The following is a 72,089-nucleotide window of genomic DNA, read 5'->3' as shown; positions in this document are numbered from 1 at the left end:
GAAGAGTCGTTGATGCTTAAACCGCTGAATGGTCTTCCCATGTAAGTGAAATTTGATTGAACCTCCGTTTCCATTGTCGGAAATAATGAAAATCTAACGGAAAATACTTTTTTATCACGATTTTTAGAAAAATATGTTGGTCTAGCAGAAATAATTCGAGAATTTTAATTGATTTTTTTTGGAAAACTAGAGGGTCTTCTTGAATAGGTTTTTTATTTGGTGCGCGAAGGTTATGAACTTAGAAATAGAGAGCAATTTGGAGAAATGATTTTAAATCTCAGTGTACTTGACTGACCCTAATGAAATTATTTGGGATTTAGAAGTGGAACGAAATTGTTTTGTCTACTAATAGTTGGTCAAATTGGGCATAATTACCAAGTCACGCCCCTATCACCATCCGCGAAAACGGCAGGAAATTCTTGAAAGCTACAGGTATGTCATATGTCAAAAACACTGTCCTCTAGAATATTTCACCTTAGCGAGATTAAAGGGTTTGGGGATTGTTGTTATGGGAAAATGATGAGGGGTAATAGTTGAAACGATAGCGTTGGAATAGCTTTGGGCTTGAGGGTGTAGGGGTTGGCTTTTGAGGAGAATTAGTTTGAAGAAAGGGGAAATGGAAGATATAAGAGATGAGATGGTGGGGGAAGGAGAGTTAAAGAGTACACCTGGATTAAGGGTGTAGGAGAGAGGGTGGATACGTGTGTGACTGTACGGAATCTAAGTAGGAATAGGCAAGTTCAAAATTACAAAATTCAAAGAAATATTATAGTATATTATGCATATTTTAATTAATTACAAGATTTAAAAGTCTTCTTATATTTTTTAATATTGCCAGTCAAACTAAAACACTTAAATTGAGACATAGAAAATATTTAATTTGTGGGAAAGGATCACAAGTGTCTCCAACGTATAGCTTGCTTAACCAAGTTTCTAAAATCAGCTTATTTTGAAAAGTACTTTTTAAAAATTGCACTTTTCAAAAAAGTATTTTTTGTGAGAAGCAGTTTGTGTTTGACCTATTAATTTAAAAAACACTTGTGAGAAGTAATTAGTGTTTGATCAAATTTTTAGAAAGTGTTTTTAAGTATATTTTTCTCAAAAGTGCTTACGAGGAAAAGCTAGTTTTTTTAGCTTCTGAAAAACTGCTTCTGCTACTCCTCAAAAGTACTTATTTTCTCCCAAAAGCTTGGCCAAACACCTTACTTTTTTAAAAAAAAAAAATAAGCACTTTTTGAAAAGAAAAAAAAAATACTTTTGGAGAAAAATAAGCTTGGCCAAACAGGCTAGTAATCAAATTTGCCCACCTTCCGCCTATTGAACATAAACTAACCTTAACGTCAATTTTCGGGTTAAAATGTCTTTCCTTTCCCCCGTTGGACCCAATTGCCCATTACGATTAACAATGTTTCTCCATTTAACTAAAGAGATGATATATGTGGAACTTTAATGAAATAGATGTTGACACCCAATTTTGTCCCTCCTTATTTAATTTTTTTTACTCGGGTTTCTAAATTTATTGATAAGCCAAACACTTTATTTTTACTATAATTAATATCCAGTACTTTCATTTTCATTACTTTACTATCAATATTACTAGTATTACTTTATCACAAATTTTAAATGTTCGTCATCGTTTCATTTTCGGGTTTGGAATCGTTAAATTAATTACAAGACGACACTTTGTAAAATTCTTATCTTCTACATATTAATTATTAATTGTCTTTATATAGCATGTACTGTACTAGCTATTAAATTAGAAACCCAAAAATAATTAAATAGAGGAGGGAGGATCAACAATTTTCAGCCAAATCAATGGCCCAAAATACAAATGCAATATTATTTCTCTACCCAAATAAACAACCCGCATTTAATACCCAACCCACATTTTTAACCCAACTAAAATACAAAACGGACCAACCCATTACCATTTCCATTCGGACCAGCCCATTACCCGACCCGGTCCAGCCCACCTCTTCCTCCTTAACCTAATCCCTTCAACCTAAAACCTTTTTCCCTTTCCTTTCTCCTTCCTCTACGCCGCCACTCCCTTTCCCTTTCCTCTCTCCTCTCACGCCCTCTCCCACTTACCCCTGCTCCCCACGTGCTCTGCCACCTCCACTCACCCTTGTCCCCCACGCCTGCTCCTCTGTCTCCCCATCCTTCTCTGTCCCCGCTTGTCTCTCTCCCACGCTCCTCTCTTTACTTTAATACAAATAAAACCCCATAAATTGGAGTCGAAGAAAAGAGAGAGGGGAGGGATTTGTTTTCAAAAAAGGGGAATTAGGAGGATTTTTTTCAGTTTTGGGGAGAGGACGGAGGGTTTCAGAGATACGGAACTATTTTCCAAACTTCTTTTCCTTTTCCGGTGAACTTTAACCGCGACAAGGATATTCGACTCACCCAACTCTAGTTTCGAATTCGTTCTTGAGGAGAGGAGTTAGGTTCGAGGCTCCGACATCCCCATTTCACTGCACCCACAAAAGGTAATCTCTTTTCTTTCAGTAGTTTCTATCCCCCGATTCTGTTAAGTGATGTGATTTTCTGGGTTTGAACGCTTGTGATTTTTCTCGGTTTTGTTGGTGCGAGCATGAAATGACTCTCTGCCATAGTTAATTGTCGTTTCCGAATTTTATATGATTATGTTGAAGTGGGCGTCTTCATCCCTGTTGCTTTCTTGCTTCCTTTCATTCTGTATGTTTTGTTAGAAAGCATAATTTTGTTTTCCTTTGAACGTCAATTTAAATTGTTAAGTTCCCTGTTCATATCCATTTTTTGTTAAGTCTCCATTCGAAGTTTAATATGGCCGAAATTACTGTCCGCTTGTTTAGTTTCCATATGATTTTGCCTTAAGTTCCATGTCAGTTTCATGTAAAACTCATATTTCTAAAGCCTCGGCCATTTCTTATTTTGTGAAATGCAAGAAGGATATAGGAATTGGTTTAATTGCTTTCTTATTTTGTTGAGCGTGCTGGAGTGCATCGAATAGAGACCCTGTATTTTAGGATCTTCAAACAATATGTTATTTGAACCAAAGCAATTTTCCCATTTCCCTCATTCCTTTTGGTTCTGTTTCAATATAATACTTAGCACTTTAACTTGCTTCAGTATTGTTTGCTGCTTCATATCTCCAATCAATTTCTTGGCTCTATGTTTCTGTTTTGTGAAAGTTCAACATGGCTTAGTTGATTTTGTAAGTGTCTTAGCTCTACTTTGTTTTGGTGTATGAACTATGAAATACGATATAACGAACTAGTCCCTGTGTTTGAATCTGGTATCCCATCTCTATGCTCGATTAATATGTCCATTTACGAAATATGAACATCCCTGTTGAATGTTGTTATTTGGGTGTGAATCAGCGTCAAGTTAACTGGTCCAGTATGCTTTCTATATGGACTGAAATCATCATAAAGCAACTGTGTTTAAAAGGATTAAAACGACAAGTATAATTTATACAATTTACTTGCGTAAAGAATGTCGGTTGAGTTTCTTTTTACTGCATTACAGATTAAGCATACGGTTTCAAAATGTCTCTAAATACACCTCCTCCTCACTCCCTTTCCTCTTAAGATGTTTGTGTTATCTGTATATATAGAAATGAAGTGTTCTTCCTCACATGTTTCTTCTTGTCAATACTCAATAAATGGTTGAATGAGAACCATACATATTAAGTATATGTTGTGAAAGCAAAGGTATATACACACCTTGTATAAGTATACAAAGCTATATCTTTTGTATATCAAGCGATACTTAGTATATATATTGGGGTGATTTAGTACGCATGTAACCATGTTTATATCTGTGAGTCTTCTGAGATTTGCCTGCCTATAGTCAATGTCATTCGAATGCTACCACTAATGTGCTGCATAAAACCATAGTTGGTCTGAAGCAGATTATTTGTTCTGTCTTGTTTGGATTTGGTCTTATCTGTTGAGGCTGTTAACAGTTTCTGGGGACTGATTGAAGTCAAACAGTGGATGCCTTTATTGCTGCGTTTTCTGGCCATTCGCTGCCCCCTTAAGGGCAGATTGTTGCTGCAATTTTAGCCCCAAAATGTTGTTGAATGTTGGGCACTTTGAATTGATTTCAGTCATTGAGTCCAATGACATATTCTTATCCGACTGAGCTGCACATTGAAATTAAAACCAGTTTGTGTTCCTTTATGTTTCTATGTTGTATTCCTCTTAAGTTTGTCATGTTGTTTCTTGTTCGTCTGCTAAATTAAGTGCCACTTCTTATAGACAAAAATTTAGACTTGAACAACTACCTCTCCTCATTGCAGTCATTGGCCGTGTAAAAGTAGGTTTAAAATGTCCTATGAAACATCAAGTTATGTATTTTTGTTATTGTTGATTGCAAGCGACAATGTTAATCTAATTATGTTTGATCCCATTTATTGAATGTGTACTAATCCTTTCCTTTCGTTTTTATGCATGACCATCGCATACGAGTCCAAGCGATTCGTCGTCTCCCGCATTTGGCATTGGGTTAAAGCCCAACGTGAATTTTTCTCTCTGCCCAGATCCAATCCGCACCCTGCCAAAAAATGTTGCTGGGTTGAGGCCCAAATGGCAGAATGTATATGAAAGAAAGAAAATGAATTTTGGGTCAAAGCCCTAATAGTGGCCAGATCCACAACAGTCCAGAAAATGGGCAGAGCCCATCTAATTTCATTGCAGTCTCTATTTTTGTTTGTGCATTTAATTCGTATTATTTGACTAATCCATCATTTCGTTTGTCTTCCTAACTTAGATGAATTCTAGTAAAATTAATGGGGTAGCCTTAGCCTAATGGGTAGTTAATTCCACAAATTACCTTCATTTGCTTATGTTCTAAATTACTTATAATGTCCATAACACTTATCGGAGTAACTGATTTTCAAATGGTACATCTACACATGTTTGGGTTAAAGAAATCGTTTTTCATTCTTACCATCTTAGGAATTGCAAATTATCACTAATACGCAAATACGAATTCAAGTAATTTTATGTATACATTTTTTAAGAATTATGCATATTTTAGTTAAATAAAGCTAATAAAAGAGAAAGGAAACTCACTTCTTTTACATCCTATTTACAAAAACAAGTTTAGACTTTTCTGCATCGCAATATTCATACAATATAATCTTTACCTAAAATTACATTTTTTGTTTGAATCTCCTTACAAGTATGGTTTCAAACAACGTTATTATACTTTCGTTTAAAAACTTAACAAACATTTATAATTTATATTTCTTCAAAATAGCATTAGAAGTACTCTTTTGATACAAATGATTTCTACAAGTCCTATTTTACATGTCTCTCTATAACTTTAGCCATATTTATAAAAATTACGTTTTTATAACACTATACTCATACTTAGCCTAATTAACACAAGTCCGATCGGATTAACCATTATTAATGGAATTTAGAGGATGCCTAATACCTTCCCTCTAGATTAGTTGAACCCTTACCTAGAATATTAAGTTTCACAGACCTTAAACAGAGTTAACTTTAAACACAATTTTAATAAACTTTAGGTGTCCTGATTCACCATAAATAATTAGGTGGCGACTCCTTAATACAAACAAAACAGGAATCTCCAATATGTCGTACTTCTAAATTTAACCCGGTTAAAATGGGGTATGACAATAGATAGTAAGGCAAAGGTGCAAATATACTCCATAACTTTGCGATTTAAAGCAGATATATCCTTCATTACAAAAGTGGTGTATATATATTCCTGCCTTTACAAAATGGTGTAAATATACCCCTGCCGTTTCAAAATGGTGCAAATATACCCTTTTCGCTGACGGGATTTAAAAAAAAATCATTTAAGTTAGTTTTTAATTAAAAAAAATGCCACGTGACTTTACAAAAAAAAAAGTCTACTCATTTTTTTTTGAGTAGACATACTTTTCTAAAGCCACATAGTAATTTTTTTTTCTGATGGGTCGGGTCTGGTTCTGTTCATTTAAAAAAATGGATAGACTTTTTATTTTTAAGTCACAGAGATTTTTTTGAAACGAACCATACGCGACACACCAGAAAAAAATTACCATGACTTTAGAAAAATATGTCTACTCAACAAAAAAAATAGGTAGACTTGTTTTAAAATCACGTGACATTTTTTTTAATTAAAAAATAATATAAATAATTTTTTTAAAAAACCCCGTCAGCGAAAAGGTATATTTGTATCATTTTGTAACGGCAAGAGTATATATACACCACTTTTATAACTAGGGATATATCTGCTTCAAATCGTAAAGTTGACGGATATATTTACACCTTTACCCGAGATAGTATTGATATATGGTCCACATAGCTGCAACGACAAATAACCAGAGCCGTCCGGGTTAACAAAAACAACAAAAACCACGTCTCAAATGTAAATGTATCAATACATCCTTTATTATATCGTTGATACAATCATGAAAGTGTAACTATTATAATTCAACCTACCCTCATATGAAAATAGTATCATGATTTTGTTTGACTGTAATACTCTAGAATATAAATATTCAATAAACTTGAGGAGAGAATTGAAGTGAACTAATATGCAGGTACAGGAAGCAAGTCTATCGTACATTAGATGTTTTTTTCTATTCGATTTGGCTATTGGATAGCACTATTGTTTGATAACTTTTAGGATGCTTGAGATTCGTGGAAATTGGAATCCGAGTGTTTTATATTAGTTACAAGTACTAGTACTATCAATTTCTTTCCAAGTATTTCTCGCTTAAACCTCATATAAAATTTTGAAAAGGACAGTACATTAATCAAGATATTGGTTGTCCCTTTTTTTTTTTTTTAAAGTTGTGTGTTTCTTGTCCAAGCGTGTGACACTTCAAGTCCAGTTCTCTGTCCGTGTGTCAAATATTTGTTTTAAACACGTCATGAAGTAAATTAATGATGTGGGTACGGTACGAACAACAAAGTGATATTTTACAGATGAAATGATTTTCTGTATCTACTTACAATAGAATCAAATCTCCATATATTATGTACTACTTCGAATTTGCCAACTAATATTAGTATTTAGTATATTACTAGGTTTTTACGAGATGCTGTATTTGCTTGTGCTTTCGCATTGAATTGTGTTGTGTTAGTGGGTTACCATTTACAGAGAACCTAGGCGTTGGGTAACAAAACTAAAGGAACGAGTTTTTTTTTTTTTTTTTCCCGATTTTCCATCCAGTTCGGTATTCGTTTTGGAGCCCGACTAATCCAAATTTGTGCAAGAAAATCCCACTTTAAGGGTAAAGAGCTACCTACCAAAAGATCTAACTCATGGCTCGAACCTGAGACTTCTAATTAAGAATGGAGAATTACTTATCACTCGACCACAATCTTTGGTGGTAAAATTATGGAACAAGTACTAATATGAATATGCTATTTGTCGATTGTGCTTTTTTTCCTTTCCAGATGCTATTTATAGGATTACACTGGGTATGTTATTGTTGTTGTGGGTTGTCCTTTTCAAATTTAAGTTGGTTAAGTTTTGACTAATAATTTAAAAGTTATTTAAGAGTTTATAATATCTAGATTTTATTCAAATAAATAATTAATCAATTTAGAGAATTGGTAAATCTGGCTCTTGATAACTAAAGAATCAAATAGGTTAGCATAGAAGAGATAATTTATTTAAGTACTTATTCCTGCTTAACAAGATGATATTTCTTTTAGAGAAAGTAATATTAAAATATTTTTGCACCAAACATATGGTATGAGAATAAGGTTTAAGGATCTCCAGATCACCGCCCACCCCATACCCCCGGCGCAAAACTCTGTCCTTCACTCCTTAATTTGTGGCAAAGGATCTATCATATATTTAAATTAATATTATAATTTAATGATAGCCCTTTGATGAAATAGTCCCTTGCCTATGGCAAAAAGGTATAGGAATCTTTGTAGTCATTCCTTTTTCTCCTTTTTTTTTTCCTCATGTAAATCCAAATTTTAATAGAAAAGCAAACCGTAGCAATCCCTTAGCTTTTTTTATTTTTAATTACAACAGAGGATATAAAAGAAATGCAAACATTATTGATGAGAAAGTGGTTGTTGGGATACTCTGGTAAAATGAAGCTTAAGGTCAGAATTGTGGAGTGTCAAGCAAAGGTTAAATGTTTCACATTGAATAGATCATGAAGTCGTAGAGTGGAGACAGATTGCTTACTGGCTGTCAAGCTTATCTTGGTAGAAGATGTACGACATCATCCACTTAGACCTATTATTAAAGATTGTAGCTATTTACTGCAGGTCAACAATGCCACCATTAGACATACATGAAGGGAGACAAATCAGTAAGATTTTCTAGCAAATGAAGAGCTGGAAGAGCCTTTGATACTTTGGAGTCATGCAATTAAGGATATAGAGTCTGTTCTCCTAGCAAATTTAAGCAGTGTCACTCATGTACAGAGTTTAAGATATCCAGTTAGTTTATTTTTCATTGTACGAAAAAAAAGGTGGGAAGGAGAATGTGAAATGGGATACTAAGTAGTTTTAATGAAGTTTAAACCCTCCCATTAAAATTTGGATTAAATCCGAATGATATGATAAAATTTCTCATATGTACATTCAACAATAGCTAAAAGCTCCGCAAGAAACACAACTGAAACTAAATAAATTGAATTTATTGGTTTTGTTCCAAAGCTCATAAATGACTTTCCATGTCACACTTTACAATTAAAATAGAAGACATTATTTCAGTCAACGCACTGTGGGAGGAAATTTGTGGTTCAATCTCAAAGTACTTTTTGGTGTGGGCCACGTCATGCACTGCTAATATGACACGAGGACAAGACCAATAAGCTGATTATGATTTGCTTCTTTAATCCTTCAGTACTCGATATGGAGTAATTTTTTTAAGAAGATTAGAGCGTTTTAAAAAACATAACAAAGAAGAAGGGAGAAGAGAAAAGAAAAAGGAAGTGGTCAAGTAGCCATTATTATATCGTAATGATAATTAATAAGAGTAATATAAATCTTTCTAAATGGAAACATTAGCTCTATCAAACAAAGCTACTAATTGAACCATAAAAATGTGGGGTCGCCAATCTGATGTTATTATTTAAGGAGAAAAAGAATAGAGAAGATCAATTTGTTTATTGCAACGAAAATAAGCTCACATTTTTTTAGGGCATTTGCACGATTGCCCTTCATACGGACTGGTTTTTAATTTTTGTCCCCCAATTAGACGGTCTTTAATTTTTGCCCTTCGCTTAAAAAGGTGACCGAAAATATCCTGAGGTTTTGGATTCAAAATTCAACAAAGTAAAAAATAATAATAATTTCGCAAAGCATAGGTTTCTATGAACCTATGCCTATTTGGGCGAAGTTACATAGAACCTATGTTGGAGACGACAGACTTTACCTTGTAAGACAAACTTTTAGTTATTCTAAACATGTTTGGGAAGGTGTATATTCTGGCGGCCTTTGGATTTTGGATGCTTCTTTGAGGGGTTTATTCTAATTGATTTACTTTCTTGTTAAATCAATTTCGAATAAATGAAGTGAGTGTTTCACGAAGATCCCCATAAAAGTTTATTCGGAGTATATACTTTTTCTATATGTTTCTTAATTCAAGTGTGATTCGATTGAATTGAAATCTATTACTCATTCAATTCCAATTAACATGACAGTTTGAATCGGTATATAATTTATATATTTATTTTTTAAAAAATTGGGTCCTAAACGATAAATACTTACCCGCACCGGGTGTTTACATCAAAATGATGCAACTTACCGTAGTTAAGTGACTTAATAGAGTGAATATATACATTAATTAACCTTGGCTAAGTGATAGTAATGACCTGTTTTAGACATGTCATAATATTTGTGTGATTAAACTTCTCATTACGGGTAAAATGGGTATGTAAAATTACTTATGTCACAAGAGTATAGTTTAGGAAGCCGGAACACCCGGTGTTTTCTTTTAACTATACTAGTTTACCATGAATCCATGATTAAGCCATAAACTAAAGTGAGAATAAATATTAATTAACTATGTTTTAATGATAAGAGTGTATTTATTGGATTGATAAAAATAGTTAAATACCGGGGTCGCGTAAGTGATCCACACAAAAAATTATTAGAATTTAGAAGAGTCATCTCTAGACATATCGTAACAAAATATTAGGGTGTTTGGATGCATCATTGTCCATGGATGATAATGAGTCATGGATGAGGAAACTTATGATGAAAATCACCATGGAGGATGAACAAATGGCCACGGATGAGGATAAATCTATGGATGGCGCCAATCTAGTCTTTATCTTGTGTAGTTACATCGGGCAATTCGCACGATTGCCCTTATTCGGGGTTGGTCTTTAATTTTTATCCCTCAAATTGCCGGTCTTTAATTTTTGTCCTTCGCCTAAAATACCTGAGGTTTTGTGTTGAACCTCAGCTCAGTCAAAAAATAATTCGCAAGGCAGAGTTCGTAGCACAGTAGGCTTATTCGGGCAAAAGTTAGGCCTTCAAAAAAAAAAAAAAAACTGCCCGAGGCAAAGTCTGCCTTAATATGCCTACTTTGCTATGAAACTCTGTCTTTTGAAATTAGTTTTTCTTTTACTGAGTAGTGGTTCGAGCCCAGAATCTCAGAGTATTTTCGATCATTTTTTTAAACGAAGAGCAAAAATTAAAGATCAGCAGCGCCTTTGATGGACAATCCGTGCAAAAAAATGAGTTGCATCTTCATGCGAGGATGAATCAGATTTCTCAGTTGCAAAATATAGGTAGAGAAGTAGGCAAATGCAAATTAGATAAGTGAGGAGGCATGGAAATGAACTTTTCTTGGCCTGATTAACAGTAAAGAAACTTTTGCACTCTTAAGATGAAATATGAAGGTATGAGGATTCTATAGGATTGTCAAGCAAGACATTCATTTGGCTTCGGAGAGGTTTTAAGTCAATCGAACATTTGATTTATTTTATTAATGTCAATCATAAGCTTTTAATCAGTTTGCTGTTTGTGTACAAATAGAATTCTTAAAATACATTTATTAGCAGAAGATACCGGTTCTTGGATAATAAGTTTACTTGTAAATAAATCTCTTCACTACTCTCACAAACTCAACACATGCGCGAGGGAAAAGAGAGTTTTAATTTATCAAATACCTGATTTTTTAATTTAATATTATGGGTAATAATACATGAGTGAAGTTTGTGTAAGCATTTAAAATACGTGTACTTCGATGATGACACTAGAGTTTCTTCTTATAATTATGGTGATCAAGTCAGCATGTGCATACTCAACCAATTCCACAAGGTATCTGTTATTCCCATCAGTAGGAATTTGTTCATCAGGACGTTTAACATATGGAAAGAAATCACAAGATCACTAAAGTTCGCTTGTTTGAACAAAAAGCAAAACAGATATGTATCTTGTACATGGTTCAGTGTAACATTTACTTTTTTCTATTACAAAGCAAAAGCATATGTTTATTCAAAACCTAACAAAATAAAAATTTGCTTCTGAATTTTGTTCGCACAGAAGGTGAATGAAAAAGAATTGAAAGTTTCTCAATAACAAGAAACTCGTCTTTCCATTTGGAATTTGGAGAACCATTCCCCATTATTTGATCGTTTGTTTAGGATACAGTCCACACATTCAAATAAAAATAGGTAAATGCTATATAGCATCAGGTTCCAATTTATTACATCTTTGTTCAAGCAAAGGTACAGTGACTAGCGGTAAATACAGGAAACTGAAAGTTCAAACTTGACATGGAACCTCTGAAATTTTCTGAGCTACTCAGTCGCTCCAATTATCTTGATCGATCGCAAAAGTTTGTCCATCCCTCCCCTCCTGCATTTTAACCCAGATAGCATAAGGTCTCAAGTGGCCAATGTTCAGATACCCTCAGTACAAACATACTAACGGTGTCTAACCCAACCACAAAAAAAAAAAAAAAAAAAAAAAAATTAAGGTTACAAGGCGTACCAGTTCCTCAGTAGTGACTTTGCTCGGAGACCAGACAAGAATTTTCCGGTCATTACTACCCGTGTACAGTTCCTGAAGACGTAATAGTTTCAAATGTGAATAAAAGCAGTTTGATAGAGTCCCCGGGGGGGGGGGGGGGGGGGGGGATGATGGTTAGGATGGTAGGACTTGAGGAAAACATTCAAAATCCATTGCTATCTACAATGAGATAATAGCAAAAAGAAATGAAGCAAGGCTGAAGAATCAATGCCTCACCACATAAAACACAAGATTGCTTGTACTTTATGCTGCATAAATTAAACAATTACAGTGTCCCTTGTCATGAGATCTTTTGAATTTCATGTACTTTTTAGTATAAAGAAAGAATACCTCTGTGTATATGCACTAGGATGACCTATTAGCTAGTGGGTGAGTTACCCGCTCGATCAATGTTTTTCTCATAGCAACTTCCAGTATGCAATGAATGATATAATTTGGTTTATAGAAAAAAGTGGTACCGCTCAGATACTTGAGGTTCAGGAGATCACAGCTTATGCAGAACTCACTGTTTTACCAAAACCATGTACCTAGGGGGAAGGCAAAGAAATTATGTACCTGGTCCAGTGAATCGTACAGACAACAGTTCACATTTTCATAGTGGCCACGTAAATCCATCATCGTCTTGCCCGACCACAAATCAAATGCCTACACGATTTCCACATTAAGTTACTAAAGAAAAAATAACCTTGCATAATAATAACCAATTCATGGGGGAGGTGGGGTGGGGGTTGTAAAAGATTATTTACCTTAGTAGTTGACATGCATGGCACAAATGCAAGTGTTGAATCATGAGATATGGCTAGTTGTATAGCTTTTGTGGCTTGTAGGCGTGATGTTTCATAGTTCACAAGTGTATTGCAACCAGATTCAATATCCCATAACCTTAACCTTGAATCAGAACCTGAAATCCAAAGGAAGAAATATTTAAAGCTTCAGTTGCGTGTGTTTTTCCACCATGTAGCCAAAAGCAATAAATTATGGATGAGATGTCCTAATCACATTGGAACAACTCTACCCATATCATTTCCAGTACTTTTAAATGACACAAACAGAAAATGGCAGTAAACTTTGTTTTGGTCGTGTTAGCTATTGATGGCTAAGGTAATCCAACCGCTACTCAGTAGTAGCCTGAAAATGGCGTATCGGAACTAATTGCATTTTATGTGATTAAATAACTAAACGAACTTCAAACTGGCTGAATTACCAGTTTTTGGTTTCTATACTGACAAGTTACTACTAAAGCTCTGCTGTTCTCACTGAGTAAGTCCAGCTTTTATGTCCACTAATGTTGTTTTACCACACCATACTAGATAAAGAATAAAAGAATGTCTGCTATCCAAGATTGTTTCAAACGACATCTTACATGCAGTATTTTAGAAACAGTGCCTAAATAATTTTTCTAGAGAAATGCTAGAAAAGCATATCAAAATGAGATTAGAAAGCACCATAACATGCTGTATTAAAATCCAGAAGTCGCACTTCACGGTTGACCAACTATAAAAAGACAGAGTAATGTGTGACAGACCGCAGATTGTCGTACATACATCTAACAGAAACAGTGACGTAAGACCTTTCAGCCTCTTAAGTGGAGAAAACTAATCACAATGCATATACACAAATTCCAAGCAGTAGCAATACAAAAGCTGGGAGGAGGAAAAAATGTCTTTGAAAAGAATTGCGATGTCAACCTGCACTAAGGAGATACATTCCATCATTGGTCACTTTTAATCCATTGACAGCACCATAATGAGCAGTGGCTCTATCCTGACTAGACAACATCCCTGGATGCAGTCGCTGCTTCCCAGACCCCCTCACTTGTCTAGCACTTGCAGACTGTTTGATACTCACACCATTTCCCATTTTCTTCTGAGATGGACGGCCCACAGATCCCACTTGTGGGATTACACTGGGTTTGTTGTTGTTGTTGTTCTGAGATGGACGGCCTTTAGCAGATGATGGGCCTCCTGAAGATGATTTCGGCGTGGGACTCTGAACAGGAAGATAGAATACATTACAGGCACGAAAACTAACCATAAGATCGAACAGAATCAGCAATTCCACCCTGATTAAGCTTTTTAGATCAACTCACACAAATTAAAACATAGGGAAGGTTCATTGACACAAAAGGAGATGGGACCAAAAAGCATAAACTTACTTGTAAACCTAGAGAACAACTGTGTGGTTTCTGTGCTCTCTGAAAGAAAAAGCAAAAAAGTGGCAATAAAAGCAAGTCTACTTATAATCTGCTCCCTTCTCTTCTCCAAAGGGTACCAATGTGAAGATAGAGAGGAGCATCTCTTCTTAGAACTCTGCCCAATTAAAAAAGGAACTCGCTTGAAACAGATGTTGTACACACCCTAAATGAATTAGATAACTAGATTTTAATGGGTCAATATTAAATCAAAGGAAAATGAACAGCTTGCTATCACAAATAAAAGGTGAACAATGCTTCCTCTCAATTTTATGAAGAAATAGAAGAATAATATGTGCCATTAAAATTCCGAGTATGATTCTAAATAATACGTAATGACAGAAGGTAACCTTATTTGCAGTGGAACGTGTAAGAAGAGTTGGGCGTCTTCCAAGCTGAGAATGAGACTGATCTAAAACACGAAAGCATCCTGCACGCCTGATGTCCCAAAAACGAATGGCGCCATCGCATCCCCCTGTTATCAAAACCCACTCGCTAGAAGCAGACCATTCAACTGACATGACTCCATCTGCCAGAACCCAAGGGAGAAAAAAAACATCTAAGGGTTTCTGAACTAGTAGTGGTTCTCACAAAAATCTTGAATGCGAAATAAAGAAAATATGACTATAGGATTGGTCCATTGATTTGGAGAGGTTGAAAATGGGCAATCAGTTCCTTTTTCTTAAGGGCGCTTGACCAAACGCACGAGTTTATAATGTTAATTTGACTTGAGGATTATACGATGGTAGCAGAAGAAAATATTAAAGTAATGGTTGAAAAAGTTAGTTTGATAGAGAGTATATCACTCCACATTAAAATTAGTATAGTAAAATGAACTTTAATTGTAGAATATTCCAAGAAGTGAAAGAAATAGTATTATTAATAGAATGGTGCCAAATATTTTGGAATATCCTAAATGGAAAGAGTATTATTGAACAAATTGAAATGTAAGGAATCAGTAGCAAGGTGTAAATACTAAATAATGGAGTCAATAATGGATGCTGCACAACGAGGTGAAAAATGTTTAAAATAAGAAAGTGCAACATTGTAATGAGAGATTTGGAATACAGACTGAACAGAATAAACACAACGTGAAAATTTCACGTGGTTATTTTTGCAGCGAAACATGTCATAGGAAATCTATACGACCAGCTCTAAAATGAAGCAAAAGTATTGTAAAAGACGTGTTTGAGGAAATCTCTAACTAGGTGGAGGTGACTCTTTGCCTTGCTTAAGTAGCAGTTTAGTGTAAGCACCAAGGTGCTAAGGTGTGCACCTTAGCATCTAGATTAATCATTGAGGAAATGTACTGATAAATAAATTAGAAATTAATATAAGTAAATTAGTCGTTGCATTTGAATTAGAAACTTAAAAATGCATCTTTCCATCTGAAAATAACTCTAAAATCATCTTTTGTTTTTTTATCTCAATTGACATAGTTCTATATGGAGTAGTTTTTAATTTTATCTGTATAGAGGTACTTCTAATTATTTTTTCTTCATTCCTTTTTTTTTTTTTTTTTGGTTTTGTTTTTTCCTTTCTTCACTCAAGTGTGTTTTTCTAATAACAGAGAAATCCCCGAGAAACGATGGCACACGAGTCAAAATTCGGTGGATATTGGGCCCGCTCCTCTACCCTTCTCTACTTAAATACAAGATGTTTGCCAGCAGTAGGGTTCAAACCCAAGACATGCATCTAACCCATACACCAAGTCGCACTCGTACCACTTACCACTAGACCAAAGCCCGGGGCAAGTGTGCTTTTAAATTGCATTATGTGCTTCATTAAAACCTTGGTGCTCACAGCGCACCACGCAGCAGCCTTCGATATAACTAACATCCATGATACAGCTCTATAATACTGTGTCAAAATCATTCATCTACCTGTAATATGAAATTGGTGACCCTCATAGAAACTAGGTGGAGAGTATTCAGGGATCTTGAATCGAACATCAACCATTTGCCTGTGGTTTTGATAGTTGCGAACAAGTACTAATTTGTTACAATGTTACACCACAATATTCAAGTATGTATTATTAATATATATTTCAAATAAATTAAGTTGAAGTTGTCCTGAAGGGACTCCAACAACATACTACACTAGGATACCAAGCATAATTATCTGGCATTCTGTTCCGACTACTGTGCTGCTTAACTTGCATGGACCTTACAGAAATTGCATTGGGTTAAGGATGATTAGCTTATACAAGTATGTCGAGTCATTTTTCATGTTATTGCATCTACACTCTGCTCACAGTGGCTTTTTATCATTTCCAGAAATACTTGAGAAGACCATATATCAACAACAACAACAACAACAACAACAACAAACCCAGTATAATCCCACTATGTGGGGTCTGGGGAGGGTAGAGTGTACGCAGACCTAACCCCCACCTTGAAAGGTAGGGCGGCTGTTTCCGAAAGACCCTCGGCTCAAGAGAGGAGAGAAAGAAGACCATATATCAACAAAAGAAAATAATTCAGACAGAAAACTGACCCAAGAAAGATATTATTCAGACATAAAACTGACCCAAAAGACATAATTCAGACAGTGACTTCGAATCCCATTCTTTAGCACCCAATCGAGAGAAAAATCAGTTTCAGCTAACTCACAAAATACTATATCATCCTAGCCTGAACTCATGGGAGGCGGGAATGGGTATGCCATAAAATTTCTAATGGATCAAGATGCACCAAGCCAGGAACTACTAAATTGCTAAACTGCTCCTATTACCCCCACAGAATGGCATGTTACTCTGCCTAAGAACTGGAACGGGGACCAGACCCTCAATGGTCTAAGCATAAACGCTAAATAGAAGCTTTCTTTTGTCGAAAGCCAGCCCTGTCTCTCTTTGCTCCAAGGAAGAGAACCTAGACCTTAATTCTTGGGTCGAGGATATCTTGCAAAACCCCATGACATAAAGACATCGAGAAAAACTCCCCACTGGATAAACAACATGTCTGATAGATCTAAAAGGTGAAGCATAGCAAAAGGAAATACTTTATTAATGTCGGAAATAGATATCAGCATACCACGATGGCCAGATAATGTGTGAGCAAATGCACCCGAAGAAATATCACAAAGACGAACTTGAACATCTTCAGATCCAACAGCAATCAACATGTGTGATGTTGCCACCGGAGACATAGCAGTCTTGTACACTTTTCCAGGCATTTTGAAATTAATTACCACCTTAAGAACAATTAAGGAAATAAAAAATTAGGCTAGGAACTCATTCAATAAAAAGGAAAATAAGCTGAAAAACTGCACTTCCATGGAGTATAATAAGGTGATCAGAAAGAAATACTACCTGCGTCGTGTTAGTATCCCAGACATTAACGTAATGGTCATAAGAGCCTGTAATAAAAAGCCCCGTGTCAATTGGATACCAGATGGCAGTGGAAATAGCATATTTGTGGCCCTGTTCATGTTGCTTGTCAACCAAAAGTATGTGCTTATGCTTTGCAATCAGACCACTTCCATCGTAATCAGTTGCACGTTGGATATCATAAACAGCAACTGATGCATCCGAAGCAGAGGATAACAGATATCGTCCCTCTGTCAAATCAACCTGATTTTGTGATCACAATAAATGTACACAGGAGGTACTTTTAAAATAATGCAAGTTCCATCTATACACCTCAACCAGATATAATCTGGCAAAATTATAAAATAAACCCAGATAGATGAAGTTAACTAGAAGAATTCAAACTTTAGTTTCATGTACTAGTCTAATAACTATAGCCTTAATCACCTGACAGGCATGTAATCAAGTTCATAATCAGAATTTCTTGAGAAAAAAAAACTGTGTGCAATTGAGACCAAAGATAACCATGTTCACAGACCAACTTTTTTCTAGTGTTACGCTTGTCCAAATTTCTTCTCCATAAGTGTCTCCCAGTTCATTTTTCGATTCTATGGGTTAACCATTATTTCAATGAAGCACATATCTCCAAGTTTTTGCATCTAGAGGTCGTATATTAATATTAATGTAAACATGTACGAAATGTCTGAGGGACAAAAAAAATATTCTCATCTCGCTTTTCTTTACAAGGTATGAAGATGCAATCAACACAATGCACACAACATGCACTCCATAAGGCACCTAAAATATAAGGGAGTTAATGGCTTAATGCAAAATAGAGATACTTGGAGACAGCAAGGCATCGACTTCGATTAAGCTTAATTTTATATTTTATGCTTTTCTTCTATAATATGTTTATATGTGAACCACTACATCCTATTAGCCTCGATTTTTCTTGGAGCTAATGTCAATCAACTCCACCTCAATCACAAAATACTTAGGCTCAGCTCTATGAATCACCAACCTCCATATGCTCACTTCAATCCCATTCCTTGAAACTAAAATCCACTCCATTTATGTACTACGTGGAGAGTAGCCCATGGATATGAGTTACATCAGTTGATTCATCCTCGTTTCAATATGGAATCCTAGGACTTAATAATACTCATAGAAGTTAGAAAAGACCGACTTCTGTATTTTAATTTATATACAACACCTATGCCTCACTCACAAACAAATTAGGGTTAGGATATGAATCTCACTTTCATTTAAGCTCACATTTCACATTATCATCATACTAAATAAAATAAATATAGTATTGATCGACAAGACGGGCAGTGGAGTTAACGATCGACTGGAAGCTTGGAGAGAGGCCCTAGATTCTAGAGGTTTCAGGTTAAGCCGGACTAAAACAAAGTACCTAGAGTGCAAGTTTAGCAACGTAACCCATGAGGTGGATCGACACACAAGTCATATCCAAGAGAGGAAGTTTCAAGTATCTTGGGTCCATAATCCAAGGAGACGAAAAAGATTGATGATGATGTAGCACACCGCATTGAAGCGGGGTGGATGAAATGGATGCTTGCATCCGAGGTTCTGTGCAATAAAAATGTGTCGCCAAGACTTGAAGGTAAGTTGTACAGAGTGGTGGTTAGATCAACTTTATTGTATGGGCTTGAGCGCTGGCCAGTCAAGAACGCCCACATTCAAAAGATGAAGGTAGCAAAGATGAGGATACTCAGATGGATGTGCAGGCATATTAGGAAAGATATGATTAGAAGCAAAGTCATACAGGGCGAGGTGAGAGTGGCCTCTATGGCAGACAAGATGAGGGAAGCGAGGCTTAAATGGTTCGAGCATGAGGTGTGTAGATGCGCCAGTTAGTAGGTGTGAGAGGTTGGCTATAACAGGAGTTAGGAGAGGTCAAGGTAGGCTGAAGAAGAACTGGGGAGGTGATTAGATAAGACATGGCACATCTTCAGTTTACTGAGGACATGACCCTAGATAGGAAGGTATGGAGGTTGAGGATTAGGGCAGAAGGTATGGAGGTTGAGGATTAGGGCAGAAGGTTAGTAGGCCGCCGAGTGTTGTCGCACTGCAGTTGGAAGAGGCAGAGGCTAGCCTCATCCTTGCTTCTCTTTATTAGTAGTACTACAATTTAGTGATCGCGTAGCTTCCTTTCTTTAGTGTTTATTACTATCTGTTGCTCCACGTGCTTTCTATCCAGTTATTTTGCCATCTTGAGTTGAGGATCTATCGGAAACAACCTCTCTACCCCACAACAAAGGTAGGGTAAGGTCTACCTAAATCCTACCATCCTAGATCTCATGTGGGATTACACTTTGTATGTTGTTGTTGTGTATAAAGATAAGAGTTAATCGTCAAAAACACACATGAACTATCACTTTTTCTCGTGAGTTTGACACCCCAATTATCAGTTGTTACTAAAAACACACCTCGAAGCTGATTAGGCCCACTATCAGTTGCTATCTAAACTATCACTAATAGAATAATAAGTATGCACCAACAAACTTGAAATGGTAGATGGAAAAGGAAGTAAAAGTAACCTGAAGGGAGTTGACGGCGCCACGATGAGGAGAAACGATATCTTTGTAGTTGGAGAGTTGAATAGAAGAGATTCGAGACGACTTAATACGATTCCTGAATAAATTAGTGCGAAGCTTGCCAAATTCTCTGTCTCCGATCTCCTTCCACATCGTCCTCGCATCCTTCCCCCCAACACCAAACTCAACTACTATTATAATTCTAGATCGCAACAATACTTATAGAAATTGAAGGTCTTTGCAACTGATCTAATAAGAAATTGAAAGGTATTTGGAAATGATGTAACCAATTTACACTCCTCTTAATTCCCCAAAATCAACTACTCCTATTATAATATAATGTGGATCGCAACACAAAAAACTGAAGGTGCTTGTAAATGATGATTCTAGTGATGGAACCAATCTCGGCCTTTGTTGTTTCTTCTAAACATTTCCTCAAACAGTTGATAGGTAGTCCTTTTTTGCAGAAAGTAACCCTAGCGCCTAGCAAAGAAGGTAATATGTGGATAAGTATAACCAGAACGGAAAGGGACAAATCATGACAAGATGTCTTCGTCAACTATTGAACGTGTGTCAAGGAAGGCAATGACTATTAACTTTTTTTTTTTTTTAAATCTTTTTGAAATAGTGAGTCTCTTTTTATTGACTATTGTGAGCATGCTTAAATTTGGAGCCCTTAATAATTAGAACCTACTTGGATGAGTTTTTAACTGATGATTTAAAAGGGTAAGTCACAAATTAGAAATTTTAACTTATAGTTCGGCTTATTTTTAATATTCTACCTTAAAAGCAAGTAATTAAAAGCATTTTTTTTATCTTATTCAAATAATATAAAAGTGCTTAAAAGGTATTTTGACTTAAAAACACCTAAAATAAGTCAATCCAAACAGACTCTTAGGGGTCGTTTGGTGCATGATATAAGCTGGGATATCCCAGCACTGATTTTTTTTACCATGTTTGGTAGAAGGTTGAGATAAATTTATACCTTGTACCAAACAAGGTATAAAATGCATCCCATGATATGGAATATCCCTTCTTATCCCACTTATACTGGGGTTATTTTATACCATCTTTTAGATGGTATAAAATAATCCCAATAGATGGGATAAATTAGTCCCGGGATTATAATCTCGGGATAATTTTGACTACCTACCAAACGATCCCTTAGTGTGTGTTTGGTATGGAGGAAAATGTTTTCTCATTTTCCCTTGTTCGGTTGCACTAAAATTTTGGGAAAATGTTTTCCAAAGCAACTTATTTTCCTAATATTTGGAGAAAATGACTTCCCTCCCGGGCCAAGGGAAGTCTTCGAGTCCGGAACCAAAATGTCCCAAAAAAAAACATTTTGAACCAAAATACCTCAACAAAAAAAAAGTTACCAAAATGCCTTTAGCGCAGTAAATTACTGCGCTAAAGCACTTAACGGGGAAGGCTCCGTTAAGTGCTATAGCGCAGTAAATAGCAGTAATTTACTGCGCTATAGTGCCCCCCCCCCCCCTTTTTCGACCCTTTAGGTTAACCCTTCTTCCATTACACTTTTTAATGTATTTTGACCATATATTAATCATGCTTCGGGACCTCGAAACTTCAATATTTTATATAGAACCGTACTTATTTTTGTGCGATTAATAAGGTAGGATCAATTCATCAAGGATACGCAAAAGTTCGGATGGCCGTTTTAGTGGCTGGAAAGTGCTCGAATGCCATTTTCGTTTGAAGGCTCGGTGACATTAGCTTGAAGTTCTTTACGAATACTTAAACTTGTTCATTAATAATTAATCAAAAGTTAGTCAAAATGGCAGCATTCATACAAAAAAAAAAAACTTAATTAAATTGCATCATTCATTCATAACCTTGAGTAGATGAAAATACTTAACATACTAATATTCTTCAAAATAACAACATAATCATGAATTTAACTTAAAACTAAAATCACAACATTCTTAATCATCATCAGAGTACAAGTCCTCAATATCGTCCTCAGAAAAATATTGGCGGTTTCTTAAGACACATCTTTTTTCAGTAGCAGTTAGTTCTCTACCGGTTGATGTTGCTTGTTCTTCGGCCAACTGTAGCATGTAAAATCTACATCGTCTTGCCAGCATTCTGTTGGTTTCTTTTCTAATCCTTTGCACGACAAGCTCACAAGTTTCTGGACCTACTTGAGGCATGGTTAAGAAGTACCTTGTTGGGATTGGAGCGTTGAGATTTTCCAAGTCACGAACAAGACGTTCTGATTCGGCAAGCCGATGTGACCATTCTCGGCGTAAACCGCAATAATATTCTCGCGGATCTGAATATTTCACACTGCAGAAATCATCATTATGCTCTATAAGAAGGTGGGGATTTAGCTCATCTAGTTTGAAATCACTGGTATCGCTCGAAAAACTGCTATGATTTGAACTCTCATCATCACTGCTATTTGGTTCTTTTGGAAGGAGTAAAGACCAAGCTGAGTTTCTACTACTCGACATTGAATATGATGTAGTCTAATAACAAAAGAAAGAGCTATATATAGTTGCAAACCCCCAAGTACCCTCGGGGCGAGGGGGAGGGTCTTTATGACCCTACCTACTTACCTTATTGTAAGAAAAATATTAATCTTCATCGGACATTTCACAGTCCGAATCCCACTTGGATCTAAATCTTGTGCTACCATGTATACCATATTCTACCCTATGGTAACGTATTTGCATCTGATTGTTCTCTTCACGAAAACGATTAAGAGCCAAATTAAACTCTTGTGGAGTTCCGCGAGACATTGACATAGCACGTTTTTTTGGGCCTTTAAGCCCTACTGACGCTAACTTGTGCTCCAGTGCTTCAGTTTCTCTAACACGCCAATCCCACTCCTCTCTCATTTTATTATTGTATTCTCGATTGAATCTGTCGTTAGGGTTATTTGAGTAATGAAAATCATCATCACCTAGTTCCCAGGTCCTACCCATTGCTTCAAAGATGTTTGCTGGAGTGAACGATATAACACGATTAATATCTCTAAATTGGTCAAAAAATGACATCGTAACTCAATTTTGTGTGGAATGTTGTGTTGGTAAGTTATTCGTCAAATTACGTTATATAAAGTTTGATTCGAATCATGACGTTTTTTTGTTTGACAGTTGAGGTGACAATAAGATGCAGCGGCATAGCGCAGTAAAATACTGCGTTATATCAGTATAACGCATTAAATTAGTGCGTTATTCTGACATAACGCATTATTTTACCGCGTTGTGAGGCTCTGTCACAGAATAACGCAATAATTTATTGCGCTATTCTGCCATAACACAGTTATTTCATGCATTATGCAACACTTTATACCTCACTTGATTTAACGTAACACTGCAAGACACTGTAATTGCATGCATGCGTTGGTTCTATATTCAAACTTCGAATCCTATTAATACCGAGTTCGTAAAGCATAAAATTCTAAGTTTCAACTAGTTTTAGCATTTTGTATTCCTCCTCAATTATTCAAAATATGGCAGATGTTCCAAGAATTAGAGTTTCTTTATTCTGGGACGGACAAATTATATTCGAGGAAAATAATTTGCGCTACGATTGTCCCCCAAAATACCATGTTAAGTTTCCACTTGACTTAAGATTCTCAAAACTACTCCAAGCCTTGTATAATAGACTACAATTTAGTAGAAATGATTTTGATCTCAATATAATTGGAAAATATCCAGTGTCATTTACGCCGCAAGGTGTAACTAGTTATGGACAGTGGTACATTCAAGATGATGATTCTTTGACTGATTATTTGAAGGCGCCTTATGATTATAGGCAATGCATAACTTTAAACGTCCTTGAAATGTATATAGAGAAGGTGCCCATTAATCGACTTGAATTCATGGCTAGGGCTCCTCAGGAAGCCCGAAATAGACCTCGTCGGGAAGCCCCGTCTATAATTCAGGCCGAAGTAACTCAAGCGGAACCTACTTATCAACACAATTACCCTGACATGAGTACTTATGAAGGCATTTTGACGAGCCAAATGCCTCTGTATAGTTTAAGTCACCAATTTGACGGGCAGTGGTAAATATTCATTTTTTACAATATTATTATTATTATTACGTGTAGTGGCACTTGAATTCTACTAATGATGTCGATTATATTATTTAGGGGTTATACACCTGATATGGATCATATCGGACAGTCTCCTCAATCGGGATGGAGGAATCAGGTTGGAACATCCTCAGCCTATCCAACAACTCAAAGCGACGGTCCTTCCTCAAGTTTCGGTGCAGTTGATTACTATCGGTACGTCTATTTTTTTAACATCAATAGTGTTATTTTATGCGTAGTAGTTAAAACACCCTAATTTCTTATGTAGGGAGAATGTGGTGGTTGCACCAAATTATAGGCAAAGGCCTGCTATGGATAGTCCGGATTATCCGAATTATATAGTGACATCATCCAGCGATAGTGAGGAAATACCTAATGCGGATGAAAGTGACGATGAGCAAAATGACGATGAGATTGAGGTTGGAACTAATCCTCAACATCAAGTAGAACTGTTGCAAGACATGATGGACAGTCCGGCACACGAGGAGGAACTGAATTCATAGCAACCATTTGAACAACAAGAGTCGACTCCGGTTCAGCCGCAAAGCCAATTTCAACAGCAAGAGTCGACGCTGATTCAGTGGCATTCCGATGAGATCCCCTATCTTGATCATCTTCAAGATCGCCCAGATGCCTTTGTCTTTACTAGGGATGATGATCATATTCGGCGAAGTTTGTGGAAAGAGCCAGTGGATCTTTTAAAACAAAAGGCTCATATTGAAAAAGGGATGATTTTCAGCTCAAAAAAATCATTGCAAAGGGATGTTAAGAATTATTGCATCCAGGGGATGAGGGAGTTTAAAGTTGACGATTCCACATGAAAACTTTGGCGATTGGTCTGCAAGCGAAAATATCAAGGCTGCGAATGGATGCTCCGTGGTAAGGAAACTGCTGAAAAGATGTGGACTATTTCAAAGTTCTACACAAAGCACACTTGTGATATGGGTGAACTCCCAGATGATCATTGCAATCTAGATACCAATATGATTTCTCGTGTGTTAGTTGGCGACATTGGAAAAAACCCAAGGTATCCTCTTCGCCTATGTTCATTTTATTTTTGGTGTTAATATAATGTTCCTTGTTCCTATATGCTGATATTTCAACTCTTTCAGGTACCCTATTAAAGATTGTATTACAGCCGTCCTGAAAGTATATAGCAAAACTATTACTAGGAGGAAGGCGTATCTTGGGCGTAGGCATGCACATGAGATGGTCTACGGCAATTGGGAGGGCTCTTTCAAGAAGTTGCCGAGATACATGGCGGCTTTACAACACTTCAATCATGGTACTGTTGTTGAATGGAAGCTCAAATCGAAACCTGGTGTGCCCGGTAATATTTTTGATTTTGTGTTTTGGGCATTCAAACCATGCATTGATGGTTTTGCTCATTGTCGGCCTGTAATATCAATAGATGGAACACATGTGTACGGGAAGTATGACATAAAGCTACTAATAGCAGTTGGAATGGATACAAATGGAGCTATATTCCCTCTAGCTTTTGCAATTGCAGCTAATGGGAGCATTAGTACGTGGGGTATGTTTTTGGACTACTTAAGGCAACACGTTATTAAGGATCGCATGGGAATCTGTGTGATATCAGACAGAAATGCTGGCATATTGCACAATATGTTCAATTTGCAGGGGTGATAGCCACTGTTTGCCTACCATCGTTATTGTTTAAGGCATTTGAAGGCAAACTTCCAAAAGGCATATCGAATCCCAGCACTTTGCAATTGGATGTGGGCGGCTGCAACAGAGCATCAGGAGAAGAAGTTTAACCTGCAGATGGACATTATTAGGCGGGCGAATGAGGAAGCCTTCCACTGGTTGAATGCAATTGATAAAGACAAATGGACATTACACCAGGATGAAGGTAGGCGATAGGGTATGCTGACAACAAATAGCTCTGAGTCATTCAACGGCTTGTTGAAATCTGCACGCGGACTACCCGTCACCGCAATGGTTGTTGACATCCAATTTTGTCCCTCTTTTATTTAATTTACTCGGGTTTCTAAATTTACTGACGAGATAAATACTTTATTTTTTACAATATTTTATTGCTACTACTATTAATATCACTACTTTTATTTTCAACATTATGAGCATTACTTTATCACAAATGTTAAACGGTTAGTCATCGTTTCGTTTTCGGGTTTGGGCTCGTTAAATTAATTACAAGACAACGCTTTATTAAATCATTATTTTTTCTATATATTAATTGTCTTCGCATAATATATGTTGTACTAGTTATTAAATTAGAAGTCCAAGAATAATTAAATAGAGGGGAAAGACCAACAATTTCAGCCAAATAAATAGCCCAAATAATCAGCCCACACGTTTTAATCCAACCAGTCCATGTCTTCAACAGACCAGCCCACATTATTCCCTACCCAAAAACAATTCAGCCCATTACACATTTTAAACCCGACCCGGTCCAACCCATTTCCCCTTCACCCTTTAACCTAATCCCTAATCCCTTTTCTCTTACTCTTTTTCCTTCACCCGCCGCCCTCACTCTTTTCTCTCTCATCTCTCTCGTCTCACCTCCGCTCTCCCTCTCACGCTCTCACCCACTCTCCCCTGTCCCCCACGTTCTCTGTCATCTCCACTTCCCCTTGTTCTCGCACCCCGCTCCATCTCCACTTACCCCTGTCCCCCACGTCTCTGCCATCTCCACTTCCCCTTGTCCCCCACGTCTATCTCTCCCACGCTCCCTCCACTCGCTACACCCCGCTCCTCTTCCTCTTCCATTTAAAACCCTAATCACATTCCTATAAATGGGGGATGAGTAAGAAACTCGATGAACAAGGATCTGGAATGACAAAACCCCCTACAAAACACAAGTTTTAATCATAAAAGAGAGCCTTACCCAAAAAATAACAGTTAATGTATCACTCTATTTTTATTTTGGTCTGAAGCCTTAATTACTTTAATCGGTTTCGAGCTCGTCGTGTTCGAGTAGATTCGTGACCATCGACACCCACTTCACTGCACCCACAAAAGGTCAGTGTGTTCTTTTCTTTCAAATCTGAAGTTCCTAGTATGTTCGTGTGTGTTGTTGTTTCAGTCGGTTTAATTTCATTTTAGCAGCTTAGTGTCATTATGCATGTTCATGTTTAATGAGTCCAGGTTCGATTTAGTAATTAATAATGTTTGTATGTCCGTGCCTTAATTCGGTTTAGTTTCAGTTTGGTAATTAACAGCATCTGTATGTTTATGTCTTACTTTAGTTTAGTTTTCAGCTTTACTTAGTTATATGGTACTTTGGGTTAGAATATGTGTCGTTTGATAATTATGCCTTTTCGATCCGATCTCAGATTAGCTTTAGCTTAGTTTCCTAATATAAGGTGGTCCAGTTGATCTGTGTGTATGCAAGATTGTTGGTTATATATACAAAATTCTATCCACGTTAAAGGAGTAGCTAACTGATTTTGAGCATGTTTTGGACTGTTGTATGCTGTGATTGATATACCTAGATGGTTTGAAAGTATAATCATACTTGTTTAGACTACATCCGCGCATATAAACCCATGTGATAGATCTGTTAACCCATGACCTGGTTGATCTTTCCCTTGTGCGTTAAGTGTCCAGCACTGTGATCTTGATTGCCACTCAAAATGCTATTTGATTTCTTTCCCTGACACCCTGATTGCCATCTGAAAGGAAAACATTAACATTAAAAGAATCAGGATCTGCCCTCTTGGGATGTTAAAGGAGAACTTAGGATTCTAAGAAGGGAATATGCTTTGTTGAAGTGCAATATCCCCTTGTCTATCTCTAATGATATTAGAAAGGCCTGTACTGTCAATCTAAAATTTGGTTCTGCCCTCTTTGTTTTTCCTTGTTGCATTCTTCTGCCATCAGACATTTGTATGTGCCCTGTTGAACATGAACCCAGTAGTCATATTTGATTACTCACACTGCCTGAATGCTGCTTCCCTTTGATATTCAGTGTTCTGTATGTTTACCTCCTGTTTCCTTCATGTTACTGTGTGATTTTCCTTTTACATCTGCTTGTTGATCCTCGCTTGTGTTCCCTTACTTTCATCATCTGTCTACAAACTCTGGTTCCTCTATGAATTAGTTGAGCCAAATTTAGCTTATGAAGGTCCTGTACGATTTAAATATATGCCTACGATTGTCTAAGTGTGATTCTTATGTCTGCAGTGTCTGACCCTGTTATTCAAGGCTTATGACAATCTTGCTTGCATTATATACCTATTAGCACTATTTGTGTATCGAATTTGGAGGATTTGAACCCATCATTGCATATGATCTTTGTCTCATCTTCATCAGTGTTAAATATGCATACATCTTGTTCCATTAATCAGTTTCTTGGTTTCTAAACTTATAGATAATCTTATGGAAAATGCTATGCAAATATGACACATGTGTCTTGCCTAGAATGAAACCAGGAATCCTAGCATACCATGTTTGATCCCCTTTCCCCTGTACCTATACATGTTTCTTCTTCAGAAAATCCTTGTTTGCTGCCTTAAATACATTGTATGAACCTGCAAAGGGATTGTTTCCCTTTGAGTTATCAAAACCAGATCACTCAGCTTATACATCTATTTGTTAAGGGAATCTGATAGATTATCCCATCTCTATCTGTACACATTCAGTGGACTACACCAAATGCTCATGACTCCATCATTAGACACTGGTTATAATGTCTAGCAAGATTAGTGCACCACTGTTCATGACCTCATTATTAGACACTTGTTATAACGTTGTTTGTCCTAACCTGATCAGTGTATTACTGTGGGTTGTCCTCCCCTTTCCATGCACATTTGATGTTCACCCTGACTAAGTATAAGTCCCTGTACAGATGAATGTTTGGTTTGGTCATTAAGATACTAAGATAACTATGGTGAAGAGGTTATCATTTGGGCTGTCTGCCGTCATGCGTTCAATTGCTTTGTCATGTGTATTTGATCTGAATTCCTATGCTTAGTTGACATTATAAAAACTATTACATGATAATTCGTTTGATTCATGCCTTGATGAGTGATCTACAAGATCTAGCAGTTATGTTAATTGGTAGCAATTAAGTCTGCTTGCTAGTTAGATATATGTTCATCTCACCTTTCTTTGTTGCTAATCTAGAGAATGTTCTCATGAATATCGCTGAGTGCATGCTGGATTTCTAAGGTTTGATTATTGCAACACACGCAATGCACTGGTTCGGGTACTTGTGAGACTATAGAGTATATATTTTCTCTTACCTTTACTGGGCAGCAGTTTATTAGATTATTGTGTTTGGTTCTATTTGAGTACAATAAGTCACTAGAGATGATGATAAAATAGTTAACCTGTCCGCTGGATTAGTTGATATTCTGTGTGCTAATTGATTCAAGTAGCCCCATGAAACATGTTAGATTTCTGCATCTATTCAGCTTTACATGCTAAGTATACTTGTATCGATTATGTATATGTATGTATACGACAGGTATACTTTAGCCAATACATCCTTATGAATGTACATTGCATAAGATATACCTAAATATACACAATATATACACAATCTACTGATCTGTTTTGAGTGTATATTTCATGTGTTTAGTTTTATTCATCGATCATGTACTAATCCTTTTCTTTTGTTTTTATGCATGACCATCGCCTACGAGTCCGAGAGACTCGTTCTTCTTCCGCATATGGCGTTGGGCTAAAAGCCCAACATGACTCTTCTCCTGTCCTGTCCACGGCAAAAAATAACAAAATACAAGTTCTGGACCAAGGCCCAATAGACAGTAACATCCCGCAGCGGCAATACAAAGGAATTTATTGGGCCTAAGCCCAATAGACGTGAACAGTTCGCAGCAATTGGGCCTTACTAAATGGGTCAGATTCATTTAACCTTTTCCTCTCTTCCTTATTCTTATTGTTGTGTATTTTATTTGCTTTGTATAACTAACATTTGTACTTGTTAATTAAGATAAACTTTAGTAACATTAAGGGTTTTAGTTTAGTAATGGGTAGTTAATTCCACAAATCACATTCACTTCTATTTTTAAAATTATTTATAGTATCTGTAATATATATTTTTTTAGAATAATTGATTTTCAAAATAGCATGACTACATATTTTGGCTAAAGGAATCATAATTTATGCTTACTATCTTAGAAGTTTAAAACGTCACGAATTTTTACATAACGTTAGCTTATTCTAAAAAATAAAAGGCAAATTAGTTTCAACGGATAACTTTTTCACTTTAGTTTCTTTCCAACACCTGAAATACATATTTGTTTAAAACAACTTTCGCACAATATACATTAAACTAATAGTCTTTCTATAAAACCTTTAAGCTTTATTTAATATTAATCTCACAATAACTCTTTTTAATTTGTGAGTCGGCATAAACTCACTTTTCCCAAATACATATAAACATTACATGTTCTGCTTCTTTTAGTTTATTTTAACTAAACTCTTTTATGCAACTATTATTTTCTACAAGTTTTACTTTAAATAACTTTAACAATACTTACAAGGTATTTTCTTAAATATTCAAATATTTACATCCATATTTTAGCCTTAATTAAATAACATAAGTCCGGTCGGTCAACCATTATTAATGGGTCTTAAAGCATGCCTAATACCTTCCCTTTAGACTAATTGAACCCTTACCTAGAATCTTTTGGTTTCGTAGACTTTACAATAATATCAACTTTAGATAACTACTTTAATAAACTTTAGGTGCCCTAATTCACCGTAAATAATTAGGTGGCGACTCCTTAAAACAAACAAAAAATAGAAATCACTAATATGTTGTACTTCTACTTTAACCCGGTTAAAATGGGGTATAACAATGGTGAGAATGACATTTAAGCAGGTTGTGGAGCGGTTCGTCACTAGATCAAAAGAGGCCAAAGCATATGCAGCAGAAGGTCTAAGATGGATGACAAAACCGTCAAAACTGTTCGAGTACCACAAATATAAGGCTCAGAAACATGACCGGATGGAGTACAACCCTGCAAAGCGCATATTTGAACTCACAACAAGTGTGCACCAAGGTAAAGGAGGTAACGTCCACACAATTTGTGAGATTCCAAGAACATGCACATGCGACAAGTGGCAATCATATCACGTGGCATGTTCTCATGCCTTCAAGTGTTTTATCACAATGGGAAAGAACGTCTCCTCTTACATGGCTGAGGAATATACAGTTGAAAATTATGCAAGAACGTATGCTGGAAGGTTCTACCCACTTGGCAGTGAGAGTTATTGGCCACCGGATCTAATTTCAATGGTTGAAAATAAAGCATTTATCCGTAAATTCGGAAAGAGTGCATACTCGCGTATTCATAATGAAATGGATGTTCCACCGGGGAGATACACTCGAAAATGCTCATTTTGCAATTATGTTGGTCATGATAAGCGCAAGTGTCCCTTACGGCATGGTGGTCAAACTACATCTCGCGGTGGAAGTACCTCTCGTGGTGGAGGAAACTTTCGTGGTGGAAGTACCTCTAGTGGTGGTGGCACATCTAGCGGTGGTGGCGGAAGATCAACTCAAGGGCATTAATTGATGAATATTTTTTAAGTTTTTTTCTTACTTTGATGATTGTATTTTAAAAAGTTTGGCTTTCTTATTAATTAGTATGTTAAGTATTTTCATCTACTCAAGGTTATGAATGAATGATGCAATTTAATTAAGTTTTTTTTTTTTTGTATGAATGCTGCCATTTTGACTAACTTTTGATTAATTATTAATGAACAAGTTTAAGTATTCGTAAAGAACTTCAAGCTAATGTCACCGAGCCTTCAAACGAAAATGGCGGTCGAGCACTTTCCAGCCACTAAAACGGTCATCCGAACTTTTGCGTATCCTTGATGTATTGATCCTACCTTATTAATCGCACAAAAATAAGTAGGGTTCTATATAAAATATTGAAGTTTCGGGGTCCCGAAGCATGATTAATATATGGTCAAAATACGTTAAAAAGTGTAATGGAAGAAGGGTTAACCAAAAGGGCCGAAAAAAAGGGGGGGCACTATAGCGTAGTAAATTACTGCGCTATAGCACTTAACGGAGCCGTTCCCGTTAAGTGCTTTAGCGCAGTAATTTGCTGCGCTAAAGACATTTTGGTAACTTTTTTTTTATTGGGTATTTTGGTTCAAAATGTTTTTTTTTTTGGGCATTTTGGTTCCGGACTCCGTCATTTTCCGGAATTAAAACCTTGGCGCTACATACGCGAAATACAATACCCCACCCTCCACGCAGCTTGGGATATACCCCACTCCCCCCAACCCACTTAAACGTTATTTCCACATTTTTCCTCCTCTCTCTCCATCATTGTTTATTCCCAAGTTGATTTGTTCTCTCAACTTGGGAATAAACTTTTCGATTGCTTCAATAATCACAGTTTTATCATTTTTTCTTGCCAATTTCTTCAAATTTGTAGCATAAATCAGTGTGCCTTTTGTTATGATTATTAACTAAAGTAATTTTTTGTTGTAAAAGACGTTGAATGGCACTGACATTTGTTTACCTCTACTTTTTGTTTTGGGGAAATGAAGTTGGCACTGTGAAGCTTGTCATCTCCTTATAGAATTTCAGTATTTTAACATTCTAGTACTCATGTTAGATTCCAAACGAACATGAGAAAATAAGTAAGAAATTCACTTGTTTTCCAAGAACACATTTTCTATGAAAACATTTTCCATGGAAAACATTTTCCGCTATACCGAACACACCCTTAGTCTGGTTGTTATCAGCTGCCTAATTCAGGACTGGGCATAGTTTGGGCAACATCCAAATCCAAATCGAGGTTTGAATGTTTTAGTACCCGTTTGACCATGAGGATTATTCACTTTATTTAAAAATCATTGTTTGGCCATAAAAATTTCAAATACAACTTCAAATTGTATTTGAAATTTGAAAAACACCTAAAATCTTATTTTCACTTTTTTTCAACTTTCAGTTTATGGACATTGCATTTTATTTTTTATTTTTCCAATTTTATCCTAAATTTTTTATTTTTACAAAATGACTCCATTTATATCAGTCACCAAACTACTCAATGCTTTACTACCCATTACCCAATATTCTAAACTTCATAGAAAAACTTGACATTCTTTGGAAGTTGATCAGTTTGAAAATAAAAATACTAATAAGCATTGGAGTTAATGAATGTGACTTTTATATATTGCATAAACTAATAAGGATTAGAGTTATGAAACGTGTTGGATAGAGGGAAAAAATAATAAGGATGGTAAATTAGTCAAAATAGGTGGTTTGCTAGTTTTTAGAAATTGGAGGGCATAAATCATATGTCATGTTTTTTTAGGAAAAATACATTCAAACACCAAATAATATTTGAAAAACTATAACCAAACACAACTCTATCTTCAACTCGGACTTCAAAAATTTCAAATAAAGTGAAAATATTTTGGGTTCTATGGCCAAACACCTACTTAGATTTTTAGTTTGAATTTCAGATTAAGGATTTGATTCTAGATTTAACTTTTAAAAATTTTGAATTTTGGATTGGATTTCGGCTTTGGGACTTTGGATCTTCAGATATTCAAAAATTCAAATTTTTTATACCTTTATATTTCCTACCATATACATTTGGTCAAATACCTAATACTAAGTCCAAAACCCTACTAAATCAGTCAATATATTCTATTAGGCTAATGAATAGTACAAATTGAGATGTATTTATTGTGACCTTATTTTTCATTGTAATTTGAGGAGTTGTGGCACTGAGTCCTCAAGGAAGCATATTTATTGATATTTAAATTGCGTATAATTTATAAGGATTTAGTAGCAGTAAACTTGAGCATATATGAACTATTAAGTATTCTATCTAGACATGATTCTACTTTGTTTAGATTAAGATATTCTAGATAATGGTTTCATTGCTTGAATAGTTCGAATAAGAAAAGACTTTTGATTGGAAGCGTGAAACAGGCTAAGCATTTTATTCGAACATATATAAAGCCAGAATGGATAGTTTTGTGTCTATTGCCAGTTCTTCCTCCTGAATTGAGACCGATCATTCATATAAATGGGGGTAGACTAATGGGCTTAGATATTAATGAACTCTGGAACTGGCTAAGCATTTTATTCGAATAAATATAAAAGCAAGAATGGATAGTTTTGTGTCTATTACCAGTTCTTCCTCCTGAGTTGAGACTGGTCATTCATGTAAATGGAGGGTAAACTAATGAGCTTAGATATTAATGAACTCTGTAGAAGAGTTATCTATCAAAACAACACCCTTACCGATCTATAAACAACAAGTAGATCTACACCTGGAGAATTAGTACTAGTTGTGGATACACTTCTTGATAATGGAATCCGGGACAACTGATGAAGGACGGTCATAATAAAGTTTACAAGTCATTTTCTGATGTAATTGAAGGCAAAGAAGGAAGATTTCGTGAGACTCTACTTGACAAACGAGTCGATTATTCAGGGTGTTACGTCATTGTAGTGGGTCCTTCACTGAACATTTTGTTTGGATGATTATGGTGAGAATGAACTTAATAATTCCTCATTTATTTCTGTAAGAAGAAAAAGCTCAACTTGTAGACCCAAAATCGAAAATCCAAATAACCAAATCAAATTAAAACCGACCTTGAGAAAAACGATCCAGTCAAATTTATTTGGATTGAATTTTAATTTTAATTTTTTGAATTCGAAAGTCGAAAATCCAAACTAAAGTTTTCATATCAATCCAAACTGCCCGAACGTTCACCCCTAGCCGAGTCACTTATTAGATAAACACGAAACGCGTATTATGTATTAACCCAACTGCCTTCTATTTTAGTATCCAATCTAAATTGTATTTCCCATGTGGAAAATGAAGACCGCTGTATGGATTATTAAATTAAAGCGAACGCTGAATAGAAAGCAAAATATGGTGGCAGTAGGTAAATGTCATACTTTATACTATTTACTAATCCAATTATTACTCTAGTTTAATATTAATGATGCCACAAACATGATTTTGTCAATATTGAAGCTGCAGCATTTAAAACAGCTACCATCCTCAAATTAATCCACTCTCAAGTGGGACTATCTTCTAAAATTCAAAAACACGTGGGCTGCTTTTTTGATCTAAAATTGGCAAGAGCTTCATTTGAATGCGATGGAATGTTTGAACAACTAATGTTTGATGATAATTAAAGAAGAAGAGATTATTTTGTTATATGCTATAAGACGCAAATAAAAGAAAGTTGCCATTCTTTTTCATGGAATTAGAGTTGATTTTTTTTGTTAAATGAGGCTCGTATATTAACGGAACTTTGAGATCATGGAGCATTTGAGCTAAACAAAAAGTGATTAAGAAATCCTTTTTTTTGGCGCATTGAAAAATTGGCTAAACAAAGTTCTTAAATTCTTTTATAATCAACATGGTTTAAATCTGCTAGTAGAAGAAACTTCAATTCCTTTAGTGCGTTCTCTCATATTATCAAATCTTTTGCATCTTTGTGGACTTCATTTGCCAAAAGATCTGCACATTAGTTCGCCTCTCCAAATATATTTGATTGTGTTTTTATTGACTTCCAACAGATATGTATAATCTTCGAAATGGATGCATGACACTTTACGTTCCATTTATATAAAAGCTCAAATTACTAAAATTTAGATCGACTTAGGTCGTAAATAATTATGAACTGACCTTAAACTCAGTTAAACTGTTTTCATGACACCACATAATAGTTTTTTCGATTTCCCATCCTAAACCAGTTGGTTTTATGTTGATTGTCACTATAATATCGGATCAGAGTCATATTATTACTAAAAAATAAGTAAATGTGTGATCATTCAGGTAACGAAATAATTGCAAATACCTTTATTACAGTAAAGATAACATAATCAATCGGAATTGAAAAATAAAAAAATATTTCAGATAATATCTAAAATAACAAATAATACATATGAAACCAATCGTCCTGACAAAAAAATATTTTATTCTGGGTTGTCTTTCTTATGAGCTTTCCGGTCTGTCAAATGATAGGTATTTTGATGCATATACATAAACTATAAGCAAATCATTGGATTCTCTCTCCCAAACCATAGTGAACTGAGAATTCATTTAGATACATATAAGAATACACAAAATATTTGATTTCCATGAACTTTAAAAAGACGTACAATTCAAGAACACATTAATAGAGGTTCTTCTAATGTACATATATGGTCAGAAGAACACGTTAATTTTAAGAGTTGACTGAATTTCTAGTCCAACTCAATAATACAAGATTTACATATCAATAAAAGAATTTTTAAGTCATTAAAGAAATGTCCAAATAGGAAAACCAAGGAAAAATATGCACAACAAAAAAATGAGGATGATCTTCATCAACTGCTCTTATGGCCATGTTTTCCAGCAAGCAATTTATGATATTTTGGTTCTTCACGGATTGTAACTTTTTTTTCACCCGATTTTCTCATATACTTCCTTTTCGTCCTTCTTGAGCTAGCTTTTATGGTCGGTATTGTGTACCATCCAATTGATGTACACAATATTGCAAAACACCTTCCATAAACAGCTAAAAATACCAATATTAAGATTATAGCCAATGGCATATAATAAGTTGGCTTCTTGAAATTTGCCAACTTCAAATTCCTTAAAAATTTCCTTCTCCTCGATTCTACTTTTCGTTCTTGATCAATTTCACTAGCTGGAATATTTGACACCTCGTGAATGGTCTTCTTATCGACGAACTCTGAGTTCTTCTTGATCATTTGTTTGTCATCATCAGTGTCACTTGATGATGTTTGATTTTTGTCCTTCAATTTGACAACAATGGGCTTGATTGAATTTGAATTCGAGAAAACGAAACGAACAAAAGAGATATCATCAGATCCCATTTGGGTATAAATTTCTTGTTTTTTTTCTTCAAGATTGGCTAAAAGTGCTGAAAATTTGTCTAGGCCACGGTCTGCATAAGGATTATATCTACTATTTTTGGTTCTTGACAATGAAGTTCTTTTTGATGATCTTTTTGGAGTTGAACAAGGGCTTAATGTTTCCATATCATTATCTTCTTCTTGATGATGAAAATTTCCACAAATAAAATGATTGAACATTTAGTGGGAAAATACAAAGAGATTATAGGGAGATTTCGGATTGATTTTGTTTTGGAGTGATCACTTTAATGTTGAATTCAATTTGAGACTTTATATAAAAAAGAGATGGTGCATAAGCTTATTTATAAGAGTTCATTTGGAAGACTAGATCCAAAAGAGGGGGAATATAGAAATAGTCAACTCAAAAGAGAGGGCTTGAACACTTCTTAATTAATCTATTTCTTTTTTGGCTATTCAATAAGGGATTATATATATATATATATATATATATATATATATATATATATATATATATATATATATATATATATATATTTCGTGGAATGTTCTATGAGATATTGGGGTTCGTTTGACTATTAAATCCTTGTAAAAGAGGTATACCTGTGGCACGTTGAAATAATTTAATGTACACTTCTACGAATTTAGGATATTATAAAATGAAGTCTTGGAGGAGGGGTTTGAAACTTTTGAATTGGTCAAAAACACTACAAAATTGAGATGTAGTCTAATTATAATAAAAGGAATACTATTATAGTAGCGACAAAGTAGATATTGTGAAATTGTAAAGAGATAATTATACAATTGAAATGTTTTTATTCACGAACTCCTTGTTTCTATTCACGGATTCCTTGTTTTTCAAATTGAAAAATCTGGGTCAACTTATTAATACGAAAAGAATATTTGAAAAAATGAAAAGCATGCTTTATCGGAAGAAACGTAAACATTATATTAAAATGGTTCAAGCTAACCGCGAAGTAAGTTTGTTTGAAAAAACTTAGTGTTTTTTCATACTTTGACCAACGATTAGTCGTGTGTCAAGACTCCGAAACGTCAATATTTTATATAGAACCTGATATTTTTTTCTGCGTACAATAATGTAGGCCCAATACATCAAGGATACGTAGACGTTCAGATCGTCATTTTAGGGGTTGAAAAGGTGCCTGAAGTAAGTATTTACTAGATTTGGTTAAAAATATTTATTTGTTAAGAAATCACTTAATATGCATAAATAATTTATCCAAAGTAAACTGACTTTTCTAGAATTCAAAATCCATAAATTAAAAATTTTGAATCCGCCTAAGCTTTTATGTATTATTAATTAAAAAATAGAGGAGTCCGTAATTCCAAAGACCTACATTTGACTACTCTACATGTACAATTGAGAACAATGATTGAAATTGTAATTTGTTGACTAAGGAGCTGATGAATAAAAAGTTGAATTTCAGGGCCTCTCATTCACGCACAAATTTCGTGCGTGAAAGGCCAAACTGTTATTTTTGCAGTTTGGTCCTTTCGCGCACTAAATTAGTGCGTGAAACCTACTTATGTTTTTTTTTTTTTGTGTTAGTTTGGTTCAATTTTTTTTTTTTTTGTCCTACAAAAGTCGGGGATTCATGATATTTCATAATTTACATCTCAATTCATTAAATTAGGCTATCCGTATAATTTTCATCGCACTTCATTAAATTAGGCAATGTCCTCAGGTAAAGGTGGATGTAGATCGATAGGAGATCACCCGACCCCGTTCCGTTAACTTAGGAAAAATGATTTATGTATATGTATCTGATTAGACACCCAAATAAACTAAAGCTTGACAGAGAACGTTGAAGTAGATGGTTTGGTTAGTTGTGACTTGGGTTTGAACCTATATGACAAAGTTTTTTTTGTTTTTTGTTTTATAATTTTAATACTTTCACTATAACCGTAATTTCATTTTTTATAGAGCTTCATCTAATGCTATATCCAGCTTCTCACGCTATTAGTCCGCTACGAAGCTACTTGCCAGTCGTCACATGAAGTTCTTTGGCGTCCAACGAGGCAACTACGGCCAACAATTTTGTGGTGTTCTCGTTGTCTTTAAATCCTAGATGTGTCTTTGCCCTCGCGTGTTTGAGAGGCTTATTATTTACACAGAACTAAGTCTGAACCGGAGCTAGTATAGAATGTACAGATTCAGCAGAATTCAGTAAGTTTGGTCCAAATTTTATACTATATATTTGTTCAGCAATTACTGAATATGTGGATTTCAAATCACGAATTGTCTCTGATTATTAAGTCATGTTATATGTTCAAATTCACGTAGATAATTACGAGATTACTAAAGTTGAATAAAAAACATTCAGTCTATTCAGCAAAGTTTTGGAACTAACCAAGGGAAGGGGACCTTTCAACGGTCCAACGACCAATCAACCCATAATGTTAAACTTATTTTTGGAAAATTTATAATTTTAGTTTCTTAATTATTGATAAATTCTAGTTTTCATTTTTAGCTTAAAATACGATTAAAATCATTATATTTGTGAGACATTATGATTGGAAGGAGCAAAAGTGAATTGTCCTATTAATTTAATGTTCTACTATATTAATTACTGTAAATCTGTAATAGAGCAAGCTATGATTCCTTTTTTCAAACACTGTTAATAATAACTATTCCAATTCCTCGAGGACCTCCTTTTCTATTTTTAAAGAGTTAATGATAAAAAATATACGTGCATTATCACTTTTTGTGAGTTTCACAAATTAACCATCAATTGTTCGCTTTTTCTATCTGAACTATCACTATTTATATGTTAAAACGCACCTCGAAACTAATTAGGCTAATTATCAATTGTTCCCTTTTTTTTACTTGAACTATCTATCACCTAGGTGTCTTTTAATACAGATATGGTGATAGTTCGGATAAAAAAGAAAACAACTGATAATTTTGTTGTGAAACTCAAAAAAAAAAAAAAAAAAGTGATATTTCATATTACTATTATCTCCTTTTTAAAAGTAGTGCACATCCTGTACCAAACGTGGTGCCTTGTATTAATTAGAGTGATGTACATAAATACACGTACACAAATAGCAGCTATCACAATCATTTTTTATTTCCAGAGGGGGGAAAAACTGCAAAAGACTCATCTATTGATCAATATTCATTTACTTTTTTTATTTTATTATTATTGTAGAACATGTGCACAAATTAAGACAAGTCTTGGATCTACACAACCCAGTCTTTCTTTTCGAACTTGCCTATCAATTAGTTAAAGCGACAACACAAGCCTAGTCCTCATATAATGCTTCAAATTTAAAAATTAAATTAAGATCACATGCAACCCAAGTCAGCCAGTTATTATTGAACAAATTTCAAGGGAAACTGAAGGTGAAGTACAACCTATACAAGTTCATGACACTCAATAGTTCTTCACTGCTTGGTCATGTCTTGTTCTACACCTGTACCTTGGACTTTTCATATCATTACAAGAAAAAAAGAGGAAAAAGCTGTCACTAATTGTATTTAATTATTATAGATTAGCAATGAATTATCAGAAAGTCGTGTTAATGACAGATAAGCGATGAATTCTATAGCATAAATGCCATTTTTTTAATATGTATCATTAAAGATCTAGATAGTCAAATAGTTTTATGCATAGTTGGATAGATGATCAATGAAAAGATAGTGTGGAGTCGCCAGATCAATATTGCATAAAGTATCTGCTTTGCCTTTCTATTTTTTGGGTTTAACTAGCCAATATCCAAAGCTCATTGACCGGTCGAATTCAGACTCACGCCGGATAGGTTTATAATGTGAAGTGTTCCCTACCGGAAGCTTAATCATTTTCAAGATTTGAAGTTGAGACTTTTAGTTAAGGATGGAGGAATTTCAAAGCTATTGGGCTTTTTGCACTAATAATGTGAGTCCTCAGCTAAATAAAGAGTTTTATCACTGGGCTATCTTTCTTCTGGTCATTACTCCAGCACAAGAGAATTCTCTACTCATTTTTCTTACAGCTCGTTACCATAGTGCTTGTTCATTCATTAGGCTTCTTCCATTCAAGAAAAGGTAGTGTTTCTTTGATAAATAACGTCTTGAAGTGAAGACATTATTGAAGGAAAGAAATGGCGGGTTAATTAATTGCATTTGGTGGGAGATGCAGGACATGTCTTAACCGCAAGTGCATTCGCTATTTGCGCGATTCCATCCTAAATTCCACCAAATTGAATTCCAAAAGTCTTCATTAATTAATTAATATAATATTAACTGCACTTCCTATACCACTATGATTCCGTTAAAATTCGTCTACGACATTTTGTGTTTACATCTATATTGATTTATCAGTAATGATCAGGTGACAAATTGATGTGAAAATGTGTATTCGTTAATTATGATTTAGATATAGCAAGTTTCATTAGGTATTAGTGTAAACACCGAATATGAATAAATTCGTACTTTATGATTTTATTTAATCTTGTACTACAAGTTCTATTTTTCAGTTTATATATAGTTGTTAATTTGTCAATTAACCACAGTGAATCTATATGCGGTTTATCTCGAACAATAATGGTTTCCTCAATATCACTAATTTTTAAAACTATTTTGGCCCTTTAAAATTAAATCTTTTCATCATATTTATCATAAGAAAACTGTCCTTTACCTGAGTAGTTATAGCTTCACCAAACTTTACTGATTTAAAGAAAATTGATCCCTTCTGTATGAAGATAGCTTCCATGATTTAATGCTGGCTACTTAATCAAGGACCTTAACTTCACTTTTGTGAACAACTTTGAAAATCTCCCTCTCTTTTTTTTTTTTTTTCATCTCGAAATTAACCATATTATAGCATTTTATTAAATTTTAGTCGAGTCCAACATAATAGCAAGAGAATAATCAAGATTAGAATTTATAAATTAAAATTCAAAAGATGGATAAACTCCATTTATTTATGTGGCAAAGTGTAGTTTGTGGTAGGTCTATTTCAAATAGTTAAGGCTAAATTGACCCTTTTTTATTTGAGTTGGAGCAACTGCTGGTTGAAAGGGCATTTTGACTTGCTTGGCTGACGCTACGGACATTTTTTTAGCTATTTGATTAATGATAAAAGCATTTTTATTTTAATTCATTTCAAATAATTCATGAGCAAAACTAACCCGTTTTTCTCTTTAATAGCAAAATTATGCGGAGGTTTATACAGGCGATTTCAACTAGCTTGGGATGGATGGGTAGTTAATTGATATTCAAAAGATGGATAAGAACTACATTGACATATCAATTTATGATAGGGGCATGAGCCCCCCTTTGGATGGGGAATTTGAATTTGAAAATCTATCCAACTGAACTGTCTGCATATGATAAGAACTACATTGACATATCAATCTATCCTGACAGCTTTATTTTTTTCATTTTAATGACAAGAATATGGTCCACTCCAAAGCAACCAAATAATTCAAAAAGAAAAGTGAAAAAAGTCCCATTTTGAAATGATTGTGTAAATTTCCAAAAGTTTTTTACTGTCATAATAACAATTGAAGCAGTAAAGAGAAATTAAAGTTGCATTTTACCAATTGGGCTTCAACACGGCAGGTGAACTTTGATGGCTGTGTAAGTAACAATCATGACTAATTACTTCATTCTCATTTTTCGCTATTTTATTTCATGTCATTAACTATCCGCAAACGTAAATTTCACCGATTAGTAGGCGTTTGGACAAGCGATTTCATGTCATGATTTTATGTTATGAGATGAAATCAGCGTTTCGACATTCAAATCATCCAAAAAATCATGAATTGAAATTTCAAATCATGATTTCAAAATTTTTAAATGTAAAACTTAATCCATAAGTTTAAATTTTATTTTAAAAAAAAACCATAAGTTGGTAGATATTTTTAACAATTACTCCCATCAATCATTTACCAACCTCATTAACCTCTACCAACCTTTATTTATGTTCTAACTTCTGCCAAGTCATAGTTATATTACTATTCATGTTAAATTTTCTTTTTTATTAAATTAAAGTTTAATCAATTCATGTTATATTTTTTAGAAAGGTCTTCTAGTAGCATATTAATTTTGTTATGAACTATGATTTGCTCATTTGGTAAGATTGCATAAGAATTGAGAAAGTTTTGATAGTTTTCACAACTTGTGGGGTTTTTATGTCCATAAGAAAAAATACAACTTAAGAAATCCAAATTACATGTCCAAACATGATTTCATCTCATGATTTCAAATTATGTCCAAATGGCTCCTTAGAATATTAGAGAAGCAAAAATTCGATAAAAGGAAGCTTGATGCAAAAGATTTCACTAAGCGTATGGTCCAGGAAGGGACATATGATATTAATTTATTACATATAATCTTGCTTTACACTTTACATAAGGAAGTTTTCATAATTTAAATTTGTATTCTTCTGGTCACTTGACGATAACATTTATCATTACTCTCAGGATCAAGTGAAAACTTGATACAATATAGCTCGGTGCACAAAGATCCTGTCAAAAGAACCCCTCCCCCCCTCCCCCGGCTCTCAGCGTCTAGCCCGCGAAAGGGTTAGACCATATTGGTCTACTATACACAATCTTACTTTGCATTTTCGTTTATGAATGTTTTATAGTTTAAACTCGTGATCTTATCATCATCACTAGATGACAACTTTTACCGTTAGTCCCAAGATCAAGTAAAACTCCATATAGCGAAACTTGGTATATATAAATCCCGCTTAGCTTCTGATCCACAAAAAGGTCGGACCACATTAGTCTCTAATAAGTAATCTTACTTTGTATTTCTAAAAATGTTTTCATAATTTAAACTCGTGATCTTCTCATCATCTGACGATAACTTTTATGTATATATATACACACTCAAAATGACAAAGTTGAGTAAAAATTTCAAGAAATTTAGATAGAAAAGGACTTAAGTGGGGTAGTTGGATGCTTCATAGTGGGGACAAAAAGACAGTCAAATGTCCATTTCTCAATTAGTTACATTCCTCCTTTTTTGCCTCACCATAATAATTTATCTTCCTTCTTCTCTCTTATCTTGCCTCTATTCTCCTCTCAAACTAACTCCAAGTGCTCTGTAGGAAATAGGCTCAAAAGAGACTTTCTTGGTACCCCTAAAAACTTGCAAATGGCTTTTGCAGGAACAACACAAAAATGTATGGCATGTGAAAAGACGGTGTATTTGGTTGACAAATTAACTGCAGATAACAGAGTCTATCATAAAGCTTGCTTCAGATGCCATCATTGCAAGGGTACTCTTAAGGTTTGTCTTTTTTTTTTTTTTTTGTTCTTTTTTACTTAAACACTTTCTGGTTTAGACTTGTAACTAGTAGATAGTGTCCATAAATGTCATAAAAAGTATTAAAGCATAGTGAACATCAATAGGAGTTTCTCTTGAAGCAATAACGCATTGATCTAATTGTCACCGGAGTTATAAGGACTATCTACGTTGATTCGTTTCTGCCAATAAGCCCCAGTTTTCTCACAAGAATATTCGAAAATATGAACTACTTAGTTTCTTTACATTCTGTTTTCTTCTAAGCCAATCCAGGAGCGCTCATTGTTCAAATTTGTGTTCAAGTATTTCAATCTTTTCTTGATAAGCATAGTGTCCAGACCATCTTGCACGCACCTTGATTAATTTTATGGAATACCTGCTACCTACCATCATTATAGGTATCACGTAATTCTATCCACCAAAGCCTGGACATATGAAATAAATCACCTGCTAGTAGTTTTTGCTCCGCTGAAATTTGAACTTGAAATATTCTCAACCTACTTTATTGACCACAAGGCCACGCCCTTGGGTAATGTAATACGCAGTTTTTTACATTTCGTTTTTCTTCTAAGCCAATCCAGCAGAGTTCATTTTTCAGATTTGTGTTTAGTATTTCATTTTTTTTTTTTTTTGACAAAAACATATCAGAAGGATTTCACAAAAGAAAGTAGATGTTAGAATTCTTGATCCAATTTTCCAACTTAGTATCAGTACTTAATATTGTTCAATACATTCAATTATGTTGCAGCTTAGCAACTACAATTCCTTTGAGGGAGTTCTTTACTGTAGACCTCACTTTGATCAGCTCTTCAAAAGAACTGGAAGTTTGGACAAAAGCTTTGAAGGTACTTAGAAAAAAAGTGCATAATTCCAAATCAAATTTTGTGTATTAGAAAATTTACTGATACATTTTAATTATTCCAGGAACACCAAAAATTGTGAAGCCAGAGAAAGATGAGGTAATTGACATTGAATTACTCATGATTGTCATTATATCAGAGGATATTTTGTGATTTGACTAATATATGTTGAATATTTGATACAGAAACCACAAGCAGCTAAAGTTTCAAGCATGTTTGTTGGAACAAGGGATAAATGTTTTGGCTGCAAGAATACTGTTTATCCAACAGAAAAGGTACAATAAGTTAGCAATATTTTGGCAACAATTTGTTAAATAATTCATTGCTAGTAAATATAGGTAGATTTTTCATGTGAACTGCTATTTTTTATATGCAGTTTTCTAGAGGATGTAAAAGAACCAAATGTTACTAGTATTTGATGGATCAGTATTTGAGAAGAGGAGATTTGTTTCTTTTGAATAATACAACAACAACATACCCAGTGAACAAATTGGGTTTGGGGCAATATAAATATTTATTTTACACGTTCTTAAATTAAAAGGTATTCAAATTCAAATGGATGGCTATTAATAGGTGTCTATTGTAAAAGATAAGTCATAATTCCATCTCCCTCTCTTTAGTCCTCTCAGCAAATCACAAATGGCTATAAACTTGAATTCCGTCGGCTTTTTAAAATCTCAGAGGAATTTAGCCTCCATCCACGCAGCTGTAACAACATAAGTGTGAGGCTTAAATTGCTTAAGGACATTGAATACACTATAAAAGTCCGTTTATTTCTTCCCTATATTTTGTCTAACACCAAATGTGTATTGATCTTTCAACCATTAAGATAAAATGTAATCTGATTGCGTGTTTATAGGGAGCCAGATCTAAGGCAGGTTTTTCGGATTCAATTGAATCTATTGCTTTCGGCTTTAACTATGTATACATATACGCACACACGGAAAAAAAAAAATCTAAATTCTTGATTTGCCTATGTTTATAGGTATCTGTGAATGGAACACCATACCACAAAAGCTGTTTCAAATGCAGCCATGGAGGCTGTGTAATTAGCCCATCCAACTATATCGCGCACGAGGGACGCCTCTACTGCAAGCATCATCATGTTCAACTGATCAGGGAGAAAGGAAACTTAAGCCAGCTCGAGGGTGATCATGACAAGACTTCAGTTAGAACAACAGAATCATAAACTCCCAACAGTATATCATGTAGTTTTTCATCCTTTAATTTTTCTTCTTGGATTTTCACTGTCTGCTTTATTAATTCAAGAATATGAATAACGGTTATGTAGAAGAGGACTTATAGCAACTTCCATAAATGTACTTAGTTTTTCTAGCCTATTTTTCTCTCTTCTTCTTACACAAATTTGATTCTGAATCATATTCTTCTTGTTTATGTTAACTTTTTACTTTTGCTTCTTGTTCATCACATATGTTGTTGAACTGTTGGGTGCTATAACTAGTCCATCAAAAAATTTAAAATACCCCTCATCTTGTGTTTTCACGGTTTACTTTTCCATATGCTGAATTACTCAGTGAAAAACTTGAATTCGCCATTAATTCCGGAAGATTTCACGGAGACACCTAAATTACTTGATCCACCTAGTGTAGCTGATTTAGCAAGTTCATTTCCAGTTATATTGCCTTCCATGTAGCAGCCTACAAGTCGGTACCTAATAGACTGAACCTATTCCACGAACCTATGAAATGTAGGAACTTATTTTTTAGTTTGTTCATCGAAATAAATATACACAGATGATATGAGTGAGGTTTGCTCTAGTGATAAAGTCACGGGTGGATCCAAGATTTTAAGTTAGAGGACATAAAGTTTCATTTGGTTTCAAAGGAACCCAAATTGATTATATTTAGAGTTAAAACAAATCAGTTTTCATCACTAGACTAATTGTAAGTCTTACCTACCCTAGATGTGTGTTCAATTCTCATAGTCCCACTCTAATGAATTTATTAATGATTTTACTAGTCATGAAGTTTTCAAGCATAAAAAAATAAAATAAAAAAATGAGTAGTTATTGCGGTATAATATCTTGATATTATTTGATATTATTTGGTAGCATATTTGTAGGGAGATAATTACCATATATTAGTTAGTTTCCTTGTTTCACTAATTACCATATATTAGTTAGTTTTCTTGTTTCACTAGGGTTCAAGATTGTATCCTATATATATTCTCTCTTGGTGAATGAATGGACAAGTCAAGATTGTATAGTTTCTACATGGTATCATAGCCACACGGTTTTTTTCTTCTCTTCATCGTAAATTTCCATGGCCGGTGATGCCGTACCTCCTCCACCACCACCCAAAATTGAGTCTAATTCTCCCTATTTTCTCGGTCCTCAAAACCGATCCGGGGACTATATCACGTCTACTCGTTTCAAGGGCGACAATTTTGATGAATGGGCAGCCGACATACAAACGGCGTTGGAGGCACGACGTAAATTTGAGTTCTTGGACGGCACTATCACTGAACCGCAGCCTCCTTGTACAAAGTCCGATTGGACTGCAATTAACGCAATGTTAATCTCTTGGATCACAAATATCATTGATGCTGATGTCAAATCTTCCTTGTCAAAATTTAGGGAGGTAAAACCCTTTTGGGATCGCCTTAAAAGGAGGTTCGCGCAGACTAATGGACCACGAGTTCAACAGCTTCGGTCTTCCCTGGCTAAATGTGAACAAACCAAAACCATGTCAGTGCCCGTATATTACGGAAAATTACATGCTCTATGGCAAGAATTGGATCATCATGAGCCCCTGATTTCTTGTACTTGTTGCTCCGTCACACGTTTCAACATCTTCACAATTGGCAGACATTTTTACCAAAGCTCTCGGCAAAACTCAGTTTGACTTGCTTCCCAAGTTGGGCATTTTTGATTCCCATGCTCCTACTTGAGGGGAGGTATTGCGGTATAATATCTTGATATTATTTGGTAGCATATTTGTAGGGAGATAATTATCATATATTAGTTAGTTTCCTTGTTTCACTAATTACCATATATTAGTTAGTTTCCTTATTTCACTAGGATCTTAGTTTCCTTGTTTTACTAGGATCTTAATTTCCTTGTTTCACTAGGGTTCAAGATTGTATCATATATATATTCTCTCTTGGTGAATGAATGGACAAGTCAAGATTGTATAGTTTCTACAGTAGTGACATTGACAATAGAGGTGCAGAATTTTGGTTAATTAATCCAAGCTAAGCAAGGATACCGTTTTAGAAAATAACAGAGGTGAAGGCTAAACACCGTGACAAAGGAAATTCTAAAAAGCAAAAGAATGTCAAAATATGTAACAAATGACAATTAAAGGAAAGTGGAAAAGTTTGAAACTACTATAAAAGAGCACATAAATAAATATTAGCAAAAGATAAAACTTATGATTTAAAGCATGTTATGACAACAAGTCGAAATATAGTTAGAGCCTTTATTTGTCTTCAACTTATATTAAATGCAGTTAGTATAAATTTTATAATAATTGTTATGTTTGTTTAATTGTTAATTAGAAAAATGTTATAAAATAAAACTGAGTACTAGAATTAAGAAACAATAAAGGCACAAAGAGTGAGAGAAACGAGCAGTAGTACTATTACTTTTCTTTCACAATTTTGGGATGCCATTTTCATTTACAGAGCATGGCTATTTATAGCCTAATGAAACTTGGCTAGAGGAGTTGCTACAGTGATAGCCAACATGGCATCCACATGTCATCCATATTTGTTCAGAACACTCCCCCTTGAATGTCCATGTAAATTAAAAATTCTACTGAAAGAAAAGTATACATATTTATTTGTAATACGCATTGCTTGCTGCCTCATTAAAAACCTTACCAGGAAAATTCAATGGGACAAAATCAACGTATCCCAATCTTGGATATTAGTTTCTCAAATGTTGAGGTTGACAATGCCTTAGTGAACATATCCACTAAGTTATCACTTGAGCGAACTAGTTGAACATTTATTTCACCCTTCTTTTGAAGATCATGAGTAAAAAAGAATTTTGGTGAAATATGTTTTGTTCTGTCTCCTTTAAAGTATCCTCCTCTTAGTTGAGCTACACATGCAACATTGTCTTCGTATAATGTTGTTGGAGTATTCCTCTCCAATGAAAGGCCACATGTATCCTGAATGTGTTGAGTAATTGATCTCAACCAAACACATTCTCGACTTGCTTCGTAAATGGCTATTATCTCTGCATGATTTGAAGAAGTAGCAACCATAGTTTGTTTTGTTGAACGCCATGATATAACCATACCTCCACATGTAAATAAATAACTTGTCTGGGATCGACCTTTATGTGGATCAGACAAATATCCTGCATCTGCATAACCAATTAGTTGTGAATTGGATTCATTTGAATAAAACAGTCTCATATCGATGGTCCGCCATAGGTATCTGAATATATGCTTAATACCATTCCAGTGTCTTCTTGTTGCGGAAGAACTAAATCTTACTAATAAGCTTACAGAGAAAACTATATTTGGCCGAGAATTATTGGCAAGATACATTAATGCCCCAATTGCACTGAGATATTGTAACACCCCGTACTTTTAATGAAAGTTTTGACCACGATCCTAGACTTAGAACATCAGATAAAGAATGTGGGAATTGAATTTTTTCCGTTAAGTTGTGATATGGTGGTTTACGCCCATGAACAGTGGTCGTATTTCAATTTACGACCATGAACAGTGCCCGTAAACTGAAACCAAGAATTTCTGAACATTCTGGAATTTGACATTTTGAGGTCATATGGTTAAATACGGACCGTATTTCACTTTACGGCCCGTATTTCAAAACGTGTTTGGATTTTGGGAAAACTTCCTTGATGAAAGCTGTAGAGCATTGAAATACATTTCCAACGGTATCTTACGGGGGTCAAACGGACATCTGTGCAAAGAGTTATGGTCATTTTACTGAAGAGAGACAGTGCAGTCCATATGGCAGAATACGGACCGTATTGCAGTTTACGGCCCGTAAACTTGAAATACGGCCAGCACAGTGCTGGACGTAAACTGCATTTTCCAAAACATTATATGTTCGTTTATATCAGTTCAAGTCATTATTTTTCATTCCCTCAAACCCTAAAACGACCTCCTACTCTCCTCCAACATCAAGAACACCAAGGTAAGTCCATTCCAATTATTCCAACTCAATTCTAACATATATCCTTGTAATCTAAACAAGAAATAATCATTCCTAATCTAGGGTTTTCAAGAAAACCCATCTCAAGATTCAAGAATCAAGATTTAGGAAATCTTTTTCAAAATCCAAGTCTTTAATTCAAGTTTTGGAGCAACTAAGGTATGTAGAACTTCCATCCACATGAGGGAATCTCTATGTTCTTCCCCATGCTTCGTTTCCTTGATATCCATGAAGTTCAAATCTTAGGGCACTAAATCCAACATATTGGTAGCCCGTATTTAAGTATTTATGTACATGAATTTTGTATCTATATTCGTTGTTGTATTCCTAATCTTCCATTACGGTTATTAGGAACCCTAGCTGAATTCATAAATCATGAATTCTTCCTCATGTGTTCTCATTATGTTCATATGAAACTTAATGATTTTAGTTTGCAAGTTACAAGCGTGTTTCCAAGTCAATTACAAATATATGATTATGAACTATTGTTATTACTCATGCATCAAAAACATGTTTTGCAAGACGATGACAAGTTATCTTATGAAACTATATTTACAAGTTATGATTTATGAAAACCATGTACAAGCAAGTTATGATTTATGAAAACCATGTACAAGCAAGTTATGATTTATGAAAACCATGTACAAGCAAGTTATGATTCATGAAAACCATGTACAAGCAAGTTATGATTTATGAAAACCATGTACAAGCAAGTTATGATTCATGAAAACCATGTACAAGCAAGTTATGATTCATGAAAACCATGTACAAGCAAGTTATGATCATGAATACTATGTACAAGCAAGTTACGATTCATGATATACCATGGGCAGCAAGTGCCACTATTTTACATGTTCATGTTTTGGGAGTTGCATTAATTACCGAGGAGGGCTTCAGATAGCCTGAAACTACGTAGCCACCGTAGGATGAGGATCGCTCCACCCATGTCCCGAACGATCTCTCATAATGACTGGATCCTTTCATATTTTATTAAATCTCATGTTCCCTGGCAAGGACTGAGTGTTCTGCTGGCGGGACGCAAGCACCAGACCATGGATCGGTTATAAGTTATTGCTCTCCCTACTTATGATATTTTTACCATGTTTTATATGTATATGTATGCACTCATGTTCATGTCCAAGTTTTTCAGTTTCAGCTCTTATCATGTTTTTCCATATCCCATGTTGTTTCTTTCGGTTGCTTTACATACCAGTACATTCAATGTGCTGACGTCCCATTTTATTGCTCGGGGGCCTGCATTTCACGATGCAGGTACTGATATACAGGACGACACATCTGCTCCGTAGGACAACATTCGTATCAGCTTATTGGTGAGCCCCATCTCATTCGGGGTTTAGTCAACTTTTGTTTTATGATTAATTATGCATCTAAAGGTATGCTGGGGGCCTTGTCCCAGTAAGTATGTTTTCCAGTTAGACTCATGATAGAGGTTTCATAGACTAGACAAGTCAGTTATGTTATGTCAGACATTCAGAGTCGTCTAGCCATTTTTGGCTCATTCATGTTATTTCCGCACTCATGTTTAAACAAGTATCTTATTAAGTATTATGACTTACCATGTTTTATAAAGGCTCATTATGCATTCACGTTATATTCCGCATATGTTATGTATCATGATGATTCAGCAAGCCATGTGGTTCGCTCGGTCACATGCAGTCAGGCACCGAGTGCCGTGTTACGTCCAGGTCATGGTTCGGGGCGTGACAGATATGGTACTTCAGCACCAACAAGTTCTTCATCATTTTCATAAGATCGAAATGTATCTTTATTGATATCAAGTGATCTCACAATCATTGGGGGTACTCAATGGATGTGCTTTATCCATGTAAAATCTCTTTAAAATATTTTCAGTATATGTTGATTGATGGACAAGTATTCCATTTGTAAATGCTTAATTTGTAGACCAAGACAATATTTCGTTTTTCCAAGGTCTTTCATTTCAAATTCTTTTTTCAAACATTCTACTACCTTGGACAGCTCTTCAAGAGTTCCAATAATATTCAAATCATCAACATATACAGCTATAATAACAAATTCTGATCTAGACCTTTTCATAAAGACACGAGGATAAATTGGGTCATTTTTATAACCTTCTTAGGTACTCGCTAAAGCGATTATACCACATGCGCTCTGATTGTTTTAATCCATATAAAGATTTCTGAAGCTTTATTGAATAGCTTTTTCGGGAATCTTTATATGCTTCAGGAATTTTGAATCCTTCAGGACTTTCATAAAAATATCATTGTCCAATGAGCCATATAAATAAGTCGTGACAACATTCATCAAATGCATATCAAGTTTTTCATGAACTGCCAGATTTATAAGATATCTGAAGGTGATTGCATCCACCATAGGAGAATATGTCTCCATATAATCAATGTCAGGTCTTTGCGAAAATGCTTGTGCCACAAGTCGTGCTTTATATCTTACGACTTCATTTTTCTCATTTCGTTTTTGCACAAAAATCCATTTGTACCTGACTGGCTTTACATCTTCATGTGTTCGGATTATAGGTCCGAAAACTTCCGGCTTTTCAAGTGAAGCTAATTCAGCTTGATTTGCATCTTTCCATTTTGGCCAATCATTTCTCTTTCTACATTTATTGATAGATTTTGGTTCAAGATCCTCATTTTGTTGCATTATTTCATCAGCAACAGTATATGCAAAAACATTGTCAATGATTATATCATTTCGGTTCCATATTTTTCTTGAGGAGACATAACTTATTGAGATCTCTTCATTTTCACCATTTTCAGGTACCTGAACCTCTTCCGAGATTTATCAGTTGTTATGTCTCATTGCTCTTCTTGAGCAACCGCCTCCATATTATCATCATTTGATTATTTGCTTCTTTTCCTTTTCGAGAATTTTTATCTTTGGAATCAATCGGTCTACCACGTTTTAATTGTGGTTTATATTCATTTGCCTTAATTGATTGTCCTATCGGGACACCAACTCGAATTGTGGCATTAACAGTTGGAATATGAGATTTAGTAATCCTTGATAGGTCAGTGAATGCATCTGACAGTTGATTTGCAATATTTTGCAAATAGATTATCTTTTGAACTTCAAGTTCACATTGATTTGTACGTGGATCTAAATGAGATAATGATAATGCATTCCAATCTTGATCTAAATGAGATAATGATATTGCATTCCAATCTAACTCCTTTTTGAGCTGCTTATCCCCCCCCCCCCCCCCCCAATGTTGGATATATTGATTCATCAAAATGGCAATCACCAAATGCCGTAAATAAATCTCCAGTCGTAGGTTCCAAATATTTTATAATAGAAGGAGATTCATACCCAACATATATCCCCATCTTTCTTTGGGACCCATTTTTGTGCATTGTGGTGAAGCTATTCGAACATATACCGCACATCTAAATATTCTGAGATGGGAAATATCCGGCTCCTGACTAAAAGTCAATTGTAATGGGGAGACTTTATGATAACTTGTGAGTCTGGATCCTCACAAGAGTTGCTGCATGCAAAATAGCGTGACCCCATACCGAAATGGGAAGTTTTGTTCTAATAAGCATTGGTCTAGCAATTAATTGGAGGCATTTGATTAATGATTCCGCTAGACCATTTTGAGTATGAACGTGAGCAACTGGTTGCTCAACTGTTATCCCAGTTGATATATAATAATCATTAAAAGCTTGGGATGTAAACTCACCAGCATTATCGAGGCGAATTGTTTTATTTGCATAATCTAGAAATTGTGCTCTTAATCTTATTATTTGAGCAAGTAATCTCGCAAATACCAAATTGCGAGTTGATAGCAAACACAGATGTGACCACCTTGTAGATGCATCTATTAAAACCATATAATATTTAAATGATCCACATAGTGGGTGACTGGGCCCACATATATAACCCTTTATACATTCCAGAAATGCAGGGAATTCAACCCCGACTTTAATTGCTGATGATCGAATAATTAATTTGCCTTAAGAACATGCATCACAAGAGAATTCCTTGAATTGAAGAATCTTCTGGTTCTTCAAAGAGTGCCCATATGAATTATCAATTATTTTGCGCATCATGTTAGAACCGGGATGACCCAACCGGTCATGCCAACTAATAAAATCATTTGAATTAGTAAACTTATGGTTTACCATGGCATGCGTTTCAACCATGCAAATATTTGTGTAATACAATCGGGAAGAAAGGACGGGTAACTTTTTGAGCACATATTTCTTACCCGACATCATTGTAGCAATATAAAGATATTTAATCTTTTCATCATTTGTAGTCTCAATATGATAGCCATTTTGGCGAATGTCTTTGAAGCTCAGTAGGTTTCTTTGAGACTTACTACAATATAGTGCTTCATTAATTGCCAAATTTGTTTCCCCGAATAATAATAAATTAGTTTTTCTGGAGCCTTCAATTAATCTTGTACTTCCAGCTATTGTATTAACATTGGCTTCTTTCATTACCAAATAAGACAAGTCTTTCTTATCTCTTAAAACAATGTGCGTTGTAGCACTATCTATAAGACATAAATCATCGTAATTCATCTTGGATCCAACTGATGACTGGGGAATTTTTCATATTCTTCATAAAAATAAAAGGTACATTATAAGAAATGTGAAAACAAACAACTTTAGGAAGCTTCACTCACTACTAAAAATCTGCCAAAAACCGACGAAAAAAACCGACGGACTGCGTCGGTTTTTTCAATGAAACCGACGAAAAACCGACCCTTTACGGTCCATCGGTTTACATAGCCTCGCTTTTTGAAAACCGACGGACTATGTCGATTACGTGGTCCGTCGATTTTTATCCAATAATTTTAAAAAAATTAAAAAACCGACGGACTGAGTCGGTTTTTTTAATTTCAGATTTTTTATCTTAAATAAAAAAATATAAATTTTATGAAAAAACCGACGCAATAGTTTTTTATTTAATTTTTTTATTTAAAATAAAAAACAGACACTGTGCGTCGATTTTTTCAAAAATTTTAAGAATTAATTTCCAGAAAACCGACGAACTGAGTCGGTTTTCTTGAAAATTCCCTGTATGCAATTGATGCATTTTCTGTAGCCACACCTGCTAAAAAACCAGTACCAAAAGCTGCTCAAAACTAGCATTAAAATGCTCCAAATCAATTCTAAAAGAGCTACAACATATAAAATCACCCTAAGTAACAATCAAACACATCAAACACTATCTAAACACATTAAATACGATCTAAATAGACCTTCAAAGTTCAAACATATTTAAATGTCCAACCAAAAGTACCATTAACTAGTTCTACATAGTTTTAACATAAGTCCACAAAGCATAAAACATAAGTCCATTATGAAATCCAAACTAAAACATAAGCCCCACGACTATATAAATGAACCCTAACCGCTTCCGGTTTCAAATACTTCTTACACCGGAACGAGAACAAGCACACCTAATTATCCCTTCATTTTGAAAAGGGTGAAGTGACATTGCATGTGTGTAAACTTGTCAACAAATTCATCGTGTACACCCACACGATCACTATTATTTATATTATACATCCACATACGATTCATCTACAAAAATATACCCACAAATTATTGAGGTTATAGAAATATATTTTAACTTAAGAATTCTAACTTAAAATATAACTTAAGAAAACACAATCCCAACCAATTCTAACTTTGAATTCTCAATAACAATTCTAACTTTAATAACTTATGGATTCTAACTTTAATATAACTTTTAAAAGCACAATCCTAACCAATTCTAACTTTGAATTCTCAATAACAAATCTAACTTTAATAACTTATGGATTTTAACTTTAATATAACTTTTAAAAGCACAATCCAAACCAATTCTAACTTTAAAAACTTATGGATTCTAACTTTATTTCTAAAAATCGAAAAGTAAATCTAGTCAAATAAAATCTACGCTTTAGTTTAGAGGTTATAGAAATATTATGACTTAACAATTCTAACTTTGAAAAGCACAATCACAGCCAATTCTAACTTTGAATTCTCAATAACAATTTAACAACTTATGGATTCTAACTTTAATACAACTTGGAAAAGCACAATCCCAACCAATTCTAATTAAGCTAACACAAATACATTGACAATGAACATAAAAAATAGCACAATCTCAAGAATATATATATATATATATGAAAAGTAAACTAGTCAAATAAAGTTTACATTTTTTCACAAATTCAACATCAATAATTTTTAAAAGCACAATCACAACCAATTCTAACTTTGAATTCTCAATAACAATTCTAACTGTAATAACTTATGGATTCTAACTTTAATATAACTTTTAAAAGCACAGTCCCAACCAATTCTAACTTTGAATTCTCAATAACAATTCTAACTTTAATAACTTATGGATTCTAACTTTAATTCTAAAAATTGAAAAGTAAATCTAGTCAAATAAAGTCTACATTTTAGTTTAGAGGTTATAGAAATATTATGACTTAACAATTCTAACTTTGAAAAGCACAATCACAACCAATTCTAACTTTGAATTCTCAATAACAATTCTAACTTTAATAACTTATGGATTCTAACTTTAATATAACTTGAAAAAGCACAATCCCAACCAATTCTAACTAAGCTAACACAAATACATTGACAATGAGCATAAAAAATAGCACAATCTCAAGCAAATATATATATATATATATATATATATATATATATATATATATATATATATATATATATATATATATATATATATATATATATATGAAAAGTAAACTAGTCAAATAAAGTTTACATTTTTTCACAAATTTAACAATAATTTAAGAAAGCACAACACCAACCAATCCTAACTTTCAATTCTCAATAACAATTCTAACTTTAATAACTTATGGATTCTAACTTTAATAACTTATGGATTCTAACTTTAATAACTTATGGATTATAACTTCAATATAGCTTTGAAAAGCACAATCCCAACCAATTATAAAAATTGAAAAGTAAATCTAGCCAAATAAAGTCTACATTTTAGTTTTGAGGTTATAGAAATATTATAACTTAACATTCTAACCTTGAAAAGCACAATCCTAACCAATTCTAACTTTGAATTCTCAATAACAATTCTAACTTTAATATAACATTGAAAAGCACAATCTCAACCAATTCCAAAAATTGAAAAGTAAATCTAGTCAAATAAAGTCTACACTTTACTTTTGAGGTTATAGAAATACTATAACTTAACAATTTTAAATTTGAAAAGCACAATCTCAACCAATTCTAATTTTGAATGCTCAATAAAAATTCTACTAACTTATGGGTTCTAACAAAAAGCACAATCCCCCCCAAAAAAAAAACTAGTCAAATAAAGTATACATTTTTGCACGAATTCAACATCAATAATATTACAAACAATGATAACTAAGCTAACACAAATACATTGACAATGAACATAAAATAGAGCACAATCTCAAGCAAAAAAAAAAAAAATTGAAAAGTAAACTAGTCAAATAAAGTTTACATTTTTTCACAAATTCAACATTAATAGCATTATAAATGATGTTTAACAAAGCTAAATAGACTAACATTAGGCCTAAAATTTACAAATAAAACTAAAATTGAAAGAATTTTAAAAGCCCTAATTTAAAAGAAACTAACTCAAATTACAAGTTAAAAACCGGGCTAGGGTAGGTGGGGTTGGGCTGCGCAGGTACGGCGGATGGGCGGCGGCTAGCAGCAGGTGGCGGGAGTGGGCAGAGGGGGGTGGACCGCGGGTTAGGGTTTTTTTATTTTAGAGAGAAGTGGGTTTTTTTTTTTGGGAGGGGGGGGGGGGGGGGGGAGATGACAAATGATATGTCAAACCCGTTTCTATCATATTGTTAAAAAAACAAAAAAAAAACCAACGCGGTCCGTCGGTTTTTTAAAATTTTTGACCAGCCTTTGACAAAAAAAAATAATAATTAAAAACTGACGTAGTCCGTCGGTTTCTTTTAAAAAAATTCGTTTATTAATATTTTACAAAACAAAATGAATTATAAATTATTTAATATATTTTTAAAAAATTAATTAGTTTGTTTTTAATAAAACCTTCGTGGGATGTCGGTTTTTGTAAAAAAAATTGGCGGAAATATAATTTCAAAATTTTGCGGAAAAAACCGACGTTGTCCGTCGGTTTTTTAATTAAAAAAAATAAAATAGAAATACACAAAACCGACGCACTGCGTCGGTTTTTCAAAGCGACGCAGTCCGTCGATTTTTTATCCGTCGAATTTTGCCAATTTTTTAGTAGCGACTGGAAATGTAGAAACTAGTAAGACATGATGTTTTAGGAAATACACTTAAGAAAAACTAACTAATGATAAACATAAAAGTAAAAAATAACTTTTCTCATAGTACTATTCCCCAGTGAGATGATCAGTTTTTCAGTCAATATCATCATAGGAGTCTCCAGCTTCTAAATGAGTGATATTTAAGAGGCTTTTAAAATCATCATCTTTATAAGCAAGATTTGCCTCAATATCATCATGTTTGTTCGAGAGAGCTACTTCATTATCATTATTTCGAAAGGTCAAGTGTGCCTCCACGTTATTTTCTCTCCCTTTGAGGGAAGCCTGACAAAGCTTGACAAAAGGATTGGGCGTACGACAAACACATGCCCAATGACCTTTCATACCACACCGGTGACACATATTAATTTTACCTCTTGGAGGATTATTTTGAGAATCCTTATTAGTCTCTTGTTTATTCTCACCATGCTAACGATAATTATGACGTCCCTTTCCAGAGAAAAGGACAAAAATGGTCCCTTAACTATGATAGTAGGTTCAAAATAGTCCCTTAACTATGCACTTAACGGTTTTAGTCCTTTAAGTTTGTTACAAGTTAACAAAAACGGTCCCTTAACTATGAGAGTAGGTTCAAAATAGTCCCTTAACTATGCACTTAACGGTTTTGGTCCTTTAAGTTTGCCATAAGTTGACAGTTTTAGTCTCGATAAAATGTTTATCGAACTCTATTTGTTAGATTTGACGAGAACTATGAAAAAAATAGAAAAATTAGTGAGAACTCTAGATCGGTCAAATAACTCGGGACAAAACCGACGGACGTTAGTCGGTTATAGGAAAAAACTGAGGAAAAACCTACAGACTTGATAATGTCAAAAAATAGTGTCTCGGAGCACAAAGACCGATGGATTCTGTCGATTAAAATCGAGGGAGTCCATTCGCTAAGTAAAATACACTAGATTCGTTTTTACTGAAAACTAGAGAAAACTAAATACTTCCAGTGTAGTGGTTCTTTTTTTTTTTAAAATAGTTTCCGTGCATTTTTCCTCAAAAATAACCGATAGACTTCCGTTGGTTTTCGTAAAAAACAATAAAAATTAAAAAAAAAAAAATAGTGTCCCTCGATTTTATCCATCGGTTTCCGTCCATCGTTTTTTTCGCTTGTTTTTGGTAGTGACAACTTTTTTAGTTTCTGCTATTTCTAATTTATTTCTAAAGTCTAGTGTATTTTATTTAGTCGATGGAGTCCCTCAGTTTTAATCGATAGAGTCCGTCGGTCTTTGTGTTTCGAGACACCATTTTCTGACATTATCAAACCGTTAAGCATACTTAAGGGACTATTTTTAACCAACCCTCATAGTTAAGGGACCATTTTGTCAACTTATGACAAACTTAAAGGACCAAAACCGTTAAGTTCATAGTTAAGGGACTATTTTGAACCTACTCTCATAGTTAAGGGACCATTTTTGTTAACTTGTAACAAACTTAAAGGACTAAAACCGTTAAGTGCATAGTTAAGGGACTATTTTGAACCTACTATCATAGTTAAGGGACCATTTTTGTCCTTTTCTCTCCCTTTCCACGTCCACATCCAAGACCATAGGCACGACCGCGGTAATTATTTTGCCTTCTTTCAGGCTTATCATAAGCTGATGCTGCATTCACTTCAGGGAATAGAGCAGACCCAGTGGGATGGGATTCATGATTTTTCATTAATAGAATATTATTCTACTCAGCCATAAGTAGGCATGAAATTAAATTAACATACTTCTTGAACCCTTTTTCACAGTATTCCTGTTGTAGCAACACATTTGAAGTATGAAAAGTGCTAAAGTTTTCTCCAGTAAGTCCTCATCAGTGATAGTTTCTCCACACAATTTTAATACGGAACTTACTTGATGGATAGCAGAATTATAATCAGTTACAGTTTTAAAATCTTGGAACCGAATATGCATCCAGCCATATCGAGCTTTTGGTAATACCGTCAGTTTTAGGTGTTCATATTGATCCTTCAAATTATTCCATAATTCAAGTGGATCTTTCACAGTTAAATATTCAGTTTTTAATCCTTTATGGAAATGATGACGAAGGAAAATCATAGCCCTGGCTTTATCTTGACTTGATGCTTTATTTCCTTGTTTAATAGTATCCCAAGGCCTTTAGCGTCAAGGTGAATATTAGCATCAAGAGCCCATGATAAATAATTCTTTCCGGTAATTTCAAGTGCCACAAATTCAAGCTTTGATAAGTTTGACATAATGAAAACTGGATAACGTGAAACTCAACTTAAGGGTAAAAAGCAGAGCCTTATGCTGATAACGTGTTATAAAATAAAACCGAATACTAGAATAAGAAGCAATAAAGGCACAAAGAGTGAGAGGAACGAGCAGTGATATTATTTCTTTTCTTTTACTATTTTGGGATGTCATTTTCATTTATAGAGCATGGCTATTTATAACCTAATGAAACTTGAGCTAGAGCCTGTTTGGATGGGCTTATGCCTTTAAGCTGAAAACAGCTTATAAGCTGCTTTAGATAAGTTAAGTCAAATGAACTCAATTATTTTTTTGAGCTTATTTTAAGCACAAAATGACTTTAAGCTGGTCAGTCAAACACTCAAAAAAGCTAAAAACAACTTATAAGCCAACTTATAAGTCAATCCAAAAGGCTCCTAGAGGAGTTGCTACAGTGATAGCGAAAATAGCATCCACATGTCATTCATATTTGTTCACAACAAAAAAGATATTTTCTCAATGTTTGTTATAGTTATTGCAGCCACTAAAAATGCCATTGGACTGACTATAATTTCATCAATTTATCGTAATAGAAGATCAACTCATTTCAACCAATCGAATTTGATGAATGATTACAATGAATCATCTAGACTAATATTGGCAGATTATTTTTAATTAGCATATTTACTATGCAAGGTATACAAAACAAAGAAATCATGGTATTTTGGCCCTCTCTCATGTTTAATACTTTCTGCGTTCTAATTTATGTGACATTACAGTCTTAAAAAAATGATCTCTTTCTATATTTACTACTAACAATTTAACTTTATACTTCTCATTTTACTTTTAATGAGATAATTTATACTCACACAAGTATCAATGATTCATTTTAGACTACAAAATTCTAAAATTTCCCTTCTATTCGTAAATTTTGTGCCGAATCAAACACCTTTATATAAATTGAAACGAAGAGAGTATATACTACTAAAAATAAAATAAAACTTTAAATTAAGTTATTTATATATTAACTACTAAGATTACTACATTGTAAAATGAAAAAGAATGTATATAAAAAGAAAAAGTTGGTATAGAGTAAATTATTCATAGACTTTGTTTCTTAAATTAAATAAAGTAAATGAAAATACGAAAAGAAATGGCAAAAAGTGACAAAATAAATAGATAGTGTAAATTAGCTGCTTAGGTGTCACGCCCTCTCTTCTTTTTGGTGAAAAAGGTAGAGTAGACAGTTGGCACCAGCCAAAAATTGCCGACACACTCTTCTATGCCAATACACACTTCAAAAAAACTAGGCAAAAGTCATATATAGCCCCCTAAACTTTATCACATTTTCTTCATTACTACTTAAATCGGAGGTTGTATCTATTGACTACTTAAATTATCCTGAATTTATACCACATAAGCACCTTTTGACCTTTTTTTAATTACACTTGGGCGCGTGTATATACGCCCCGATGACGTGTACTTTAGCTCCATTTAACGCCTCCCACGTGGAAAATAAAATCCACGTGGTTTTTTTTTATTTTTAAAAAAACGGGTTCCTAATGTAAATGGGCCTACCACTAACCTAATTCCCATTTTTGCTCTTTTCTCTCTCCCCGACCCGTCTCTCTCTCACCGTGACATCATCTACGGTGAGCATCACCGTCGATTAAAGGTGTTTTGAGGATAATATCTTACGTGTAAGTATCTTAAACCTTTGTATCTCTCTAGATTAGTTGTTAATCGTATTCATAATGGTTGTTTAAGCTTGCTAGGGTTTTACTTTTTGAGATTAGTTTAGTTTTTTTGGTGTTTGTTTAATATTCCGTCTCTTTCCGTTACTATATTTGTAGTATAGTAGTCGTTTCTTGGTGGTGAGTGGGATTAGAAAGTTAGTATATTCCGTCCCTTTCTGTTCCCTTTCCGTTACTATATTTGTAGAAAGTTAGGTTTTTAATTTTCAGATTTGGGGTTATGTGTTTGAGAATATTCCCTGCTCCATTTCTGTAAAAATATGCCTTAAAAGTGTGCCCTTTTGGTAATTTTGCTGAAATTAAATCATTTTGTGTTTTTTTTTTCCAGGTTTACCTTACTAATTGACCATGGAGGAGGTCATATTTATACACGTTCACTACGGTGGGACCTTTGTAGAAAATCCTGACCCTAATTACCATTCCTTTTTAGTGCCAATCATCAGGTATATCAAGGAAGACTACTTTTCCCTAATGGAATTGCTTTATTATACTAGAGAATTAGGCTATTTATCAGTTGATGGTTTTTTTTTACCAAGATGCAAATACTAGAGAATTCAATGTTATTGAGTCTGACAGACATCTACTGGACCTAATAAAAGACCTAAAAAATGAGGACCCCTTTCATGTATATGTCCTTCATTCATTGGATACTGCCTTGGCTGAAACTGATGGGCCTGTTGGTCTCTTAAAAGGCCCAGAAGTTTCTTCTAGTCCAACTAGGTCATCAAAAGGGGTTGGGGCTGCTGATAACTTAGATAAAGAGGGTGTTGGGGCTGCTACTGATAACGTAGATCACGAGGGTGTTTGGTCTGCTTATGATAGCCTAGATCAGGAGGGTGTTGGGGTTACTCCTGAGTTTGTATATGGGGCTGTTAGTGACAAGTTAAGTGAAGAAGCATCTAATATATCTGATTGTGTGAGTAGTGATTCAGATCTAGGAGAAATACCACCAGAAGATGGGTCAGATATAGATGAGGAGTTGAGAGCTATTAGACAAGAAAGAAGAAGTAAACAAATAAAGAAAAAAAAGGCTGCTGCAACTCAAGAAATTCCAGTTGGAGAGGCTGGTGGTATAGATAGAGGGTTTGAGGATATTGGAAAAAATAAGTCTAACAAATATGCTGGGAAATTGGGTGGAGATGAGGAATATATTGATAGCTCTGACTGTTAGAGTGAATATAGTGAAGAACAGCTTGATGTAGATGCTGTAAGGGGGGTAGATTTACCTTCTAGAAGGAAAAACAAAAAAGTTAGGTATGATGAAGATTGTGAGGTGGCTGTTTTTGAGCTTGGAATGATCTTTGATGGTGTAACACAATTTAGAAAGGCTCTAGCAGACTATGTTATAGAATATAGGAGGCAGTTGAAGGTAAGACCAAATGATAGCCATAGGGTGAGGGCTAAGTGTAAAAATACCAAGTGTAAATGGGTGTTGGCAGCTAAGCTTGATAGGGACACAGTTGATTTTAAGGTGATTACCTATCATCTCATTCACAAGTGTATTCCTTTGAACAAAAACATGATGTGCACTTCTAAGCTAATACCAAGGAAGTTCAAGGACATAATTGTTTCTCAGCCTTACATAAGGATATGGGAAATTTAAGAATTGGTAAGGGACAAGCTTGGTCTTTATGTTGGTAGGACTGTTTTCCACAGGGCAAAACAGAGGGTTATGATAGAAAATATGGGTGACTGGAATTTGAAATTTTTCAGATTATGTGACTATGCTGACATGATCAAGCAAACCAATCCAGGAAGTAGTTGTTGGGTTAAAATTGATAAGGAGACTGAACCTGGGAAAAACTTTTTTGTGTACTTCTACATGTGCTCCATGCATTTAAGCAAGGCTGGTTGGATGGGTGTAGAAAAATAATAGGATTCGATGGTTGTTTTCTGAAAGGAGCTTGTAAGGGTGAGCTATTGGTAGCTGTGGGCAAGAATGGGAACAACCAAATGTATCCTATTGCCTGGGCAGTGGTGGATACAGAGACTAAACATAGCTGGAATTGGTTCATAAAGTACTTGATTGCTGATCTGAATTTGGGAAATGGTAAAGGGTTGAGTGTAATGTCAGACATGCAAGAGGTACCATTTCTGTTCCATTTAATTAAAATTTCAGTTTAGTAGAGGACATTTCAGTATGTTTAACTTTTTTTTTTTTTTTGGTGCTTTGCACACTTTTGGAAGGGACTTATTCCTGTCTTATTGGAGCTGCTGCCAAATGCTGAGACAAGGAGATGTGCCAGACATGTTTGGAGCAATTGGCACAAAGAGTGGAGAGGAGAAGAAGGAAGGAAGCAGTTTTGGAGATGCTCTAAGGCTAGCTTTGAAGTCAAGTTTAAAGAGGAGATGGATAAAATGGCAAAATTGGGTAAGCCCAAGATAATGGAGGATTTTATGCATTATGAGCCTTTTACTTTTTGTAGGGCATATTTCAAGTTTCATTCCAAGTGTGATGTTGTGGAAAATAACATGTGTGAGACTTTTAATTCTTGGATCTTAGCTGCTAGACATAAATCTATTATCACCATGTTAGAGGAAATTAGGCATAAAATGATGAATAGGCATGTAGACATGATCAAATTTGCTGAAACTTGGATTGATGATATTGCCCCTATGACAAGAAGAATATTGGAAGAGAACAAGGAGTTGTCTAATAGGTGTCATGTTCAATGGAATGGGGTTCATGGTTTTGAAATTAGAGATGGTGGGTTCACATTTGTTGTCCACTTGGATAAGAAATATTGTGACTGTAGGCTGTGGATGTTAAGGGGTGTTCCTTGCCCTCATGCTGTTTGTGCTTATTATTACTTGAATCAAGATCCTGATGCACATGTAGAGCATTGGTATAGGAAGGAAACATTTCTTAAGGCTTATAGTCACTTCATCCAACCTATTACCAATATGAGGATGTGACCTAAGACTACAAACCCATCAATAGAGCCTCCAGTGCCAGGAAAAATGCCTGGGAGCCCAAAGAAGAAAAGAATGAAGGATAAAGATGAGCCAAAGAAATATGGAAAGCTGTCAAAGAAGAGTGTGAAGATGAATTGTTCATTGTGCAAACAAGTTGGCCATAACAAGACTGCCTGTGGAAGAAGAGTAAGTACAATTGAATTTGTCATATTCTTAACTTTAGTTTGTTACATATAAGTCTCTAATTTTCATCCCATTGTTTCTGTTTGGTAGCATGGAATGGGTGGTCCTTCTCAACCAATACCCTCAACTGAAAGGCAAGGAAGTCAATCTCAACCAACTCCACCAACTCAATCCAGCTCTGTTTGTAGTGACACAAGTTCTGTGCCAAGAGATGCCCAAACTGTTGCTCCAACACCAGCAGTAAGTATATCTTGTAAAAGTTATTTACATGTTCATTTAAATTGTACAATTTATACACTTTGGATCATTTATATTTTTAATTGTGTAATATAGTCTAGAACGAAGAGTCCTGCATATCCAACTGCTAGTTCACAATCAAGCTCAATTTGTGGTGACACTGTTGACACCCAATTTTGTCCCGTCTTCCCCAAAATATCTATTTATGCTTATAATATTTTTGGAAATTTAAGAAATAATTAGTTATATTTTACTATAATTATTAACTTTTATTAATACTGGCGTTTTATTATCCTGTTGTAGTCACTACTGTTATTACCTTTTATTTTATTACCGTTACTGCTACCACTATTATCATTATTATTATTACTACTATTTTTTGTCATTATTATTATTACCGGTATTATTATATTTCGCATTATAATCATTTCAGCATTTTACCAGCTTATGCACACGCATCGCATTTATTTTGCGCAGTTAAATAATAGCGTTTATTTACTGATATTATCGCACGATCATTACGACGTCATATAATTTTATTTTTATCCGAGCACTGATAAATACATACTTTTATAATAGGTAATATTTTTAATTAAAATAGACCTTTTATGCAAATTTAGAAGCCCAAATTACCTCTTTCATTTCATCCAAATTTTGGGCCCATCCGTCCCAATTAATCCACAAACTTTTCGGATCAACTTATGATCACCCAGCCCAAAACGGTATACAATTCAACAGCCCACATTTCTAATCTGCCCAGCCCACTACCCCTCTACCCGACCCGGCCCGCCTTATTCTTCACAAATGAACCATTAGGGTTCTTTTTTTTTCCTCTTCCACCCGCCGCACACCCCCTCTTTTCTGCTCTCTCTCTCATCTCTCGCTCTTCACCTCTTTCCCATATTTTCCTTTCTCGGATAATTACCAAAACCCCTAGGCCGAAATGAAGCTTTTGTTTTGCCATTCTTGAATGTTTTTCCAGACGCCTCATCATCTCTGTCCCTCATATCCTGTTTCAGAGAAATGCCAAACCCCTCAAGTCGAAATGAAACTTTTATTTTGCCACTCTTGAATGCTTTTCCAAGCATCGTGTTTCCGTTTTCACGCTTCAAGGGGTGCGAATCTTTCCTTTCCAGTGAGGGTCTCAACATTTTGGGCAAGATATTCAAATTACAACGTTCGGATTTTGAACGATTTCGTTTGACTCGGTGTGGAGCCTTAATTCAAAATCCCGCCCAAAAAAACATCACTCCTAGCAAACCCTAATCTGGACCTATAAATACAAAGCTTTGCTGCTCATTTTTGGGGAGGTTTTTTGGAGCCGCACAAAATCCCCTTAAGAAAAAGAGAGTTCATTTCTTGAGTCGTCCGGAAATCCCCTGAAAATATTAAAAGCTTTAACCACACAAAAATTCCTCTAAAAAAATAGTCTACGCAAACTCGGAGATTTGAAGTGTTCGAGGTTATATCGAAGGCTCGAACCCCATTTCGCTGCACCTGCAAAAGGTCCGCAATTCCCCTCTTCTTTGAAGTTCATTTTATTTTCGATGTGATGTTTGTATGAGTTAACTTTCTATGTCGACACGTATTTGTTTTCGGTTTTAGTATTATTTAAAGAGTAAGTGTTGTCAAGTGTTTGGTTTGGTATGTTGAAGTTTGTTAGTATAGTTACGTCGTTCGTTAGTTTAAACTAGGATTGCACATGTTAAAGTTGGTTATGTTTAGTTGTGTTCTTCTTATTTGTTAAGTTTAATCATGTTTAAGAGCATTTAATTCCTGCTTATTTGGTAGCTTAGGTCCTGTTTAGTCGAGATTCGGTATGTTGAGTAATCAGCTCTTCTTGACCTCAACTCTATTATTCTTTTCTTCTCTTGAAATGTGTCAGGAGTCTCTTATATGTTTTGCCTAGACTCTGTCCAGTTTGCTTTTGTAAGACATGATTAAACTAAAGAATTAATCTGAAATAGGATTAGGGACTGCTCTGCGTGACACCTATTATTTATATGAAATCTGTGAACTTGCATCATTCGCAAGTGAATAAACTGATCAGTTTTCCCTTTAGCATCTGTGAGATATTGTTGATCATCAATATGTTGTGTTTTGGTGTTCTGTTTTTAATAACTGATTGTTATTTCCTAAATCTTGTTAAGTGCAAATGTTTTTCCCTGGCGGTTATATTGTGGAGTTAAAAACATGGATTAGGTTGAATGTTGATGTGCTTAGCCATTGTTTGTAGGGGATGCTATGATTAAATCTTTGACATTTGAGATTTAAAGTTCATGTGCTAATATCCCTTTGAGTGTATTAATATGGTTTCATTACCTCACTGCAATGTAGAAAGCAATCTTTCAATATTTTGGTTAAGCTTACAAGTCATTTATGATGGAATTTGGATAAAACTGAACACTTTTTCTTTATTAGATGTAATTCATGTCCTATGGTATTTCTTTTCATGAATTTTTTTATCAGTTCTTATCCAAAAACCGTATTGTGAATATATTTTGCATAAGCTGTCTCGCTAATCTTCACTCTTTCTTTTTACATGTAATGCATCCGGAGCAACCAAGCAACAAAGAGTCTCGTATTGAGACTCAATATGGCTGTCGCTAAAACCGAAGACCTGCATTTACACCGTCTTTTCCCATTTCACTCCTACTATACCTCCAAGCAGAACGATGGGCGATGAAGCCTCCGCCTCTTATTTATTTCTGTTCTAGTTTTGCCTTTATTGGGTTCTGTGATAATCTTGCTTGTCTTGATTCTCTTAATATATGTATAGGACCAGTGCTAATATTAACTTAGAAAGGGTAGTTGTTATGTAGGAAAACCAGTAGCTTATTTTTTATTTAGATAGTAACTTTTTTTTTATCACTGGTGTCGTACCATGAAGCAAGCATGATTTAGCTTTTGGACTGATTATAAATTGGCTTTTCCATAATTTAAATAGCATCCTTTAGACTAATAAAAGATGCTTTCGTTTATGGTGAGTCTTTTTTTTTATATGTTCATTGTCGAACAAGTGTCAACAGAATTTTATTTAAAAAAAAAAAACAGTTTTCCATATTCTGATATAAAGGTGCAGCTTTTTGATAATCAAGATCAAACTCGGATTTTAAGAGGCTAATCAAATGGAGCATTTTTGGCATCACTGGATCATTTTATTCTAAAGATTACATCTTCTCCACCCTATTTTGAGAAAAGTTCAGATTTCAAGATCCTTTAACAGTTCATATGATATATATCTCCAACTCAAATCCAAATCTACTCAACTTCTTTAAAATACTTATTTTAAGAATTTAATTCCATGCATGATGTTATGATCGATTGAGTTCTTTTTTTCTTTGAAAATGAAAGGACGAAGATAAATATGGCATACAAACGTGATTTTGAAAAGCTTTTTTTTGGTTTACTACTTCCTGAAAGTTTTTTCAGAGCTTTGTTTAAGTCTAAAAGTGCATCATGTTATTATTTGCAAGATTTTCTACTTTAATCACCTAAATACTTAGTATGGATACTTTTTCTCACATTGCTTATACAATATTAAATACTATATTTTGTCACAATTTCTTATGTTAACCTAAGTTTGGTCGGTAACCGTATTTAACGGATTCTAATGGATGCCCAACACCTTCCTGTTAGGATATTTAGAACCCTTACCTAGAATTTATTAGGTTAGTAAGACCTTTAAGATTGGAGTTTATTTTAGGCATTTACTTAGTTAAAATAGGTGTCCTAATTCACCGTTAAAATAATTAGGTGGAGACTCCTTAAAATAAACAAAATAGGAATCACCAATATGTTGTACTCGATTTGACCCGGTTTAAATGGGGTATAACAGACACAAGGGTTGTGCCAGTAGCTCCACAAAAGAGGGCTCAAGTTGGAGCTGGCAAGGGAAGGGGCAGAAAAAAATTCACAAATGCAAGAGGGGTACCATTTGTGAGTGCAAGAGAAGATTCTTCTTCAGGTCAATTGCCACCATTATCAGGTCACAAAAGGCATATACTACTGTTGGTTTTGCTGCAGCTACTGGAAATAAAAGTAGGCCTACAACTGGTTTTGCTGTATACTCTAATCCTGTTACTGGAGAACAAGTCTTTAATGTAAGTTCACTTTATGATTTGCCTTTATCTTTGTTCAACACAATTTACTAATGTTTCACATTTTAATTGAAGCCTGGTACAACAAGTGAGAGGGTTCTACATGGTGCAACAAACTTGAAGAGTGCTTCACCAACAAACATTGATATTGGTTATAAAGCTCGTGGACTGAAATGGCAAGAAAAAGATGCAATGACCACATCACAACTATCCCGATTGAGAGCCAACAAGAGAAACCAAAAGGCTGCATCAGAAGCAACCAAATCTTCAGCAGAAGGAAGCTCCAACAAGTAGTTAATGTAGGAAATTTGTCACATTTAGGGTATTTGAAACAATGTCTTTAGTATATGTAAACTGCAGCAGTGCTGTCTAGCTAGACTTATTATTATGCATTACTGTTGTGCCAATGACATTAGCAATGGTACTTTTCGATTTGTGCTAATCAAATTTGTGCCAATACTACTCTTCAATTTATGCCACTGAGTCAAACATGCATGGGGCAGATCAATAGGATTGGAATATAAGCAGCCGGGCAGTTGTGCCATTTCAAGACAATAAATTTCCTCAAAATACTCAACAACCAAATAAATGGGACGGTTGGAGTCAAATACAACCGATTAGCCCATAAATCAAACACCACGGGTGAATTCAATTCACTTCATTGAATTCACCCCATCCAACTTCATCCAATCCACTTAATCTTCCATTTCAACTATTTATAAAACCCACTAACTTCATCCCCATTATCTTCATCCCATTCAAATTATCCCATTCACTTGTTAAAACAAGTTCATTCAACCTAAAAAATGTTGGCATATTTCGAGAAGAAATTAACACGATCATACGTAGAAAGTGATGATTTCGTACGTTTAATTTAGCATCCATGTTTCATTTGCTATTTTTATTGCAATCGTTTAGTAATTTTTCATGTTTTTTTTTGCAGGTGCTTCCTACTAATATTCTTGATGTTCTACCAACCAAAATAACTCATGCCGTTGTTGTTTATGGAGAAAAACGTTACACTATGACCTACAAAATTGGAAAACACGCGCGCCTCTGTCTCAGGTGGAAAGACTTTCTGGAATTCGAGCAATTGACGGAGGGAGATACACTCTGTATTTGGGTCTGCGAGTGTAAGTGCCGGGAGGGCATAGGATTCGATGTTCAAAAGAAGGAAGAGGAAGAGGATGAGGTCATAGTTGTTGACTAGGTCTCTATTTTCTTTTCTATGTATGATGCTAGCATTTTAATGAACAATTGCTATGTTTCTTTGTTGATTTATATTCATGTCATATTTGCGACTAATTCATAACGCCAAACACAAGCCAAGTAATTCACAAAATCTAATAACCAAAACATTACTACAAACATAGAAGAAAATCTTTGTAGGAACATTACAAACAGTAACTAGGAAACAATTAGACTACCCAAAGATAATTTTTGCAAGTAAAAAACATAGAACAACAACGACAACCATATTGAATTTGGCTTTTGCACAGTCCCTCTCTTCCTTAATTTCCTTCAATTTTTGTTTCAATGAATCATACTTGCCTCCAAGTTCCTTCATTTTATATTTCAATGTATCCCTCTCTTCTTCAACCTCTTTAAGCTTCTCCTTCAAAAGCTCAACCTCTGGAGATGGATCAATCCATTTAAAATAGCCACATCCACCCTTATCCTACATAAAAGTAAAAGAAAATTATGAACACAACAAATCTGAAAAAATGGCCGAAAATCAAATTTCCAAAAATCAAAATTTTAAAATAGGTACTCACTTTTGGCATCTTGCAACCAAAGAATCTACGACCTGAGTTGTTAACTGTTCTCGAAGTTCTTACATTACAAGAATTACCACAATTACAAATAACATTTTCATCTATAATCCCTGAATTTTGTGGCATTGCTATGAAGAAGAGAGAACCAAGATAGAAATAAGAGACAATACAGCCAGCAACAACTATAAATCGAGAGACAAGGACGAAAAAAATTGAACTGAAACAAGAGAGAGAAACGGGGGAGAAAGGAGGAGAAAGGGGAGAGAGAAACGGTTGAGAAAGGAGGAGAAAGGAGAGATTTTGGAATTTTTGGAATTGGGGTTTTAAATTTGGGGTTATTAAAAAAAAATGGTACGTTGGAGTTTCCATATAAGCAACAACACAACCCTTCACGCGCCCATTTTGCGTGCAGCACACACGAGCTGCCATGTAGGCAAAATGTGCTTATGTGGTATAAATTCAG

General features: G+C 34.7%; 5 protein-coding genes across 6 annotated transcripts in view; 1 reads left to right on the top strand and 4 right to left on the bottom strand.

The window, feature by feature from the left end:
* LOC132604064 (U-box domain-containing protein 4-like) overlaps window positions 1-614 on the bottom strand; it is a 3,955-nt gene extending 3,341 nt beyond the window's left edge. The window contains exon 1 of the mRNA XM_060317390.1: window positions 1-614. This exon is cut by the window's left edge and continues 599 nt beyond it. Within this exon, the coding sequence (XP_060173373.1) occupies window positions 1-74 (74 nt within the window). The 5' untranslated portion in view covers window positions 75-614.
* Window positions 615-11,475: 10,861 nt separating this feature from the next.
* LOC132604063 (WD repeat-containing protein ATCSA-1-like) lies at window positions 11,476-20,558 on the bottom strand. Of its 2 annotated transcripts, XM_060317387.1 has the most exons (10): window positions 20,023-20,558; window positions 17,462-17,722; window positions 17,184-17,343; window positions 14,502-14,680; window positions 14,116-14,154; window positions 13,649-13,949; window positions 12,707-12,861; window positions 12,516-12,605; window positions 11,922-11,993; window positions 11,476-11,786 (listed from the first exon to the last, which is right to left on the bottom strand). In XM_060317387.1, the coding sequence occupies exons 1-10, from the start codon at window positions 20,170-20,172 to the stop codon at window positions 11,733-11,735; spliced, it is 1,461 nt and encodes a 486-aa protein (XP_060173370.1). In that variant the 5' UTR covers window positions 20,173-20,558; the 3' UTR covers window positions 11,476-11,732. The 2 variants fall into 2 exon arrangements, with proteins under 2 accessions (XP_060173370.1, XP_060173371.1); XM_060317388.1 differs by lacking the exon at window positions 14,116-14,154 and having other exon boundaries at window positions 20,023-20,555.
* A 7,070-nt stretch (window positions 20,559-27,628) lies between these two features.
* LOC132601857 (uncharacterized) lies at window positions 27,629-37,078 on the bottom strand. The gene is made up of 2 exons (XM_060314915.1): window positions 36,498-37,078; window positions 27,629-27,740 (listed from the first exon to the last, which is right to left on the bottom strand). Exons 1-2 carry the CDS (start codon window positions 37,076-37,078, stop codon window positions 27,629-27,631), a joined length of 693 nt encoding a protein of 230 aa, XP_060170898.1.
* A 6,805-nt stretch (window positions 37,079-43,883) lies between these two features.
* Window positions 43,884-46,371, top strand: LOC132604062 (LIM domain-containing protein WLIM1-like). Its single transcript, XM_060317386.1, has 5 exons — window positions 43,884-44,156; window positions 44,920-45,016; window positions 45,096-45,130; window positions 45,217-45,306; window positions 46,017-46,371. Exons 1-5 carry the CDS (start codon window positions 44,022-44,024, stop codon window positions 46,218-46,220), a joined length of 561 nt encoding a protein of 186 aa, XP_060173369.1. The 5' UTR covers window positions 43,884-44,021; the 3' UTR covers window positions 46,221-46,371.
* A 24,903-nt stretch (window positions 46,372-71,274) lies between these two features.
* Window positions 71,275-72,089, bottom strand: part of LOC132601855 (uncharacterized protein At1g43920, Chloroplastic-like) — a 1,582-nt gene continuing 767 nt past the window's right edge. The window contains exons 2-3 of the mRNA XM_060314914.1: window positions 71,627-71,808; window positions 71,275-71,529 (exon numbers count right to left, since the gene is read on the bottom strand). Of these exons, the coding sequence (XP_060170897.1) occupies window positions 71,275-71,529; window positions 71,627-71,808 (437 nt within the window). The remainder of the gene's footprint in view (window positions 71,530-71,626; window positions 71,809-72,089) is intronic.

This window comes from Lycium barbarum, chromosome 7, assembly GCF_019175385.1.
Source record: "Lycium barbarum isolate Lr01 chromosome 7, ASM1917538v2, whole genome shotgun sequence".
NCBI lineage: Eukaryota > Viridiplantae > Streptophyta > Magnoliopsida > Solanales > Solanaceae > Lycium > Lycium barbarum.
The sequence above is the reverse complement of the archived record's forward strand: the minus strand, read 5'-3'. Positions and strand labels throughout refer to the sequence as shown.

Excerpts from the sequence above, each read along its gene's own strand:
- LOC132604063 (XM_060317387.1), bottom strand. The coding sequence starts at position 20,172 with ATGTGGAAGGAGATCGGAGACAGAGAATTTGGCAAGCTTCGCACTAAT. Across the intron at positions 17,723-20,022 it reads GCGCCGTCAACTCCCTTCAG|GTTGATTTGACAGAGGGACG; the intron begins GTTACTTTTACT and ends TCACAAAATCAG. Across the intron at positions 13,950-14,115 it reads GTTGTTCTCTAGGTTTACAA|AGTCCCACGCCGAAATCATC; the intron begins GTAAGTTTATGC and ends CTTCCTGTTCAG.
- LOC132604062 (XM_060317386.1), top strand. The coding sequence starts at position 44,022 with ATGGCTTTTGCAGGAACAACACAAAAATGTATGGCATGTGAAAAGACG. Across the intron at positions 45,017-45,095 it reads TTTGGACAAAAGCTTTGAAG|GAACACCAAAAATTGTGAAG; the intron begins GTACTTAGAAAA and ends TAATTATTCCAG. Across the intron at positions 45,307-46,016 it reads CTGTTTATCCAACAGAAAAG|GTATCTGTGAATGGAACACC; the intron begins GTACAATAAGTT and ends CTATGTTTATAG.
- LOC132601857 (XM_060314915.1), bottom strand. The coding sequence starts at position 37,078 with ATGGAAACATTAAGCCCTTGTTCAACTCCAAAAAGATCATCAAAAAGA. Across the intron at positions 27,741-36,497 it reads TCAAGAAGGACGAAAAGGAA|ATGGCAATCAGGGTGTCAGG; the intron begins GTATATGAGAAA and ends TTTTCCTTTCAG.